Source organism: Peromyscus maniculatus, chromosome 18 (assembly GCF_049852395.1).
Source record: "Peromyscus maniculatus bairdii isolate BWxNUB_F1_BW_parent chromosome 18, HU_Pman_BW_mat_3.1, whole genome shotgun sequence".
Lineage (NCBI taxonomy): Eukaryota > Metazoa > Chordata > Mammalia > Rodentia > Cricetidae > Peromyscus > Peromyscus maniculatus.
In genome coordinates, this window is record NC_134869.1 from 8011129 (window position 1) to 8075524 (window position 64396).

Consider the following 64396-nt stretch of genomic DNA (forward strand, 5'->3'; position numbering starts at 1 on the left):
TTCTCTTTTAGGTCACCCTGGGACCCTAGTTCGTGGGTAGGTGCTGCCTACATTTAGGATGGGTCTCTCCACTTTAATTAACTTAATTTAAAATATTTCCCACAGACAGTTCAGAGGTTTGTTTTCATGGTGACTCTGAATAGTATCAAAGAGAAGAAAGCGACCACCAGGTGGCAAATGGGTACTTGGCTGCAGTGATTATGAGCACTGGGAATGGGACCTTTCTCTACTGTCCTGTGAAAAAGTGGACCTGGGGGTAGGGATGTAGATAAATGTTGATCTCTTATCTGGGAAGTAAAGGGCTGGGAATTTAAGGATTATTAGTATAAATAAACATGGGAACATGAAGAGAGAAGACAGGTGTCAGCCTGATCTCTGTGGTTTGAGCATCCATAGAGATGTCATTCGAAAGAGGCCATGCATTCACAGGGTCACAGGGCAGGAGCCACATGCCCCAGCTGGCCCTGAGGATGATCTGTCCTACCAGGAAAGAGAGGCAAGGAAAATTTCTCCTGTCTCCTGGAGGTCCAGATTCAGCACACAGGAAGTCATCACCCCCTCACCTGAAGGCCTGCTGCTCAGAAAGAAACCAGAGAAAACTGTCACCAGGGGACCCAACCAAAGAGAAGAAAAGGAAGACGCCATTCCCAGTGACTTCTAGCTTCTATTAGTCATGGAAAGGAAAAAAAATTAGCAAATGGTTGTATGGAAGCTCCATTTTTAAGGACAAACCTGCCACCCTGTGGCAAGAAGAAAAATACACTTAAAAAAAAAAAAAAAAAAAGCCTGCTTGGCATTTCAGCCTAACCTAGTGGAGGACCCACAGCATGAGATTTCAGGGATATTATGTCATGTATGCTAAATATTACTTTGTATTTCTGTTGGTTCATTTTGAAGCCTTAAATCATCTTAGGGGAGAACCAAATAGCCTGGTTCAAGGAAAGACGTTTATCTTTGTCTTAAAGAATATTTACATATATGTTTATGAATGTCAAGAATGTATGATAATTTAGACTCAAAAAAACAGAGAAAAATATATCCTTCTCAGTTGTTAACATGGTGTTTACACAGATAGTCAAGAAAATGCTCTCACTTCTCTTTCATATCTGCTGTCCATCTTCGGAGAAAGCAGCCTTCTACCTAGAGAATCGCATCCCGCAGAGAATTCTCACCACAGTGGTGTATGTTGACTGTCTTGTTAATTAATAGTGTACATGGTGGTCCCTGACTTCATTATCAGGACAGAAGTCATCAGGGCACCGTGGAGAGTCACCAAGGGTACCGACTGCAGAAGCAGGCAGAACCTGGAGGTATGGGGAGCGCACAGGACTTGGGGTCTCTTTCTGAGTGGGAATAGCCTTGCCAAGAAAATGAGGAGGACATCTGAGTTCCATAAATTTTAAAGGATTAAATAAGATGATTTAGCTTAATGACTGTCACAGATTATGGAAAGAGTGGTGGCCAGTGGATACCGGATATCCAAAGACACTAGAGAATAATTTTTAAATTTTGTAGAGTGGAGTAATAGCATACTAGATATGTAGAACAAGCTATCTTTGCAAGTGGTGATGTGTTGAATTCCTGTGAATGGACTAACATGATACTGTGGGGCACTCTGGCTGTCATGTGTAGGCTGCCAGAACTATGATCCCTCAAAATTCATGTGTCTCCAGGAATGATTGCACACCTCAGTCCCAGCCTGTGGAAGACAGAGGGAGGAAGACTGTGAGTTCCAGTATAGACTGGACTCCACAGAGGATAAAAATGAAGAGTGCCAGGGATGTGGCTCAGTGGTAAAGGCCTATTCTAGCATGTGCAAAGGTTTAGATCCCATCCCCCAGACCAAAATTAATCAGTTATTTAATTTAAAGATCACATGTTGAATCCCTAACTTTGGAAACACAACATTCAGGAGACAAATCGGGTCATATGAAGTCATAGCAATGGACTGAATCAAATATTTCTCCTTCTCTCAACCTCTCTTTCTCCTTCTGTCTCCCCCTCTCTGTCTCTGTCTTTCCCTTCCCAGGGTGGCATTATCAGAAGCTAGCTTCTGCCTTAGGCTCCCAGCATCAGTGTAGTTCAGGGGCTGCTGCATGTCAGGGTGTGTGAAAGGGAGGTGTGATGGGTCTTGGTTTACTTTTGTGCCCTCATAGGTGTCCAGAGGCGTTGATTGCTCAGCAGTCATCTCTTCCACATTTTTATTCTCTGTTTGTTCCAGGCTTGGAGCTGGAGAGAAGTCCAGGAATTCTGAAGGACTGTGAATGAGGCCAGTCAATGACCTGTCCCTGTCAACAAGTGGTGTCTTCATCTGTACATCCTGGGAGCAGGCTTGCAGAGGTTTGGACTCTGCAGCAGACAGTGTCTGGCCTGAAGGTGTCAATCCCAGGGACCTCTCCATTTCCACCACTGCAAAAGAGTCAAGGAAGCAGTCAGTGCCTGGTAAGTGAGATGCTCCCCTCCGTTCAGCGCACCTCAGCACTCAGGCTCCTGTAGCAGTGGGACGGGCATTCCTATGAGCTCGGCTTGAGTAGCGAGGGCAGCCCCTCTTTCTGGAGACCTAGTAACTCCTCAGGTGTTTCTGGTGACCATGCAATATCATGTTTTCTCAGATGCTTGCGGGTTCCTTCCTGTTTGGGCAGTGTGTACATGTGTAGTAATCATGGGAGGAGGTGAAAGCTTTCCCTTGGTGTTTGGTCCAGTTACCCTCCCTTTTGTCTTGGAAACTGTACCTCTCATTTCTTAGAAGTTTGCTATTAGGCAGTTTGGTCCATAATTTTCAAAACTTACTCATCTCTGCCCGCTTCTTTCTGTTTATGGTATCACGCATAAGCTCCCAGAAGCATGAATTTTTGTGTGGGTTTAGGTATCCAAACCCAGCTCCACATTCCTGAAAGGAGTTCAAGAACCCTGACTTTCCTTGAGCTCCCATTTCACAGACTTTTTATAAGTGACATGAAAATTAATTTAAGAAGGTGAAATCTTTAAGCTTGAGTGTGACTTTATAGTAGAGAACACATCAACATGATCATGGACTTGGGTCACTGCTGAAGAACCACAGAGAAAGAGAAAGAAAAAGAAAAGAGAGAGCAAGAAAGAGATAGAGAGAGAAAGAGAGACAGAGAGAGAAGAGGGGAGAGGGAGAGAGAGAGAAGAGGAGAGAGAGAGAGAGAACCACAGAGAAAGAGAAAGAAAAAGAAAAGAGAGAGCAAGAAAGAGATAGAGAGAGAGCGAGAGAGAAGAGGAGAGAGAGAGAGAGAGAGAGAGAGAGAGAGAGAGAGAGAGAGAGAGAGAGAGAGAGAGAGAGAGAGAGACTCTGCCCCCACTTAGCAGTATTCCACAGGTCCACCAGACTCTCACTATAATTTCACAACAGACACTTGGAATATGGAAGGAACATTTCCTCCAGGACAGATTCAGAGTTGCATTGCTCTGGAGTCCGATTTCAACTCAGGAAAAATCAAGTGTTACCAAACCAGAAAATTCTTGCTGTCTTCAAGAATCCCAAGAAATAGATTAGGAAGGAGGTGACTGTATTGTATTGGTGCATGGGACTGCTTAGTTTGGGCAGTGACATGTGTCCTTTGGCACATGCCTTGAACATAATGAAGTATGGCTGTCACTCACTGTCTTGCATTGTCTCTCATTATAGAGAATGAAGATGAGGATGGTGAGCCAGAGCCAAAGCTAACCTGCCAGGACTCCCGTTCTTCCTGTGTGTGGACATCCAACGCTAAAAGGAAGATCTGAGTCTCCTTTGAGTGTGGATCTCACTCCTTCCCCTCCTGGCTTTACTCACCTTGAAGACTGCTGTCTGGCATGGCTTGAGCAGGTGTGGGATTGTAGATGGCAGAGGTGGAGAAATGGTTTGGACATTTGCTGGCTGAATCTCCTTTAGCACCATCACCATCTCTGGTGGTAGGGTGGGACTCCCAGGGTAGGACACAGAGTCATCAACACTGCCCGAATCCTCCAGCCATTGCGGTCACAGACTGTTGTGGCCATAGTCATAGAGCTGACTGCCTTCCAGGTGGGAAGGTGCCAGGCTATATCCTTGCTTTGGCACCTCTAGTGGTGTGGCCTGGACAAGACTAGCAGACAGTGTTGGATAGGAAAGGACTAAGGAATTGGGATCTAAAATATTATCACTCGGACTGCTATAGACAGGCAGGGAGAGTGGTATTCTGGTCAGTGACAGTTACAGTGAAGTCCAGGGATAGACCCCCCTTCCTGTCAGTGCTTCCTGTGAGATCCCACTGGAGAACACCTGGACAGGAGAGTGCCGAGGCAGAGATCAGGCTCTGGTCAGTCAGCGAAGTCAGCATGTTCGTGCTAACTCCTTGGTAGGGGTAGGCACTGTCCATGAGCTGCTGGCAACAAGTGCTGGAGTCCGATGCCAGGAGCCATGCTGAACTCACAGCTGGGTTCAAGACCCTGGAGAAGTTGCCCACACTTCCTGCTGAGGGTGTGGCCTTCCTCAGCAGAGACACAGAGGGTGGCAGAGCACATTCTGTCCCAAAGAAATTTTCTGTAAGAAGCAAGAGGACAGTGGAAAAATGGTGAGATGAAAGCTTTGTAGCTTCCTGTGACGAGCTGTGTTATCTCCAGTTTTACAGCCTGGGAGAGTCTAAGACCTACGTTCCCTCACATACCCCAAAGAAAATGGTTCAGAATGATCATTGGTACTGGATAGGATGACACTCATTCGATGAACTGCTTGTTCTTCCTGTGTGGGTATGGAATTCCTAGTTGATCCACTTGGACCCTTGCTCTGATCTGGACACTGCCCTTCCTTGGCCTGCATTGCCTTGTTCTTATCCCTGCTGTGACACTGCTTCACAACTGTGTTCAGAGGCAGGAAACGGAAGTGTTTAGAGGTGGGAGAACCTTAGACAGCTTCTCACGCCTGTGCCTTCAGCCTGTTTGGAGCAGTTCCTGCTCTACAGAGAGAGACAGTGTCTCTCCACCTAGACCAGTCCGGCCTGGAAATCACACACATTGCCCTGCCTCTGCCTCCCAAGAGCTGGTGCAGAAGGCACATGCCATGTCCACTTGGCTTGACACTACTATGAAATGATAACTCAGGAATTTCATAGATAGGTACTGTATTTAGCTAATTACCCTTCCTGGTCCATTCCTTGTATACTTTATGACCTCTTATTATTTATATAACCATTAAACACATATGCATATATGACTTCATGAATGTAACCTGCTGATATTTTTCTTTCTTTTTTTGCACCCGTTTACTGAGACCTCTTGAGATTGCTAATGTATTTTGGGGTTCATCTCTGAATAAGATTGTTTCTCAGTTTAACTGTTGGTTAAAAATTGTTCTTAAAGAGTTCCTCAGTAACTGTTAATTTTTTAAACTCTTCTAGTGAGGCATCCTTGTGAGAACCGCCTCCACACCTATCAGTTGTCCTTGTGCAGACAACAGCTATATGTGGAGTGCCCAGTCACACTTGATAACATCCAACACCACCCATGCATGTAAGATGTGGGGAATATTGCGGAACATGGGCTTCGTGGAGCGTGAGAGCCAGGGACCAGAGCAGGATACTGTTTTCCATACGTGACAGCGAACCTTTGCCCAGACTAATCCCAGCAGTGTGCTTGCCTAAACATGGCTCGGGAAATGGCAATGCCTTGTGCCTTGGATTTAAAATCTGTTGTTGTCTGAAGCATTCTGTTCCAAACTGCCTTTGTGTACCTCCAGGGCATCTCTGGAGTGCCTTCTTGTACTTTTAGATTTTCTAACCCTGAGTACCAGGTTTTCTCCCTTCCCCCATTTACTGTGAGTCTGTCTTTCATGTAACTCCCTCGATATTTCTTCCACTACAATAACTGCCCTTTTCAGAACCCACAGCCCTCTTAATCTTTTCCACTTTCCTTTTTTCATCCAGGGAAGTCCAAGTAACTCCAAAACATGGCAGCCATTCTCTCTGTCTATGTTTAACATTTATTTGGTGAGTGTGGAGACAGGCCAGTGTAGAACATCCTAGACTTGAAGGGACCTTCATCCCTTCAAGCTCTGCATGCTGTGATTACTGGTGTGTGCCACCATTCCTGGTGTGAACATTACTTTTGGAATATCCCTGAATTTGACATAATAAGTTAAAAGTAGTGGAGGGAGTCTGTCCTATTCATGGTATTGAGTGCTAGATCTCTGCATACCTTCTTCATGTTCCCAGGGTCTCTTGAGTTTAGCACCATCAAGATGGGCCTGATTTTATTCCCTGTTTACTTGCCTCTTAAGACTTGACAATACAGAGCCCAGAGCATGGAGACACTCTTATCTCCTTGAGGTGAATGGAAAACACTTGAGAGTAAACTGTCTGTCCAAAATCACATACCTAGTAATAACCAAAGCTAAATCTGGCATTTGACTTGAGATAGCTATATCAACATCAATAGTATCCCCATTAAACAAAGATTTAAAAGTGTAGTAAAAATAACTGGGAGAAGGGATCCACAACACTTTGTAAAGTTTCTTTCCTTACCGACATGGTCAGAGGGATAGTATCAGCAATCCACAGTACAATGGCGCTAGATCATTGGTTCTCCTTGTCTCATGAGCTGACCTAGTGGCCAGTGTGTCCAATACCAGACAGCACTCACTGGTCAGTGGTCACAGCTTACCTGTGATGATCCAAACCTGTGCATCACTGTGGAAACAGAAAGATTCTAGCAGGTGCTGGTAGGGTTACAGGGAGATTGATGTCGTAAATCAGGCAGCAGCCAATGGCAAGGTCAGATTCCAAGCTAAAGGATGGGGTTGGTTGGAGAGGATGCCAGGAGACCAACAGTAGCCATGGAGGCTGAGGTGTGGGCTAGTGAAAGGAGGCAATCCTGGCATGGAAGTCTTGCTTCCCATGATGTCTAGCCTATGTATCATGGCAGTTCTTTTATGGTTCACTGATGAAAATGTGTATAAAGTGCATATGATGTGTCACATTCCAACAGAAAGTGTCCCATCACCATATACTGTACATACAGTCAGTAGCCTTGGACAGGAAGGAGAGGAGCACCTAGATTGAGGGACTCAGATGAGAAACTCTTTCAGTTGATCTTATTTATGGGCTGTCAGCATCTTTGCATGACTCAAAGAAGAGAATTAAGGGCTCCTTTATGGCTGTGTTGAAGGGCAGGGCTGAGTGCATTGAGTGCACATTGGATGATGAGCTCCAAGACGCTACTCTTTGGCTTTCTTTCTGGAGTCCAGCCTGGGACAGCACACACTAAGGAAGGACTGTCTTCTCTGCTTTTCATCCCTTCTTTGTAAGATTTCATCCTTGGAGCCGCTTGACACTGCATCCTTACACACTCATGGGCGAATTAATGTGAAGTTCCAGGAGCAGTGGTCTTCTGTTCCTCATGAAGATGCTTGTAATTGGAAGTTGCTGGGAGAAGCAAACAGCCGAGGGGCTGATGGTGAGTCAGGCTGTGCATGTTCCCTCTGTCAAGCCTCGGTTGCTCTTCTGCTGCCCAGACTCGCCTACCTCTGGATGTTTTTTCTTCTTCTCGTCTATTGTTTTCCTGAGATAGGCTTGTTTCTGTAGCACCTGTTGTTCTAGAACTGACTGTGCATCTCATTCTGGCTTCAGACACATGGACAGTCTTTTTTCTTGCCTCCCTTCTTATAGTGCCAAGGTTTTGAGCCAGTGAGTCTGGCTGCTTTCTTTCTTCATCCAAAAGTATGAGTATGACAGCTACCAAAGCTTCTTCCAGATCACCACACTGTTGTTGATATATTGTTCACCCCAATAAACTTCTCTGGGGGTCAGAGAACAGAACAGCCACAATATTAAACATAGAGGTTAGGCATTGGTAGCACACGCCTTTAATCCTAGCATTCCAGAGGCAGAGATCCATCCAGATCTCTGTGAGTTTAAAGCCCCACTGGAAACAGCCAGGCATGATGACTCATGCCTTTAATCCCAGGAAGTGATGGCAGGAAGCAGAAAGGTATATAAGGCATGAAGACCAGGAACTAGAAGCCTGGTTAAGCTTTTAGGCTTTTGAGCAGCAGTTCAGCTGAGATCCATTCTGGATGAGGACTCAGAGGCTTCCAGTCTGAGGAAACAGGATCAGCTGAGGAACTGGCGAGGTGAGGTTAGCTGTGGCTTGTTCTGCTTCTCTGATCTTCCAGCGTTCACCCAATACCTGGCTCTAGGTTTTTTTTTTTATTTTTATTAATAAGTACTTATAAGATTCGTGTTACACCACACGCTCTGTAGAATCCTGGGCTTCTAGCATTCTCTGCTGTGCTTGGGTCTGAGGCCAGGATAAATAGAGATTGGAACACTTGGAGGAAGAAGGCATTTTTTGGTACTGGATGCTGGGTTACATGAAAAAAGCAAAGTAGGTATTTTTGCTTTATATGTAAAAAGAATAACAATTCATTTCCCATCTCAGTGTATCTCCACAGACAGGAAAGTTTTAGATTTTTTTTTAAATATGGGGAAATCTTGTGTCTTTTCTCATTTTGGTTTGTATTGTATCATCCTTTCTGTCAGTCACTGGTAGTTTCACAGACTATATTGTGGCATGGTACTAGTATGCATTTACATACGTTTCTTATTCTAACTGTGTAGCACGAATCTTAAAAGTTCTTATTAATAAAAATAAAGCCAGAGCCAGGTATTGTGGTGAACGCTGAAAGATCAGAGAGACAGAACAAGTCACAGCCACACCACCTCATCTCACCTCATCAGTTCTTCAGCTGATCCTGTTTCCTCAGACTGGAAGCTTCTGAGTCCTCATCCAAATAGATCTCAGGTGAACTGCTGCTCAAAAGCCTAAAGCTTAACCACCCTAGTTCCTGGTTTTCATGCCTTATATACCTTTCTGCTTTCTGCCATCACTTCCTGGGATTAAAGGTGTGAGTCACCATGCCTGGGTATTTCCTGTGTGGCCTTGAACTCACAGAGATCCGAATGGATCTCTGCCTCCAGAAGGCTAGGATTAAAGATGTGAGTGCCACCATTTTCTGGCCTCTGTGTCTGTCTAGTGGCTGTTCTGTTCTCGGACCCCAGATAAATTTATTAGGGTACATAATATATTGGGGACCATATCACCCATATTTCCCCTTTTTTGGCTAAAATTAAGAAGCTTATAACTAATACAAGAAAAACTATATCCAATAAGTATATACAATATATACAGTCAAGAATTACATTAACGTTGTCTAGTCCATTAACATTTGACAGATGCAGATGAAAAATTCCATTAATATATAACAATGTCCAGTCCATTAACATTTGATAAACTCAGAAAAAAATTTCATTACTGATCCTATTTAAAACAAATAATTCCTTTTAAAAAGGAGATTCAATAATCTTCCTTTATATCTTATCCTATCCATGTTCTCTCTTCTTTCTTTTCATAATAGATTCAATAATCTACCTTTTGTCATTTTTATATCTTCCCCTTTTTTCTTTTTAGAGTAGATTCAATGATCTACCCATTTATCCTATTATTTCTTTATCTTTTTTCTCAGTGTAGATTCAATGATCCTCCTCATATCTATATTCTCTTTTTTCTTTTTTAAACAAGAACTCTGAATCTAATCTCCTTGTTCAGCTTTTTTCCTGACTGTTAACAATTAACAACTTGTAACCAACCATCATAAACAATGACAATATCTATAACTCATTAAACAACCAAAAACCTCCCATCCCACCTCTTGGGAATGTGGGTGTCGTTTTCTTAAAATTACTTCCTGCTTTCTGGGAGTGAAGACATCTTTAGGGGATCCTGAAAAAAAAATTTTTAGGTTAAGTATCAAGTCCTGTATCATTTGTCCAGTCGCTGTATAATAGGAAAGTGCAGGGCTTGTTTCAATTCCTTGCTCAAGTTGTCTGTGAATCTAGATCCTCTCAGCTAGTCATCTTGAAATTGTCCTGAACAGTTTGTAGTCCAAAATTGATCTCTCTGTAGTGTTAATCAGTTTAATGGCTTTACCATAGTCCATGTGGAATCATCTTTGTGGGGTCCCATGATCCTTTTGAAGATTTCAAAGTTGCTGTCATGGTTCCCTGCAGATTGTGTGTGTGTGTGTGTGTGTGTGTGTGTGTGTGTGTGTGTGTGTGGTTTGTTTGTTTGTTTTTAGAGACAGGTTTTCTCTGTGTAGCTTAGCACCTTTCCTGGAACTCACTTGGTAACCCAGGCTGGACTCGAACTCACAGAGAGCTGCCTGGCTCTGCCTCCCGAGTGCTGGGATTAAAGGTGTGTGCCACCACCCCCAGCTTTTTTTGAGGGGGGGAGGTGAATGATGGAAGATCAGAGAAACAGAACAAGCCACAGCCACACCACCTCACCTCACCTCATCAGTTCTTCAGCTGATCCTGTTTCCTCTGACTGGAAGCTTCTGACTCCTCATCCAAATGGATCTCAGCTGAACTGCTGCTCAAAAGCCTAAAGCTTAACCACCCTAGTTCCTGGTTTTCATGCCTTATATACCTTTCTGCTTTATGCCATCACTTCCTGGGATTCAAAGCTCACTTCCTGGGATTAAAGGTGTGAGTCACTATGCCTGGCTGTTTCCAGTGTGGCCTTGAACTCATGGAGATCCAGATGGATCTTTGCCTCCAGAAGGCTAGGATTAAAGGTGTGAGTGCCACCATTTTCTGGCTTCTATGTCTGTCTAGTGGCTGTTCTGTTCTCTGACCCCAGATAAACTTATTAGGGTACACAATATACTGGGGAACACAATATCACCCACATAACTGCCTCAGAAAGCACTAACTAATATGACAATGTCTACCAGTCCTTACTGAAAATGACCCTGGACCCCTGTTTAGCTCTCCTCCTGCAGGCCCATGAGGTGTCAGAGCTTTCACTCAGGACCTCCTTTCCACTGAGCTAGTGCTGTAGAATGCAGCTACATGCCCAGCTCTGTAGAACTGTTCCTCCATGCAGATGGTTTCGTGTTTTGCATGGCTGCAGGTAGAATGTCTCTTTTTGCAGGAAAGCAGAAAGTCCCTGCCTTTCGTCCTTCCTGATTCCTTCATGACTCCCCACTTGTCAGATAATATGACACATTCCCAGTAGCAATCACTGAAAGTTGGAAAGTTCATTCACACTCCCGTTGTAGACATTTCAGAAAAAAATGTTTGTTATTTGTTTTTCATTTTTGGAGCTTAGTTTTTCCCCTTGAGTTTTGATGCTAATTTAATGAGAAGAAGAGACTTGGCAAGAATTTACATACAGCATTCAAATCTTAGTTTTGTTTTTTCTTTATGTGACTTCAGATACAGTCATTTATGGTCCAAAAACAATTGAAAAATTAAAAAAAAACATTTTCTTTCCTTCCTTCCTTCCTTCCTTCCTTCCTTCCTTCCTTCCTTCCTTCCTTCCTTCCTTCTTTCTCTTTCTTTCTTTCTTTCTTTCTTTCTTTCTTTCTTTCTTTCTTTCTTTCTTTCTTTCTCTTTCTTCTTTCTCTCTTTACTAATGCAGGGAGCTAGATGAATGTACTACAGTGACCACTAGTATTTAATAAGTTGACCCACCAGGCATGTGATTCCCTGTTGGAGGGCCCCCATGTGGCAAAGCTGTGGGGTTATTGACTGAATGACTAGTTGTTTTCTGTCTGTAACTTTCTAGGGTGCCACTGCTATGCCTCCCTAATAAGAACAGCTGTGGGGTACTTTCCACTGCCCTTTGGTGGTGTATTTTATACTTGTTGGACACACATATAGCCGTGAATGGTCAGGAAGATGATTTCTGCCTGTATTTTACATTACTCAGACTGACATAGGATTCTCAGCCACAAAGACAACCTTTTACATGGACAGATAATTTTAGACTTCAGAGCAGATTCAAAGCAGGCAGGTTGTCCCTGGAGACAAATATCTGGTTTCCCCTAGAGATAAATACATGAGGTCAATTTCCTAGGTGTTATTTGTTGCTGATTCGAGGTCTGGATTGAAGGAACTTTATTAGATGTAACGTTCTCAGTAATTGACTTTTTGCATGTAGTCCTAGTCTCAGGCTCAAGGTTCAGGCAACTGTTTACTATCTGGAATCCCTCACCAACTTAGAGCTATGGTGTCATGGGTCAATGTGACATTACTAGCCTAAGAGAAACTATGTGAGTTATCTTGTGCTAAGAGTTTGAGGGAGCTGGGTGGTGATGGCACACGTCTTTAATCCCAGCACTCAGAGGCAGAGCCAGGTGGATCTCTGTGAGTTCAAGGCCAGCCTGGTCTACAGAGTGAGATCCAGGACAGGCACCAAAACAACATGGAGAAGCCCTGTCTCTGAAACAAAACAAAACAAAAAATAAAAGGAAGAAAAAAAAGAAAAGAAAAGAAAGAAAAAAAAAGAGTTGGAGGGGCTCCTGGCAGTGTGATCAAGTCTATCTCGTGCCTGAACTGGCTTTCTGGATCCTAATTACCTCTGGTCTGACACTTAGCTCACCCTCGATGCAGCAGGGAGGGTCTTGGTCCTGCCTTAACTGAAGGTACCAGGCTTAGCTGTTCCCCCATGGGAGAACTTTTGAAGGAGGACATGACGGTGGATCGGGGAAGGAATATGGGGGGCTTGGGAGGAGGGTTGAGAGGAGGATCTGCTGTTGCTATGTAAAATGAATAAAAAAATTAAAAAAGAAAAAAAACAAAGATTGATATCCAGCAGGAGAGAGAGAGAGAGAGAGAAAGACAGAGAGAGACACAGAGAGAGACACAGAGAGAGAGAGAGAGAGAGAGAGAGAGAGAGAGAGAGAGAGAGAGAATTGTGGAAAGAGCTGGGCACAGGTGACAGTGTTTGTGTGCTGAGTGAGAGATGGAGCTGCGTGGAGACAGAACCGGAACTGAAGAGAACTGGAACTAGAGAGAACTGGGACCAAAGATTCAGAATAGAAAAGACTGGGGGGGGGGAGGGGAGTGAATGAAGAGTGAGTAAATGATGCAGTAGTGTGTGAAGAAATGTAACATATAGATGTGTGTGAAGAGATGCAGCTGTATAGGCAGAGAAAAAGGAGAAGTATGAGAAATAAAAGATTGTGGGAGTATGATGAGTGAATGAATGAATGAGAGAATGAGTGAGTAAAGAGTGAATGAAAGATGTGGTACTTAGTGAAGGAATGTGAGAGAGTAGAGAGAAGAAATGTGTAGATGTAACTGTGCAAAAGAGGTATGTGGGTGTGCGGAGAATTTATGGAGAATGTAACAATGTGGAATGTATCATGTGGAGACAGAGAGATTCTCAGAGAAAGAGATTTTCTAAAATGTAGTAAAAGAGAAACTTACCACCATCAGAAAGCATGTGCATTTCCTTATTTTTCCCCTCAGACAGAAAAAGTCTAGCTCTAAGATGGATAAGAAGTTTTCCTTAGCCCTCACCACCTTCATAGATTTTTTTTTTACATGCTCTAGTGGTCTCTGGGGGAGCTGAAGGGATAGCTCAGACGTTAAAGGCCAGACTCACAACCAAAAATTTAAGGGATGAGTTCCCATCACTCATGGCTGTCCCCTCCAGCTTCCGATTCATTCATGCATTTATTTATTTAGTTAATTGATTTATGTCTCATAGACTCATATAATATGGGGACCAGAAGTGATTTCCCTTGTTTCTGTAATTCAATAAATAATAATTTATTTACAATCACTCAAATAGTTACTGGCAACACATTTAAATCTCCAGTTTAGAATAACCACTTGAAAACATCTCGGTTCTGCAAAGTTCATTACAAACTCCTAAGATACCTTTGATGTTTTAACTAGTTGATAAAATAAAATTCCACTATATAACTCATAGCCTAGAATAATTTCATGGGAAGTAACTCACAGTGTAATATAACTACATTACCAGAAAATAGCTAAGGATATTCTCAAAACATTTACATACTGCCAAGATTATTATTTACAACTTTTTGTATTAACTGGTTTATTAGAGCATTTTTATGTGTAATAGTTTATTTAATAAACATCAATTACAGGTATAATTTTTAAATTTTTTTTTATTGTACTCAGATACAATTCACCCAGACCAGAGCTTCCCCTCTGTCTACTCCTCCATGTTGTCCCTTACCTCCTGTTGGGCCCTGGCCCCCGTTTTTTTTTGGGAGCTGTTGCCTTGCTTGCTGACCTTGATCAGATGTCCTCACTATGCTGATTCCCTGCCGGTTTCATTCTTCCTAAACAGCTTACCGAAGGTTCCTTGTTCGCGTATCCTGCATATTGGTGTAATGCTAGAGTGTAAAACATCTGTAGCTTACCTTTGCCCTCTTTTGCTCTTCCACTGTACTGTAAGTCTGTATTTAAGGCCTCCTCCCTCCTTCAATAAACGGCATTCCACTGAGATGAATGACCCGCTGCTGTCTTGTCTCTCTTTTTAATCCTCAGCCTGTCACTAAGACATGGTGAACGGGTAGTAATGTGGCCATTGCTACAACCTCCTCCTTTCTGTCTGCTTCCCTCTTTCCGTCTCTCCCCAGGAAAGAACAGGCCCCCATGGGACATCACCCAAATAGAACACAACACAACCAGCCACAAACCCTCACATCAAGGCTGGGTGAGGCATGCCCAAGGAGGAAAAGAGTCCCCAGAGCAGGCAGAAATGTCAGAGTCACCCCAACTCCCATTCTCAGAAGTGCCCCCAAAAGGCCAAGGCAACAGCATACCAGCTATGCAGAGGACTTAGTGCAGACCTATACAGGCTCCCTGCTGCAGCTCCAGGCTCTGTGAGTCCCCATGGGTTTCTCAACCATGATATCCTGGTGTCCTTGACCCCTCTGCATCCCACAATTCTGACTCTTGCTCTTCCCTGGGATTCCCTGAGCTCCAAGGGCAGGGCCTGGATGGAAACCTCAAACCTGCACCCTCTCTTTGCTTTATGTTTGGCTGTGGATCTCTGCACCTGCTCCCATCTGCTTCCAGTGGCAGTCTGATTGATGGCCATTAAACTGGGTACTGTTCTTTCAACAAAGTAGAACATCATTAAAAGTCATTTCTTTCTCATATTTTTGGTTGTGAGCCTAGCCTTTAATGGCTGAGCCATTTCTCCAGTGCTAAAGAGGCCCACAGAAATCCACAAAGATACCCCCACAAAAGACTGCTGGCAATGGTTGAGAGACAGCTGGGACTGACCTACTCTGGTGATGGGATGGCCAAACACCCTAATAGTTGTGCCAGAAACCCCATCCAAGGACTGAGGAATCTGGATGCAGACATCCATGGCTAGGCCCCTGGTGGAGCTCTGGGAGTCTAATTAGCGAGAAAGAGGAGGGTTTATATGACTGAGAATTGTTGCAACCAAGGCTGGATAAAGCACAGGGACAAATAGCCAAATGAATGGAAACACATGAACTATGAACCAAAGGCTGAGGGGCCCCCAACTGGATCACAAGCCCTCTGAATAGGTGAGACAGTTGATTGGCTTGATCTGTTTGGGAAGCATCTAGGCAGTGGTACCAGGTCCTGGGCTCGTTGCATGAGTTAGCTGTTTGAAACCTGGGACTTATGCAGGGATGCTTGGCTCAATCTGGGAGGAGGGGACTGCACCTGCCTGGACTGAGTCTACCATGTCGATCTCAGTCCTCGGGGGAGGCTTTGCCCTGGAGGAGGTGGGAATGGGGGGTGGGCTGGGGGCCAGGGGAGGGGGGCAGGAAGGGGGAGAACAAGGGAATCTGTGGCTGTTATGTAGAACTGAATGGTATTGTAAAATAAAATAAAATTAAATTTAAAAAAAAGTCATTTCACTGATTTTTTGTGAGTCTTCTTTGGTTAAGTGTCATTGTACCAGAACATCATATAGTTAGGACAGATTGTAGGTTGAGTGTTTAGTGGCTGGGTTGGTGTCTCATACCCAACTGACTGGAAGCCTTGTCTGGTTGCAGAAGATGGATAGTTCAGGCTCTGTGATCTCCATTACTCGGAGTACTTTCTAGGGTCACCCTCAGAATGAATAGAGTAACACCCATCTAAAAAGAGAAGCTGTTATCCTCATCCTTTAAGAATATTGCTTTCCATGAAGTTTTATAAATTTTTCTGTTATTAGAATTTTAATAGTCACATTTTACAGTCTCAGCTTTGTTGATTTTGAAGGGCATAGATATTTGTATTTTATCCTCAGACACTTCACAAACATTGATCCAAATAAGATTCAAATAATATAAGTATTACAAGGAATGGATTCTGCTTTAGTTGTGATATCTGGGTATTGTTTCTTTTTAGTGATGTTAATGAACACAGTACAATCTACTTTAAATGCACCATATGGTAGTCATGATCTTAATACTATAAAATCTTAATTTAGGTTATATAAAATAACATTTTGAACAGTGCAAGCTATTAGAGAAATTTAAGTTAAAAATAAAACCTTAGTTCAATAAAGCATTGTGTACATTCCTCTGTCAAGTATGTTATCTTATTTTATTTGAATGACTGTATAATTGAGTCACAAGTATGTGCTTCATTTTATAGAAAAGAAAATTATGGTTGAGACATGATATATTTCTGTGAACTATTTTAGAATAGGGAGAGTGTATAAGTCTTTTTCTGCGTTCTCTCCAACCCCAGCACTGAGACATCACTACAGTTGTCTAAATTCCAGCCACTGCTCAAGTGGGCAGCAGAGCTGGTCTTGCTGGCTGTAGTTTTCAAACATACAGAAAGCAAGTGGTCTAGCTCTATTCCGTTGCTGTGGTAACACACTCTGACCCCTGAAGAGGGGAGTGTCTATTTGGCTTCCGTTTCCACTTCCATGTTATTAATCAAAATTGAGGACACATATGGCAAGAACTCAAGCTCAAACTAGAGAAGAACATGGCTTGCTGACTTTCACTCTGTCTTGATCACCTAGCTTTCTTACACAACCCAGGACTAATTCTCCAGGGATGATGCCACCCCACCCACAGTGTGCTACAACCTCCTCAATCAATGGTTCATCAACTCAGTCCCTCACAGTCATAGCCGCAAACTAACTTGATCTTAATAATTAGGTAAGACTCATTCAGACTGTGTCAAGTTGACAGCTGAAGCTAACCAGGATAGCAAGAATTATGGAGACATGAAAACTTCTACTAAGATTTCGAGAAAAACCATGTTGTTCAGGGAATATGTAGTAGGTTTCATACTGGCAGCCCAGAGTAGGCTATTGTCATAGTTTGAATGTAATTTGGCCCCATAATCTCTTAGAGAATGGCACTATTAGGAGATAAGGCTGTTTTTGGAGTGAGGTAGGGCCTTGTTGGAGGAAGTGCGCCACTATGGAGACAGGCTTTGAAGTTTCCGATGGTGAGGATAATGCCAAGTGTCTCAGTCAATGTCTAGTTGCCTGCATTATATAGGACTCTAAGCTACTTCTCTAGAAGCATGTCTGCCTGCATGTGGCCTTTCTCCCACCATGATGATAATGGAATGAATCTTGAAACTGTGAGTTCCCTCATATAAATGTTTTCCCAATAAGAGTTGCTGTGATGATAGTGTCTTTTCACAGCAATAGTAACCCTAACTAAGAGAGAAGTTGGTACCAGGAGTGGGGCATTGCTGTGACGGATCTGACAATGTTTTTGTTTGAAGGAATATGGGCCTTGGGACTGTGAATTAAAAAAGCAATTGAAAGCTTTTAGTGCTGCTTAATGGGCCATACTAGAATGAGCATGGAAGTCCTTGGTGTCGAATGTGATTTGATGAAATGGGGGGGGGGGGCGGGGCGGTGCTTACTCAAGAGTTTTCAGAAGTGAGGAATTTTAGTATGTTGCCTAGAGATCATTCTTGTGATGTTTTGGTGAAGAAAGCGGCTGCTTTTTGCCCTAGTTTGAAAAGTTCGCCTGAAGTTAAAGTGAAGAGTTTTGAATTAATTCCGTTGGCAAAGGAAATCTCAAAACAGCCTGGTTTCGGCTTTGTCGTGTGGCTGTTAGTGGTACCTCTAATGAAGATTTATAATGGAAAGTAGCAAGATGAGCAGGGTAAATTACAAAATATACCATTTAAGGAGAAAAGGAGCACCAAGAGTGGAAGGGATCTAAGTCCTCTGGTCAAGGAGAAAAACAGATTAAGAAAAGGAATTAAGGGAGTGGTGACCTCAGGGCAAGATCCCACCCAGAGTAAGTTTCCAATTTGGGAACAGGAACTAAAGAAAAACTTAGCACCAGAAGATGTGGGGCACACCTTTATTCCCAGCACTGGAAACACAGAGGCTGGATGATTTCTGAGTTTTAGGCCAGTCTGGTCTCGAGAGCCAGTTTCAGGAGAGCCAAGCTTAGGCAGTGAAGAACAGAAAGCTGGGAAAGATTTCAACTGAATAAGTGTCTCATGTTCCAACTCCAGTAAGCAGCAGCTCTTGGCAGATTTGACCATGTGGTTTTGGCTTTAGAGCTAAGGATAGAAGAAATGGCGTGTGTCAGGATGTCCCTGAATGGGGGCCCAGTAGAGGCCATTGTGTGAAGCTGGGAAGTTGAAGCCTGGATTGCCTTGGAGACCCCAATGTTAGAGATGCCAGTGTCATGGGATACCTGCAGAGGAGAGCTGCTGATGGGGAATGGGACCAGCTCAAGAGAGAGAGAGAGAAATGTGTTGCACTCAACAAAGCTGGACAGAGTTGGACATCTGAAGAGCTTTTTAACATCAGGCATTGAAATGCAGCCTTTGGAGTTTGGCTGGCTGATTTTCAATCTTGCTTTAATTCAGTTTTCCTCACTATGTTCCCTTCAATACATTTGGGAATGTTGATGTATATCCTGTGCCATTATATGTTGGAAGTATGTGATCTCGTTTTATTTTGATTTTATTTTATTTATTTATTTATTTTTTTGAGACAGGGTTTCTCTGTGTAGCTTTGTGCCTTTCCTGGAACTCGCTTTGGAGACCAGGCTGGCCTCGAACTCACAGAGATCCGCCTGGCTCTGCCTCCCGGGTGCTGGGATTAAAGGCGTGTGCCACCACCGCCGCCCGGCTTATTTTGATTTTATAAGGGATTACATTTAAGAGACTTATGAATTTCAGGAAAGTCCTTGAACTTTGTACTTTAAAACATTATTGAGACTGTGATAGACAATGGAGACTTTTGAAGTTGGACTATATTCATTTTGCATTATGATATTTTTACAAGTTTATGGGTGCAAGGGAGTGGAATGTGGTAGTTTGAATGTAACTGACCCCCATAGTTTCATAGGGAGTGACTATTAGGAGGTATGGTTTAGAGTGGACATGACCTTTTTTGAGCAAATGTGTCACTGAGAGTATAGGCTTTGATGTTTCCTATGCTCAGGATACTACTGAGTGTCTTAGTCAACTTCCCACTGCCTGCAAGATATAGGATTCTCAGCTACTGCTCCAGCACCATGTCTGCCTGCATGCTGCCATGCTCCCTGCCATGATGATAATGGAGTGAACTTCTGAAAGTGTAAGTGAGCTCCTTCAATTAAATGTTGTCCTTCTAAGAGTTGCTATGATCATGTTGTCTCTTTACAGCAATGGAAACCTTAACTAAGGCAGGTATGCATGAGGGTGAGGTCTAAAGCACCATGGACATGCTAGGATGCTGGAGATGCCAGGAATGTGGGATGTATGTAAGAACTCTTGCATTTAAAAAATGGAATGAACCTGAGAGAGTCCAGATAGACTGAAGGAGTTAAGGCTGAAAAGAGTCTGCCTATGTCCTTTGGAGTTCATTTCTTGTAATCATATTCCCCACTTTCTTGTCCTGGAGCTGCAAGCTTTGGTATTTTTCTCACGTATTTGGTCTAGCTCTTTTTAAGATTTTTGTGTACCATTACCTACACTGTCCTTTTAGAATGCTGGCCTTTAAGGAATGCCCTGTACAGTAGATCGCTAGAGCCACCCCTTTGAGGGATTATCCTCAATTTTTAGTTTCAGAAGTGCTCAGCTTATAGGTCAACCAGAACCAGAACATCTGCCGCCTCATAGTCCAGCCACCTTCCACTGATTTCCTACACCATGCCTTCTTCATTCACATGGACTTAAACTCTCTAAAGTGATGTGCCAAAACCATGCTTTGTTTGTCAAATGGTGTTTGTCACATGACTTAAAGAACTAATACAGTATCATGGAACAGAGAACATTTCATCATAAATTTCCTTTTCTACTCCTGTCTTTTTCACCAATGAAAGAATAAATTCTACTGAGCAAATGTTGTTCAAAATGAATTCCCATCAGGGCTTGGTTCTGAGCTTAAAGTATCTTAAAAACAAATATTGACATATCACATATATTTTTTTCACATATAAGGCTGTTTTTGAAACAGAAAATGCCTGCATTTATATTTATCTCAGACTATATATAATGATGTAGAAAAGTGTTCCAAATGCAGCACTTTAACTAAAGCAGTGCTTCATTCTTGATGGACAGGGAAGGAGCTTGGCCCTGTCTCAACTTGGCATATCATGCTTTGTTGACTCCCATGGGAGGCCTTACCCTTTCTGAGGAGTGGGTTGGGGAATAGAAATGAGCTTGGGGAGGGAATAGGATGAGAGAGGAAGGGGTGTGTGGGAACTGTGATTGGTATGTAAAATAAACAAAACATTTAATGAAAAAAAAGGAAAAAACAAGGTAACAAGAGAGGGACCAATATTTGCTGATTGCCTTGCATGGGGCACTCATTCAGTCAACAGAAAAGGCTTCAGTAGGTTTTATTTTACCCTGAATCACTGGAATAGCAGTAAGAAAGATATTGCAAAAGCAGTCAGGATAGCTACTATACATAAGAGGAAGAAGTGCCAGAAAGGGTGTGAGAAATTGTAACCTTTGTGCATTGCTGATAGGGACAGAGAGTGATGCAGGCAGGAACTGGCGGGGCATACAGTATGGTGCCTCCTCACAAAGCTAAATGGGGAATTACCATATGATTTTTTCATATACATTTATATTTACTTCACATCTATATTTATTCCCCAAAGAATTTTATGTCAGGCCTCAGATACTCATGTACCTCTGAGAAAACACACCTCCTCATTACTCATTGTAATTGAAAGCCACCAAAAAGAAATCAATTCATGGGTAAATGAATAAACAATGGATAAACTAAGGAAACTAAAGCAGTGCTCATTTACATAAAGAAGGTATGGATGAACCATTAATGACCATCATCAAATACTGTATAGCTGCATTAGTAACTAGAAGAGCTAAAGGGAAATGTAGCAATCAAATGGACTCAAACATCTTTGAATGGATAATTAAATTATTTTTATTTAATTATTATTAATTATTCAATAACTTTGTACATTCAAAAATGATATCTTCTAAAAATATATTACAAAGCACATAAACATATATACATATAAATATATACATATATACATATATACACATATACAAGAACTATTTACATCAAGGGAAGGAAGGTAAATATAAAATAAACACTGAAGATAGTATAATATATTAACATAATATAACATAATCTAATAAAACAAGATAAACATATGGAAATAAAAACTGAAGATAATATAATAGTGTAATATACTACAATATAATGAAACAAAATAAACAGGTGAAAATAACACTGAAGATTATGTAATATAATACTATAATATTCTAAAACATAAAATAAAAATGTGCTTTTTCTTGAAGCAATTATTGGAGAAGGGTCAGATTGTTTTCCTGAGTTGTTTTATTGTAGATGGTCAGAGAAGTTGTCAGCCAATTGTCGTAGACTTGTCCAAGTTCTAGGATGAGAATAATTCAATTTAAATGCACAGTGCTCTCTTCTGTTTTATAAACTATATGGTGAAAAGAGCTAGTTAGAGCACTCATAAAATGCATTTCTAGAACATGTGTGCCAATGGAGACGTTTTTGTAAAATTCACCTTTCATCCATCATGAATATTCCCTTTAATACTTCACTTTCATGACAGACCTATATGCACCATGACATTTGTAAACCTTAATGCTAACACCTAACCTTAAATCTACTCTAACTATATAACAGGAAGCCTAATCATAAAATTCAACCTAGCCTTAAACTCTAAATTGGATCCTAACTCAGTATGTAATAACAGTGAGGAAAACATGGAAGATGGTTAGGAATACCTTTTCTTCTTATGAATGAAACCTTTGTGTTAGAAATTGATTTATGTTCTTATTACATATTCAACACTATGCTATTCCTTTTCTAAAGAATTTATTCTCTCTCCCACCACCAGACACACTGCTCCATTTTCCTCCTTTATGCCCAGTATTTGAAACTGTTCATATTCTTTAGCTCCCAGCTTTCTCTCTTCAGCTTTGTTTCCTAGTATTCTTGAACCTTTGAAATGTGACCAAAACATACATACACATACATTCTAGATATCTATCAATCGGTTATCTATCTATCTATCTATCTATCTATCTATCTATCTATCTATCTATCTATCTATCTATCTATCTATCTATCTACCTATCTATCTATCATCTATCCATCCCTATCTATCTATCTATCTATCTATCTATCTATCTATCTATCTATCTATCTATCTATCTATCTATCTATCTAATCTATCTAAATAACTATGTGTGTGTGTGTGTGTGTGTGTGTGTTTGTGTGTGTGTGTGTGTGTGTGACTGATGACAATCTTGATTTAGCCAGTTGTTGACTCATGAGACAATCATTCCATTGACAGTTAACACTTTTTATCCCCTGTGCTGCACTGAAATACTTATATTCCTGAGCTGGAAAACTGAGTATGTATTTTAGATAAACATTCTTTCTAATACTAATACATTTTAAAACAAAATATAACTCTTACCATCACTTTTTTATGTTTTCTCTTCTATTTCTTGTGGTGGCGAGAAGAGCTTCGTTTTTTGGTGAAACATGCACAAAAACATGCTCTTATAGTATCAATCTGAAAGAGATTATGTAAAATAAGGAATTTTTAAACTGAAAATTAAAACAATGTCACGAAAGATTTGAACCATCCATTCAACTAAAAAAGGCAACTATGGCTGATTGCATATTTTACATAAATTCACAATTTTAGAATAAGTTACAATAGTATGAGAATTAAGTACTAGGACTCCTTCAAAAAGGGAGGGACTCTGAGTTCTAGGCTTAGGCTACCTCTGATATTCCAGAAACTCCAGAACCAGATGAAAGATTCTGACTTCCCTTTAGGGCCACATATGATACCCATGAACTTTGTCTTGGGGCCTGACTTGCATGATATCCTACAACAACATAAAGCCCAGGGATTTTTCTCCAGGATCCCAGGCAGTATGACTTCCTACACAAGTGAGGAGCCCTGCCTTCTGGAGGTTAGGCCTACTGATGAACTAGGCAAACTCCATGACCAGTTGAGAGGCTCTCACTGCTTTGATTCAACCTATGTATTTTGCTTGGGACCATTCCCACAGGTGGCTAGGTTTCACCTGCCAGGCACCACCTGTACTGACACAGGAACCCCGCTCTAGGCTTAGACAGAGGCTGACTCACAGATGAAGGATAGGACTAAAGCTGTGGCCCTCAATATCAATGGCACAGAGGAAAAACTGCATATCAACCCTACCAAAATTTAGTCTCTCTTGGTGGTTTTAAAAGCCTCCATTGAAACATAAGGTGTCTTGAAAAAAGGAAAGGAATACGAAAAATCCAACTAACAACCGAAAACATCTTCTGAAAAATTATTGATCACTTAATAGAGAGTTATAAAAGAGAACGATGTGGATGAAATTCAGGAGAAATAATTCAAGAGAATGATTTTAACAATGTCCAAGCAATTCTGAGATAATAAAAATCTGGGCTGAAACTAATAAAATAGAAATGACAATGTTTCCATAGAGCTCACTCTGGCAATATGAGTGAGGGTGAACTGGATCTGAGAACCTAAGAGAAGGAGAATTGGCCTTCTTTGCTCTGGTCTGTATTGGGTGAGCTAGCCTAGGCAGTGTTGGAGAACACATGTGGGTAGTGATAATAATGAAAAGCTAGCAAGCTGGCCAACCCAGCTAAAACCCAGGCCCAGAACCGGGGTTTTCAGTTGGTTCCCACCAAATCCACCAAATCTATGTACTGTTGGAGAATGTGAAGGGGACAAACCTAGATTCAAAACAGCAGGACCTCCAAGACACAGGACAACAACAGGATATCCAAGAGAAGCACCAGGGAGAGACCATTATTGGTGGTGAAACAGAAACCAGAGGATTTGAAGCAGACCAATTACTCATGGTAATTAACACTTGCAAGTTAAGGTGAACAGATTAAGAGGTAAATTGTGTATCTTAGCAGGCCACACTACTGCTTCTATACAAGGTTCTTTTTGTTTTGTTTTGTTTTTCAACTTCCAATGAAATTCAGAAATCACAAACATATTTAAAAATCTCCAGTGCATGTAATTCTAAAATCTAAAAGAAATGGATGTATTTCTAGATTCATTGTATGTAATGAAATTAAGTCAAGAGGAAGGAGATGATTATATACATACATATATATATATATATATATATATATATATATATATATATATATTGAGATTGAAGAAGTAACAAAATATTTTTCAACTAAAAACAGACCAGGAAAAGATGGATTATTTGCAGAATTTTACAGAATACCAAAAAAATGAATATCATTGCTACTCAGAAGGATTTCTCCTAAATCCTTTTTATGATGCCAGTAATAACTTGATACCCAAACTAAAGAAAGACTCACATGAAGAGAATTAAAACCACAGACTGATTTTCATGATGAGAACAGATACAAAACTTCTAAATGTGAGATTGACAAGCTGGGGTTTGAGAGATGACCCAGCATTGACAAGCACTGCCTATTCTTCCAGAGGACCCGCTTTCAATTCCCAGCATCCATATCATATCTCACAGCTATCAGTAACTCCAGTTCCAGGGAATTGGATGCTCTTTTCTGGCCTATGAATATACCAAGCACATATGGCATGGACAAGAATAATGTAGACAAATAACCATATATATAAAATTAAAAATGGCAATGACAAAGAGAATTTAAGACCATAACAAAAAGATTATCCATGATGGCCCTTTTGGTTTCATCCAAGAATGCAGGGTAAGACAAATGTATGTAAATCAATAAATACAACATATCAAATAAATAGAATGAAGAAATTCACATGATTATCCCAATATATGCATAAACCACCACAAAACAATTGAATATTTGGAACTTAATGATAAAAGTCAAGGAGAGGCTAGGTATGGGTAGAGAACATATCACAATTATACAAGTGAAAAACAACAAGCCTACAATCTACATCTTCTAAAATGGAGAGAAAATATTAATCTAACCATTATGATGGGAAAAAAGGCAATCATTGTTCACTGTCTCTATACTTTTTCAATAAAGAACTGAAGTTCTAGATAGACCCAATAAGGTAAGAAGGATATTAAAGCATTCAAAGTGTAAGAGAACTCAGAATGCCCCGACTTAAAGATGGTAGGATTTTATCAGCTGTAAAAGGGGTTGAGGCTCCACAAAAAGTCTTACAGCTGATAAACACTATAACAAATTAGCATTTCACAAATTTAACACCTAAATCAATGATGGCAAACTGAATAAAAAATCAACAAAAGAATCCCACTCATGTGCCCTAGGATATAGAATCAATCTTGATAGCCATCAGCAGATGAATGGATAAGGAAAATGTGGTATATACACACAATGGAATATTACTCAATAAAGAAAAAAATGAAATAGTAAAAATTGCAAGTAAATTAATAGAACTAGAAGAGTTTTACTCAATGAGGCCAGCTAGGATTAGAAAAGCAAATGTGATATGCTGTCCTCGTGTGTAGATATTAGACATTCGTGTGTTCAAATAGGATTACATAAGGAAGCCTAGAAATTAGACATGGTCTATTGTAGATGGACCCATTGAAAGGGAGATAGTAAAATATATGTAAAATTAAATCAGAGGAGGAGAATATTGGATGTTGACAGTTTCAATCATGGAAGGACTGGAGGATAAAGGACAAAAGGATGAGTGCCGAACAAAAATGAAGGTCTATGAAAAAAGCCTTATAGGAACTATGATGTTGCAAATTAAGGAAAATACATTTTGAACTGAGGCAGAACACAGGTGACAAGAAATAACACTGGATCAATAAGTACTCGGGGCTAAGGTTTAAGTGGCAATGAAGGCGGAAGAATAAGTCAGAGCAGGGACTAAGGTGTAACTGAACCTAAACTAAGGCCGTATGAAGGCTTGTAGAAGTGACTCGTTTGTAAAATAGTTTAAAAGACATACTAAAAAGAGTTTGTTCAAAGGTACCTGGAATGTGTTGACTTCCCTCATAAGACATGAGATTTATATTGAAACTCCAAAACAAAGGACAAGATACCTCCTTATGAGTTATTGGTCAATTAGGCCTCCATGTCACCCCAAATAACACAGTCTATTTCTACACATTCTGCTTGTTTGTCATAACTAAATGGTAAGACTCTCTTGTTGAAGATACCACACAGTCTGGTTATGTAGGGCATTTAGAATCCAATCTCTAGCAGACAAGGAATTTCTGCCTTTCATCACAATAAAAGTTGTAGTTCCAGCCACTGGTCATGAAATACATGAAGAGTCTATCCAATCTTGGACCTTTCCTATGACAACAGTGACCAGCCAGGTAAGCTGTCCACAATGATTGTGTGGTAGTTATGTAAATAACCAACCTTGTTAGGAATGGATGGGAGAGCTGCTCCAAGCAATGGATTAAATGTCTGATGCTGTAAACCTTGTCAAAAGCTTATGTCTGGAATAGTCATAAGCTAGTGCAACTAGGGCTATTATTATTTGTGTTTATACCCATAGGTTTGTTCTGCCCTCATTGTTGGTCATATGATTCCTTTTTTTTTTCAGGGAGTAATGGTTAATATAGAGACTCATAACTAGTTAACATGATAAGGATAAGCCAGGGTGAAGGTTCATCTGCAGATGGGTCATTTGCATTGACCTCCCACTACTGAAAGCTCAAGAAACAATGAGGAAGAATGGTCTGAAAACAATGTAAGAGTTTGAATCTGGAGAGAAGTACACTGAAATGTTCTTTTGGGGACAAGGAATAACGGGTGCACAGATCAACTCAGAACAGCTGTGTCTTACACTAGACTTGCACAAGCTCAAGCAAATCAAGACGCCAGCATGAGTGAGGAAGCATCTCTCAAGGCCCCAGGACTAGATGAGGAGCAATTGGCCATGGCTGGTTGTGAAAGGAGGATCCTAATTTATCTGTGGGGTGTGGCTTAGGACAGATTGCCTCATGTCCCAGAAGGTGTCTTCACACACATTCACAGATGGTCAGCCCCACTTGGACTCACTGGGCTATTGATAATAATTTAAGAGCCAGGCAGTGGTGGCATATAGCTTTAATCCCAGCACTCGGGAGGCAGATGCAGGAGGATCTCTGTGAGTTCAAGGCAAGCCTGGTCTACAGCGTGAGTTCCAGGAAAGGCACAAAGATACACAGAGAGACACTGTCTCAGAAAACAAAACAAAAACAAAAAAATAATTTTAAGAGACATTAAGCAAAGAATAAATAGAAGAAGAAGAAGGAGAAGGAGAAGGAGAAGGAGAAGAAGGAGAAGAAGGAGAAGAAGGAGAAGAAGGAGAAGAAGTAGAAGGAGAAGAAGGAGAAGAAGCAGAAGAAGAAGAAGCGGAAGAAGAAGAAGCGGAAGAAGAAGAAGCGGAAGAAGAAGAAGCGGAAGAAGAAGAAGCAGAAGAAGAAGAAGCAGAAGAAGAAGAAGCAGAAGAAGAAGAAGAAGAAGCAGAAGAAGAAGAAGAAGAAGAAGAAGAAGAAGAAGAAGAAGAAGAAGAAGAAGAAGAAGAAGAAGAAGAAGAAGAAGAAGGAAGAAGAAGGATGAGTTCCACCAGCACAAGGTGGAGGAAGTCAGTGGTGAATGCAGTTTTCAAAGAATAAATAAAAGAATATTTAAAAAACATTTACATTTTATGTATTAATTCTAGAAGACATACTAAATTTAACCTTATTTGGCCTATGGAACATTACTGTGGAAATAGCATAAATGTGCAATATTTACTTACAAATGACTGCTTAGTTTTTCTAGCACTGGGCTGCCTCTGCTCTTCTTCTGAGGCATGCGCTTGGTCTTCCATGACAGATGCTGTTAAGAAGTGCACACATCTCACTAAGCAAAGTACAATGAACATTGAGGGGAAAAGCTGTCCATTGCTATAATGAAGACACACTAGGGATGGGAAAATATTTATTTTCATTTTCCCAAGCAAGAGTTTGACTTAAGTATAAACTGCAGTGGAAATATTTAACTTATCTTCTCTGCTTAATAAAGGATCTCTCTCAAAAACAGGTGTTTGGTGTGTCTTTTTTCTCTAAACAGAGGTTTGGGAAGCAGCCCCCACTGTATGGGAGTTCCCTTCACTTACATATTCAGATTGATCTCATATATTTCTGAAGATAAAGCAAAAGAAAATGGACACCTGAGAGGTGGGAGCAAGGACTCTGTCTTTGACAAACAAAATCTTATCTGTTGCTCAGATTTGATAATGTGTGTATTATTACCGTTCTACTAATCCTTTGGCTTCCTATATATGTAGTTGTCTGTCTATAACAGACAGTGTTCTGTTCTATACACAATCATTCTATAGAACAAGTATATTTTAAAATGTACTACTTACTTTTCTCCCGATGCATTATTACATTTTTTTCTGCAACATTGTCCATATTGGATGAGTCAGGAGCTTCTGTGGAAGATTCCTGTGGTCCATTAGGGTCAGACACACTCTATCAAAAGGAGTATTGGTAATATATTTTAGAAAGGTCTTATTTGATTTCTAAGAACATACTTGAATTCCTAATTTCATGACAAGTGTACTTGAAATTCTATGTAGTATATATTTAAGACAAAGTCATTTTAATAGCAAATCTATTATTCACAGTAAAGTTTAAATCTATCCTTCATTTTTCATGGCACTTCACTATGTAAGAGGTACAAAGGAAAAAGGAAACACATTCAGAGGATATGACCTGATGCACAAAATTAACAAAAATAAAAGCAACTACTTTTATATAAGAACTGTTAATGCTATTTATATTCCCAAAATAATTTGGAGGATATTTATAAAATAAAGAAGTGCCTACCCTATTACCAGGAAAATTTCTTTAAACAGTGTGGTACTTTGAATGCAATTGGGCCCCATAAGCTTATAGGAAGTGTCACTATCAGAAGGTTTGGCCTTGTTGGCAGCGGTGTGACCTTGTTGGGGGAAGTTTGTCTGTCTGGGGGCCATTAGAGGTCTCCTGTGCTCAAGTTACACCCAGACTAAACACAGGTTCTTGTGGTGGTAATCTAATTATACTGAAATGTGATTTTGATTGTATGTTAATAAATAAAGTTGCCCGCGGGTCAGAGCTATTAGAGCCATAGCAAGAGTGTGGCGGTGGTGGCACACGCCTTTAATCCCAGAAAGCCAGCCTTTAATCCCAGGGAGTGGTGGTAGAAAGCAAGACGATATATAAGGCGTGAGGACCAGAAACTAGAAGCATTTGGCTGGTTAAGCTTTCAGGCTTTGGAGCAACACAGTTCAGCTGAGAGCTATTGGGATGAGGACACAGAAGCTTCCAGTCTGAGGAAACAGGACCAGCTGAGGAACTGGTGAGGTGAGATAGCTGTGGCTTGTTCTGTCTCTTTAAATAGACTAACAGACAGGAAATAGAGCCCTGATTCGGGAAGCTGGGACACCGCAGGCGGAAGGGTGAGATTTCAGCTCTGAGCTCTGAACTCTCGGCTTTCTCTTTTGCATTGTTTCTGTGTTTCTTATTTAATAAGACGGTTGGTTACATCTATAGGTTCTTTTACTGCTTGCTGATCAAGATGTAGAGCTCTCAGCTCCTTATCCAGGACCATGTCTGCCTGCATGCTGCCATGTCCTGCTATGATGATAGTGGACAAAGCCTGTGAAACAGGAATCCATCCCAATGAAATGTTTCCCTAATAAAAGTAGCTATGGTCATGGATTCTCTTCCCAGCAATAGAAACCATAACTAATACAAACAGTATTGTTTTCTATTCTCCTATTTGTCTCCTTTAATTTTGTTCTCTTGCTTTATTGCTCCAGCTAATAGATTGAGCACAACATTGAAAAGGATTCAAGTTGATAAGACAAATTTGTCTCTTATGACCTCATGGGACTCATGTTTTCATCCACTGGGGATGATGTTGGCTCTGAGTTTCTCATTACATAATTTTTATTGCATTGAGGTATGCTCCTTCTTGTCTTACACTCTCTGGATTGTTATCATGATGGTATATTGGATTTTGGCAAGTGCCTTATCTACATGTATTGAGAAGATTCAGCCGGGCGGTGGTGGCGCACGCCTTTAATCCCAGCACTCGGGAGGCAGAGGCAGGCGGATCTTTGTGAGTTGGAGGCCAGCCTGGGCTACCAAGTGAGTTCCAGGAAAGGCGCAAAGCTACACTGAGAAACCCTGTCTCGAAAAACCAAAAAAAAAAAAAAAAAAAAAAGAGAAGATTAGGTGACTTTTTGTCTAAGTCTGTTTCTGTGCTTTGTTAAATCTGTTGACTTGTGTATTTCAAACCATCTCTGCTTCTCTGAGATAAAAACAACTTGGTCATTGAACATTTGATCAATTGAATATTTAGAACTTAGTGATAAAATTCAAGGAGAGTCTAGGTATTTGTAGAGAATATGCCACAATTATACAAGTGATAAATAACAAGCCTACAATCTACATCTTCTAAAATGGAGAAAAAATATTAATCTAACCATTATGGTGGGAAAAAAGGCAATCATTGTTCACTGTCTCTATACTTTTTCAGTAAAGAACTGAAGTTCTAGATAGACCCAATAAGGTAAGAAGGATATTAAAGCATTCAAAGTGTAAGAGAACTCAGAATGCCCCTACTTAAAGATGGTAGGATTTTATCAGCTGTAAAAGGGTTGAGGATCCACAAAAACTGATCCATGATATTCACATTGAGTCTTATCTTTACCCAGGTGTGCAAATACATTAAAAATAGAGCAATTACAATTTTCAGAAATTTACTTACTATACATCAATGGAAATATTTAGCAATGTCATGGGATTCTAAGAATACTAAATGCTTTCAATTTATTATTCAATAATTAATTTTTTGATTGAATAATGTGGTTTAAAATATAGCATGTGAGCCTATGGCAAAGTCATTGAAGCAAACAATAGGAAATGAGAAATTTAAATTTAAATTTTACGTACAAATTCTTGATTTTCTGCACTCTTAACAAAACTTCTCTTATTTTCCACCTTAGATTCTGTTATTTCTTCTGAAGAAATTATATCTTTTACATAAAAAATATGAACAACAATTAGGCAAAATAATACTCTATAAAAATGGAAATAATGTAAAGTTAGGGTTTTACATTTTATATGTTATTTCAATTAACCACATGGTATAGGTATATATTTACATCTTCAAGAAAACTTGTAATTGTAGACAAATCAACACTTGGACATATACTACATATTGGTCAGTTTTGAGTCATACATGCTTTATATGATTTGTCAGGAAACTCATAAATATATGCTTACATCCACATCTGCAGAAACTGTGGGAAAATAACACTTTCACCCTGTAAACTATCCTTGCCTTGCAAGAGTAACTTTAAATAACTCACTGTTAACTTCCCCCAAATGATACTTGGTTTACCACACATTTTTCTGTGAACAGGATAACATGCTTTTGCTCTGCTCTGACAGATTGATTTTTTTTTTGTTGTTGTTGTTGTTTTTTGAGACAGGGATTCTCTGTATAGCTTTGGAGCCTTTCCTGGAACTCACTCTGTAGACCAGGCTTATGTCGAACTCACAGAGATCCATCTGCCTCTGCCTCCCAAGTGCTGGAATTAAAGGCACTACCGCCTGACAAATTGCTCCTTTTTGACGCACTTTATCACATGGAGTCATTCTGTACATCTTTTTTCCCCCAGGAAACATGGGTATTGCTGTGGCTACCCTAGCTTAAGATAATGCTTAAACTCTTCTTTGTGACTTCAACTCGAACCCACTTTTTTACAGTTATATCTTTTTCACCTTGACATGTAGGACCTATATTAAAGGTTATTCTAAGCTCCAAAGATCTCTTTGCTTTTGTTTCCTTTTTTCTTTTAATAACTTTGTGTGATTCTGATAGGTTTTGACTTTAAGTTTTGAAAGTAAGTAAGTCATTACAGACATGGTTTCTTTACTGATACAATGCCTGTTGTGACACAGAGAGATGAGTTTCAGACAACAGAGTACAGAAAAATAAAAAGGTGTAAAAGCATACAACATGTGCATATAAGTAATGAGATTTTCAGTGACTGAACTGTCATATGCAAGTGTATCCTAATTTATTGAAATAGATTGTAGATACGATTTTAAAATGCCATTCCTTTTCCTTGTAAATAAATTACAATGCTCTGCAGATGGAGGAAGGCAGTGCACTATGATTTATAAACAACACAAAAATTGATTTTCTTTTCTGAAAATGTGGTATATTGCTGTTTGTCCAGCCCAGAACAGAATCTCTGAGCTCAACATGTCTCTGCCCTGACCTTTCAGAGACCTTTACTATAGATGTGCATTTTGAGACCTAGGTGTCCAGAAATGATGTTCAAACATTGGGGAAGTCACATTGGTCTCATAGTTGACTTACAGAAGTCAATAATAAACAGGGAGTTTGCACACTGGAAAGGTTAAGGTGAGTGAACCTGAGTATTAAACATTGAAGCTGTGCTTACATTTACTAATAATTCATATTGTCCTTGTGAATGTTTTGAAGCATGCCTGCCACTAGTGAGATGGAATTGCTTATGTCAAACCCTGTCATCACCATCATCAAGATATAATGGGCATCAGGAAATCTGTGTGCATTTGAAATGTAATAAAATAAACTGATCAGAAGAATGTGACATACAAAATTTACCTGGTTGAGATTGGTGTGGTAGAGACTCAGGTTTGGAGATTGGATGTGAATAATCCCTCAGCTGAATGGATTTTCAAATGAGATATTTAATTAATGTTTTGGAATTCAATAAACATTAATCATTTAATATAAACATTAAAAGTCATTTACCTCTGGGTGAGGACATTTTTCAGCCCACACTAAAAAAGAAAGGATAAATTTATCAATCTCCTACACAATGGGAACTGCAAAAGTAATTTTATGTAGGCTTTGGATGGCAGTGAGTTCTTATTCCCTTCTTCCTAAATAAACACCTATTAGTTTACTGGTTAGGGCAACAGCTGACAGAAATAACTGAAATGTTCTAAAAGCAATCTTAGAGTCAATGTAATCCTCATCAAAACTACAACATGACTAGTCAGAGAAATTGAAAAAAATAACCACACCACCATGAAAAAGCCTTTTAGCTCCACATAGAAATAAAAACAAACGAACAAAGAAAAAACCCTGGAGAGAGGTAAAACAAACCCCAATACAAAAAGAGTTGGAGAAACCACCACCCCAGATTTCATGATTTTTACAGGTCTAGAGTACTAAAAACATCATGGTTTTTAGCATCACAGTACACGTGTTGATCAATGAAATCAAATTGAATACCAAACATAAGTCCACACACCTATGGACACTTTTACTTTTGATAAAGAAACTAGAAATACACACTGGAAAAAAAACAACTTCAATACATGGTGCTCACCAAACTTTATGGCTTCAAGAAGAATGCACAGAGAACTATATTTCTAAACCTGAATAAAACTCAACTTCAAGTGGATCAAGGATCTCAAAATGAGACCAGAGACCCTGAATAAGATAGAAGACAAAGTGTGTAATAGGCTTGACCTTACTGGTACAGGAAAAAAACTTTCTGAATAGGACACCTGTAGCACAGGCACTAAGATCCACATTTAATAAATGGGACCACATGAAGCTAAAAGCTTCTTTATGGCAAGATATGTATATCAGTGTTGGGCTTTTAAATAATCACTCCACCATATGATAGTGTTATTGAAATAAATTATAGATATGAATTCTAAATATATTTCCTATTTCTTGTTACTAAGTTACAGTAGTGTACTACAGATGAAGGTAAGATATACATTATAAGTTCTAGAACAAAACAAAACTTGATTTTCTTTTCTGAAGATGTGGTATATTGCTGGCTGTCCAGTCCAGAACAGAATCTCTGAGGTAACATATGTTTTTGCTTTGTCCTTTCTGGTAGCTTTGAGTATGACAGGTGTTCATTCTGAGACCCAGGTATCAAGAAATCATAGTCAAACATTGGAGAAATCTCATTAGTCTCACGATTGACTTCTATAAGTAACTAATAAACAGAGAGTTTGCACACTGGAAAGGATAAGGCCTTAGATCATAAGTATTAAACATTAAAGTTGAGCTTATTTTGCAAATGTTTTATATTTCCAATGTAATATATTTTCCAGCATGTATGCCACTATCAGATGGCACTGCGTATGTCAAATTCTATCATCACCATCATCAAGATATAATTGGCATCGGGAAGACTGTGTGCTTTTGAAATTTATTGAAATACCTTGATCAGGAGAATGTGACTTACGAAATTTACCTGCTTGAGATTGCTGTGTTTCAGACTTGGGTTTGGAAATTCGATGAGAATAATCCCTCTGCTGAATGGATTTTGAAATGAGATATTTAATCAATATTTTGGACTTCAATCAAGATGTAATTATTCAATATTAATATTAAAAAACATTTACCTCTGGGTGTGGACATTTTTCAGCCCAAACTGAAAGAGAAAGAATGTAGAGTCATTCTCATGCACAATGAGATCACCAAAACTACCTTTATGTAGGCTTCAGATGGCAGTGAGATTTCATTCCCTTCTTTCATAATAAACTCCTATTATTTTACTGCTTAGGACAAAAACTGACACAAATATACTGAAACTTAGCAAAGCAACTTAAAGATTCAGTGCAAGAGCCATCAAAATTCCAATATAATTTGTCAGAAAAATTGAAAAAAAACAAAACAAAACAAAAAACCAACCACAACAGCATCAAAACACCTTTCAGGTTCATGTGGAAATTCAAAAATAAAAATAAAAAGAATAAAAATAAAACAAACAAAAGAATGGACAGACTCCACCAGCTCAGATTGGACCAAGAGGTGAGTCACTGTTCTCCTAGGCACAGTTACAGGCCAGCAGGCAATACTCCTGCAGGCAGGTCTGATTACCACCACCCCATCAGATCCTTTAATCACAAGTCCTACTACTCTGGCCCTCTAAATCTACCCACTGCACCAAGACTGCAGCTGCCCCGTGAGACACAGACTCTGCTAGGTCCAATTGAACCAAGAGGTGAGTCACCATTCTTCCAGCAGGTCACCCCAGCCTCCAGGCCTTAGGCCCAGGGGCACAACCCATGCCCCCATTCCCTCTCCATTGCAGCCCCAATTGCAGACCAGTTGGAGAGTTTCCTGCAGGCAACTGACAACCTGACAACCTCCACTTCACATATGACCCTGTTATCTACAAGTCCCACTTGCTCCCCCAAATCCACCCATCCCCCAAGACCATAGCTGTTCCCTGAGACACAGACTTAGCTGGCTCCCCCTGGACCAAGAGGTGACTCACCATATTCCCAGCTGGTCACCCTGCTTCAGAGGCACAACCCAAGGCCCCTTCCCCCACCCATTGCAGCCCCAGCTGCCAGCCAGCAGGCAGGACTCCTGTGGTGAGGTAACCCAGGCTCAGAAAGACAAACATGATATTTAATCACTCATCAGTGGATACCAGATGTAAAGAGAAAAATAATCAGACTACAACCCACAGCTCCAAAGAAGCTAGGAAACAAGGAGCCTAAGAGGGACACATGGATTGCCATGGGAAGGAGAAACAGAGGAGATCTCCATGAGTAGTGGGGATGGGGAGCAATAAAGGGCATGGGATGGAGGATGAGAATATGAGGAGATAATAGGATGGTTGAGCTGGGGGAGGGACAGAGTGGGAGAGCAATGAAAGAGATATCTTGTTAGAGGGAGACGTTATGAGGTAAGGGAGAAACCTGTTGCTAGGGAAATTTCCAGGAATCCACAAGGATGACCCCAGATTAGAAGACTGGCAATAGTGAAGAGGGTGCCTGAACTGGCCTACCCTGGTATTCAGATTGGTGAATTCCCTAACTGTCATCATAGAGCCTTCATCCAGTAACTGATGGAAGCAGATGCAGAGATCCACAACCAAGCACCGGGCTGAGCTTGGGGAGTCCAGTTGAAGAGAGGGAAGGGGATTATATGAGCAAGGGGGCAGGGTCAAGATTATGATAGGGAAATCTACAGAGACAACTAATCCATGTTTGTAGGAACTCAGGAACTTTAGACCAACAGCTGTGGAACCAGCATGGGACTGGACTAGGCCCTCTGCATATGGGAGACAGTTGTGTAGCTTGGTCTGTTTGAAGGCTCCCCAGTAGTGGGATCAGGATCTATACCTGGTGCATGTGCTGGCAATCTGGAGCCCATTACCTATAGTGGGATGCCTTGCTCAGCCTTGCTGCAGTGTGGAGGTGCTTGATCCTGCCTAACTGAATGTACCAGGATTTACTGACTCCCCATAGGAGACCTAACACTTTTGGAGGAGAGGTTGGGGGTATGCTGGAGGGGAGTGGGAAGAGGGATGAGAGGGGGATTTGTGCTTGGTATGTAAAATAAAATTTTAAATAAAAAGAACAAAATAATGAAAGACTTAACATTGAATAGAGATAAAAGGATACTTAATATGAAAAGAGGATGGAGAAATCACTATCTTAGAGTTCATGTTTTGTTACAGAGTTAGACTAATAAAACAGCATGATTCTAGCATCACAATAGACATGTTATCAATGAAATCAAATTGAACACCAAATGGAGGTCCACACACATGATTTTTCATATAGAAACCAGAAATACACACTGGGTAAAAAACATCTTCCAACATGATAGTGAACTAATCTTGATTGCTGCATGGAGAAAACTGCACATAGATCTGTATTTACTACCCTAAATAAAAACATAATTCCAAATGAATCAAGGATCTCTAAATAAGACCAGAGACACTGAATGTAACAGTAGAGAAAGTGTGTGATAGGCTTGAACTCATTGGTACAGGAAAAGACTTTCTGAATAGGACACCTGTAGCACAGGCACTAAGATCCACATTTAATAAATGGGACCACATGAAGCTAAAAGCTTCTTTATGGCAAGATATGTATATCAGTGTTGGGCTTTTAAATAATCACTCCACCATATGATAGTGTTATTGAAATAAATTATAGATATGAATTCTAAATATATTTCCTATTTCTTGTTACTAAGTTACAGTAGTGTACTACAGATGAAGGTAAGATATACATTATAAGTTCTAGAACAAAACAAAACTTGATTTTCTTTTCTGAAGATGTGGTATATTGCTGGCTGTCCAGTCCAGAACAGAATCTCTGAGGTAACATATGTTTTTGCTTTGTCCTTTCTGGTAGCTTTGAGTATGACAGGTGTTCATTCTGAGACCCAGGTATCAAGAAATCATAGTCAAACATTGGAGAAATCTCATTAGTCTCACGATTGACTTCTATAAGTAACTAATAAACAGAGAGTTTGCACACTGGAAAGGATAAGGCCTTAGATCATAAGTATTAAACATTAAAGTTGAGCTTATTTTGCAAATGTTTTATATTTCCAATGTAATATATTTTCCAGCATGTATGCCACTATCAGATGGCACTGCGTATGTCAAATTCTATCATCACCATCATCAAGATATAATTGGCATCGGGAAGACTGTGTGCTTTTGAAATTTATTGAAATACCTTGATCAGGAGAATGTGACTTACGAAATTTACCTGCTTGAGATTGCTGTGTTTCAGACTTGGGTTTGGAAATTCGATGAGAATAATCCCTCTGCTGAATGGATTTTGAAATGAGATATTTAATCAATATTTTGGACTTCAATCAAGATGTAATTATTCAATATTAATATTAAAAAACATTTACCTCTGGGTGTGGACATTTTTCAGCCCAAACTGAAAGAGAAAGAATGTAGAGTCATTCTCATGCACAATGAGATCACCAAAACTACCTTTATGTAGGCTTCAGATGGCAGTGAGATTTCATTCCCTTCTTTCATAATAAACTCCTATTATTTTACTGCTTAGGACAAAAACTGACACAAATATACTGAAACTTAGCAAAGCAACTTAAAGATTCAGTGCAAGAGCCATCAAAATTCCAATATAATTTGTCAGAAAAATTGAAAAAAAACAAAACAAAACAAAAAACCAACCACAACAGCATCAAAACACCTTTCAGGTTCATGTGGAAATTCAAAAATAAAAATAAAAAGAATAAAAATAAAACAAACAAAAGAATGGACAGACTCCACCAGCTCAGATTGGACCAAGAGGTGAGTCACTGTTCTCCTAGGCACAGTTACAGGCCAGCAGGCAATACTCCTGCAGGCAGGTCTGATTACCACCACCCCATCAGATCCTTTAATCACAAGTCCTACTACTCTGGCCCTCTAAATCTACCCACTGCACCAAGACTGCAGCTGCCCCGTGAGACACAGACTCTGCTAGGTCCAATTGAACCAAGAGGTGAGTCACCATTCTTCCAGCAGGTCACCCCAGCCTCCAGGCCTTAGGCCCAGGGGCACAACCCATGCCCCCATTCCCTCTCCATTGCAGCCCCAATTGCAGACCAGTTGGAGAGTTTCCTGCAGGCAACTGACAACCTGACAACCTCCACTTCACATATGACCCTGTTATCTACAAGTCCCACTTGCTCCCCCAAATCCACCCATCCCCCAAGACCATAGCTGTTCCCTGAGACACAGACTTAGCTGGCTCCCCCTGGACCAAGAGGTGACTCACCATATTCCCAGCTGGTCACCCTGCTTCAGAGGCACAACCCAAGGCCCCTTCCCCCACCCATTGCAGCCCCAGCTGCCAGCCAGCAGGCAGGACTCCTGTGGTGAGGTAACCCAGGCTCAGAAAGACAAACATGATATTTAATCACTCATCAGTGGATACCAGATGTAAAGAGAAAAATAATCAGACTACAACCCACAGCTCCAAAGAAGCTAGGAAACAAGGAGCCTAAGAGGGACACATGGATTGCCATGGGAAGGAGAAACAGAGGAGATCTCCATGAGTAGTGGGGATGGGGGGCAATAAAGGGCATGGGATGGAGGATGAGAATATGAGGAGATAATAGGATGGTTGAGCTGGGGGAGGGACAGAGTGGGAGAGCAATGAAAGAGATATCTTGTTAGAGGGAGACGTTATGAGGTAAGGGAGAAACCTGTTGCTAGGGAAATTTCCAGGAATCCACAAGGATGACCCCAGATTAGAAGACTGGCAATAGTGAAGAGGGTGCCTGAACTGGCCTACCCTGGTATTCAGATTGGTGAATTCCCTAACTGTCATCATAGAGCCTTCATCCAGTAACTGATGGAAGCAGATGCAGAGATCCACAACCAAGCACCAGGCTGAGCTTGGGGAGTCCAGTTGAAGAGAGGGAAGGGGATTATATGAGCAAGGGGGCAGGGTCAAGATTATGATAGGGAAATCTACAGAGACAACTAATCCATGTTTGTAGGAACTCAGGAACTTTAGACCAACAGCTGTGGAACCAGCATGGGACTGGACTAGGCCCTCTGCATATGGGAGACAGTTGTGTAGCTTGGTCTGTTTGAAGGCCCCCCAGTAGTGGGATCAGGATCTATACCTGGTGCATGTGCTGGCAATCTGGAGCCCATTACCTATAGTGGGATGCCTTGCTCAGCCTTGCTGCAGTGTGGAGGTGCTTGATCCTGCCTAACTGAATGTACCAGGATTTACTGACTCCCCATAGGAGACCTAACACTTTTGGAGGAGAGGTTGGGGGTATGCTGGAGGGGAGTGGGAAGAGGGATGAGAGGGGGATTTGTGCTTGGTATGTAAAATAAAATTTTAAATAAAAAGAACAAAATAATGAAAGACTTAACATTGAATAGAGATAAAAGGATACTTAATATGAAAAGAGGATGGAGAAATCACTATCTTAGAGTTCATGTTTTGTTACAGAGTTAGACTAATAAAACAGCATGATTCTAGCATCACAATAGACATGTTATCAATGAAATCAAATTGAACACCAAATGGAGGTCCACACACATGATTTTTCATATAGAAACCAGAAATACACACTGGGTAAAAAACATCTTCCAACATGATAGTGAACTAATCTTGATTGCTGCATGGAGAAAACTGCACATAGATCTGTATTTACTACCCTAAATAAAAACATAATTCCAAATGAATCAAGGATCTCTAAATAAGACCAGAGACACTGAATGTAACAGTAGAGAAAGTGTGTGATAGGCTTGAACTCATTGGTACAGGAAAAGACTTTCTGAATAGGACACCTGTAGCACAGGCACTAAGATCCACATTTAATAAATGGGACCACATGAAGCTAAAAGCTTCTTTATGGCAAGATATGTATATCAGTGTTGGGCTTTTAAATAATCACTCCACCATATGATAGTGTTATTGAAATAAATTATAGATATGAATTCTAAATATATTTCCTATTTCTTGTTACTAAGTTACAGTAGTGTACTACAGATGAAGGTAAGATATACATTATAAGTTCTAGAACAAAACAAAACTTGATTTTCTTTTCTGAAGATGTGGTATATTGCTGGCTGTCCAGTCCAGAACAGAATCTCTGAGGTAACATATGTTTTTGCTTTGTCCTTTCTGGTAGCTTTGAGTATGACAGGTGTTCATTCTGAGACCCAGGTATCAAGAAATCATAGTCAAACATTGGAGAAATCTCATTAGTCTCACGATTGACTTCTATAAGTAACTAATAAACAGAGAGTTTGCACACTGGAAAGGATAAGGCCTTAGATCATAAGTATTAAACATTAAAGTTGAGCTTATTTTGCAAATGTTTTATATTTCCAATGTAATATATTTTCCAGCATGTATGCCACTATCAGATGGCACTGCGTATGTCAAATTCTATCATCACCATCATCAAGATATAATTGGCATCGGGAAGACTGTGTGCTTTTGAAATTTATTGAAATACCTTGATCAGGAGAATGTGACTTACGAAATTTACCTGCTTGAGATTGCTGTGTTTCAGACTTGGGTTTGGAAATTCGATGAGAATAATCCCTCTGCTGAATGGATTTTGAAATGAGATATTTAATCAATATTTTGGACTTCAATCAAGATGTAATTATTCAATATTAATATTAAAAAACATTTACCTCTGGGTGTGGACATTTTTCAGCCCAAACTGAAAGAGAAAGAATGTAGAGTCATTCTCATGCACAATGAGATCACCAAAACTACCTTTATGTAGGCTTCAGATGGCAGTGAGATTTCATTCCCTTCTTTCATAATAAACTCCTATTATTTTACTGCTTAGGACAAAAACTGACACAAATATACTGAAACTTAGCAAAGCAACTTAAAGATTCAGTGCAAGAGCCATCAAAATTCCAATATAATTTGTCAGAAAAATTGAAAAAAAACAAAACAAAACAAAAAACCAACCACAACAGCATCAAAACACCTTTCAGGTTCATGTGGAAATTCAAAAATAAAAATAAAAAGAATAAAAATAAAACAAACAAAAGAATGGACAGACTCCACCAGCTCAGATTGGACCAAGAGGTGAGTCACTGTTCTCCTAGGCACAGTTACAGGCCAGCAGGCAATACTCCTGCAGGCAGGTCTGATTACCACCACCCCATCAGATCCTTTAATCACAAGTCCTACTACTCTGGCCCTCTAAATCTACCCACTGCACCAAGACTGCAGCTGCCCCGTGAGACACAGACTCTGCTAGGTCCAATTGAACCAAGAGGTGAGTCACCATTCTTCCAGCAGGTCACCCCAGCCTCCAGGCCTTAGGCCCAGGGGCACAACCCATGCCCCCATTCCCTCTCCATTGCAGCCCCAATTGCAGACCAGTTGGAGAGTTTCCTGCAGGCAACTGACAACCTGACAACCTCCACTTCACATATGACCCTGTTATCTACAAGTCCCACTTGCTCCCCCAAATCCACCCATCCCCCAAGACCATAGCTGTTCCCTGAGACACAGACTTAGCTGGCTCCCCCTGGACCAAGAGGTAACTCACCATATTCCCAGCTGGTCACCCTGCTTCAGAGGCACAACCCAAGCCCCCTTCCCCCACCCATTGCAGCCCCAGCTGCCAGCCAGCAGGCAGGACTCCTGTGGTGAGGTAACCCAGGCTCAGAAAGACAAACATGATATTTAATCACTCATCAGTGGATACCAGATGTAAAGAGAAAAATAATCACACTACAACCCACAGCTCCAAAGAAGCTAGGAAACAAGGAGCCTAAGAGGGACACATGGATTGCCATGGGAAGGAGAAACAGAGGAGATCTCCATGAGTAGTGGGGATGGGGGGCAATAAAGGGCATGGGATGGAGGATGAGAATATGAGGAGATAATAGGATGGTTGAGCTGGGGGAGGGACAGAGTGGGAGAGCAATGAAAGAGATATCTTGTTAGAGGGAGACGTTATGAGGTAAGAGAGAAACCTGTTGCTAGGGAAATTTCCAGGAATCCACAAGGATGACCCCAGATTAGAAGACTGGCAATAGTGAAGAGGGTGCCTGAACTGGCCTACCCTGGTATTCAGATTGGTGAATTCCCTAACTGTCATCATAGAGCCTTCATCCAGTAACTGATGGAAGCAGATGCAGAGATCCACAACCAAGCACCAGGCTGAGCTTGGGGAGTCCAGTTGAAGAGAGGGAAGGGGATTATATGAGCAAGGGGGCAGGGTCAAGATTATGATAGGGAAATCTACAGAGACAACTAATCCATGTTTGTAGGAACTCAGGAACTTTAGACCAACAGCTGTGGAACCAGCATGGGACTGGACTAGGCCCTCTGCATATGGGAGACAGTTGTGTAGCTTGGTCTGTTTGAAGGCCCCCCAGTAGTGGGATCAGGATCTATACCTGGTGCATGTGCTGGCAATCTGGAGCCCATTACCTATAGTGGGATGCCTTGCTCAGCCTTGCTGCAGTGTGGAGGTGCTTGATCCTGCCTAACTGAATGTACCAGGATTTACTGACTCCCCATAGGAGACCTAACACTTTTGGAGGAGAGGTTGGGGGTATGCTGGAGGGGAGTGGGAAGAGGGATGAGAGGGGGATTTGTGCTTGGTATGTAAAATAAAATTTTAAATAAAAAGAACAAAATAATGAAAGACTTAACATTGAATAGAGATAAAAGGATACTTAATATGAAAAGAGGATGGAGAAATCACTATCTTAGAGTTCATGTTTTGTTACAGAGTTAGACTAATAAAACAGCATGATTCTAGCATCACAATAGACATGTTATCAATGAAATCAAATTGAACACCAAATGGAGGTCCACACACATGATTTTTCATATAGAAACCAGAAATACACACTGGGTAAAAAACATCTTCCAACATGATAGTGAACTAATCTTGATTGCTGCATGGAGAAAACTGCACATAGATCTGTATTTACTACCATAAATAAAGACTTAATTCCAAATGAATCAAGGATCTCTAAATAAGACCAGAGACACTGAATGTAACAGTAGAGAAAGTGTGTGATAGGCTTGAACTCATTGGTACAGGAAAAGACTTTTTGAATAGGACACCTGTAGCACAGGCACTAAGACCCACACTTAATAAATGGGACCACATGAAGCTGAAAGTTTCCTATGGCAAGATATCTATGTAAGTTTTGGGATTGTCAATGACTGCTCCACTATATGATAGTGTATGCTGTGCTATTGAAATAGATTGTAAGTAAGAATTCTAAATGCATTTCCTATTCCTTGTAATTAAATTACAGTGCACTATGAGTGAAGTGAAGCAGTGCACTATGAATTATAGAGCAACACAAAAATTGATTTTCTTTTCTGAAGATATTGTACATTGCTGTTTGTCCAGTCCAGATCAGAATCTCTGAGCTCAAATAAGTTTCTACCTTGTCCTTACAGATAGCTATGTGTGTAGGTGCACATTCTGAGATCCATCAAGAAATTATGGTCACACATTGGGGAAGTATCATTAGTCTCATGATTGACTTCTATAAGTCACTAATAAACAGAGATTGCACACTGGAAATGATAAGGCAGTCGAACATGAGTATTAGACATTGAAGCTGAGCTGACATTTCTAAATGTTTTATATTGTCAATGTAATAATTTTGAAGCATGTATGCCACTAGTGAGTTGGCATTGCTTATGACAAAACCTTCCAACATTATAGTCGAGATATAATTGGCATCGGGAAGACTGTGTGCATTTGAAATGTATTAGAATAAATTGATCAGAAGAAAGTGACTTAACAAAATTTACCTGTTTGAGATTGCTGTGTTTCAGGCATGGGTCTGGAGGCTAGATGACAATAATCCCTCAGCTATTTTGAAAAGAGATATTTAATCAATATTTTGGATTTCAACAATATATAATTATTCAATATAAATATTAAAAGTCACTTACCTCTGGATGTGGACATTTTTCAGCCCAAACTGAAAGAAAAAGAAAGTACAGTCAATCTTATGCACAATGAGAATTCCAAACCTACCTTTATGAAGGCTTCAGAGGGCAATGAGTTCTATTCCCTTCTTTCAAAATAAACATCTATTATTTTACTGGTTAGGAAAGCAGCTGACAAATATACTGAAATATATCAAAAGAAATCTATAGATTCAATTTAATTCCATCAAAATTCAGAGAAATTTTAAAAATAACCACAATAGCATCAAAAAGCCTTTCATGTTCATATGGAAATACAAAAAAGTCTTGGATATATTTAAGAAGATTCTCAATACTAAAATAGGCTGGAGAAATCACTATTTCAGATGGTATGTTTTGTTACAGAGCTAGAGTAATAAAAATATCATGGTTCTATCATCAAAATAGACATGTTGATCAATGAAATCAAATTAATGTCAAAAAACCTATGAATACCTGATTTTTCACAAAGAAAGTAGAAATACACACTGGATAAAAATAGCCTCCATACATGGAAATTACCAAACTTCATGGATACATGAAGAAGAATACACATAGGAGTATTTATTACCCTGAACAAAACTTAACTCCAAATGGATCATGAATCTCTAAATAAGACTAGATACCCTGAATATGACAGAAGAAAAATTTTTAACAGGCTTGAACTCACTGGCATAGGAAACAGAACACCTGTAGCACAGCACTAAGACCCAAATTTAGTAAATGGGACCACATGAAACTGAAAGCTTCTTTATGGCAAAGGACACCATCATCAGGCTACATAATAGGAAAAGAACTTAATCATTTAAACCTCTAACGTACAGTTAGTATCTAAAATAAATAAAGAAGAAAAAATTGGACTCCCAGGAAACAAATAACCCAATGACAATGGTGTTTGGGAATACAAAGACAATTTTTAAAGATAAAACACAAACTACTGACAAACTTTTAAAGAAATGCTCATCATTTTTATTTATCAGAAGAATGCAAACCAAAAGTACTTTGAGATTTCATTTTACTCCTGTCTAAAGGGCGAAGTTCAATTAAGCAAATGACAACTCATGCTTGTGAGGATATGACGAAAATGGAACACTTGCTCATTACTGATGAGAATGTAAACTTTTACAGCCATTATGGAAATGACTCTGGCATTTTCTCAGGAAGCTGGCTACTAATTCTTCTCTAAATTCACCTATACACCTATCTGGCATATACTCAAAGGACTCTATATCCTACTACATAAATATCTGCTCATACATGCTCATTATTGGCTATTTACAATAGCCAGATTTAGGAACAGTCTAGATGTCCTTTAACTGACAAATATATAATGAAAATGTGGTGAACTTACACGATGGGGTGTTTTGCTTCTATCAAAAAAGGAAATTTACATATAAATGTATGAAGCTAGAAAAAATCACCACGAATGAGGAGACCCAGATCCAAAAGTCAAATACTGTATAATTTCCCTTATATGTGAGTGTTAGCATTTAAGTCTTCAACATGTGTGCTAAAATCCATATAACCACAGAGACTCTGCATCAAGTAAGGGATTGCTTGTGAGGATCATTCAAGTAAAGGGAAATAGAATATATAATTGTAGAGAGACAGTGGGGGGAAGGGCGATGCAAGTGAGAGGTTAGGGTAGGAATATGGGGATGACCAATTTACTAACATCCACGTGAAAAACCGTATGGAAACATACTACTGTAGAAGATTTCTAAATACATAAGCATATAAAATAAATACAAATGGAGTCTCCAAATAAGAGAGGAGATAAACCCCCAATTAGACATCTTTTGCTAAACATGAAACCTTTAGTTATACCTTGTTGAGTCAATGGACAAATGGGGCACCTTAGGTATCTCAGGTAGAAGAAAACTCAGAGATCTTTCTGGGACTATCTCAATTTTACACATCGCTCATGCTTATTAACATATGGGACTTATTACCACTTTTGTTGTCTTTTATTTAAGTGTAAATTTATTCAGTGATTTCTTTCGGTAGCATAACATACCAGCATTTGTCTTACATAAAGTCTTTTCATGATGACTCTTACCTTCAATTATTTCATTTTCTTCTGGACCATTTCCTATGCTGGATGACTGGGCAGCTTTCTGCAGTGGATTAGGATAAAACACACTCTGTCACATGATATTAGTAGTGTAATTCCAAAAGGTCTTATTTTCTATTTCTGAACATATCATGATATTTGACTTTAAGGAAATTGTTCATGAGAATATATGCAGTATATATCAAAAACCATGGTATTTGAATGGAGAATCTTATATACACAGTCAAGTTTAAGCCTTTCATTTCCCAATTATATACAAGAAATATAGAGTAGAGGAAAAACATCCACAGACATAGTAATGCCTGATGTGCATGTATCAATAAAAGTAATCATTTTATATTATAATGCATGAAACTAATTTGTTCTTATTAGTAAAGTTGGAGGATGTTAATGAGACAAATGTTCACATCTTTAGTAGGGCCATTCCTCTAGGACACGATTAACATTAATTATGAGGTGTTGTACAATGACATTATTTGTGTGGTTAGGCTTGATAGGAGGTATGTATTATGTTAAAAACATTGATATTGTATCATGCTGATTGTGTAGTGAAGAAGGCAGAATGGGCTCAATTTCGGTAAAAGTGAACAAACAAAACTGACATATTTTGTTAATTTCTTATACATGGTAATTCTGGATCAAAATGATTAGCAGACAAGTTTTTATTTCCTATGTTACCTTTAGACAATAACATTAGACCATTATGCAGTTTTTTAATATTTTACAAATGTTTCTCAATGAACAGAAATCTTCCCCAAACACCATTTCACAGTTTTTGCATGTTTAACAGAATAAACAAATCTTGCTTTCTCGTTCTTCAAGAATTTTAAAAGTTATGAGAATATGTTGTCCACTATTCTATATGTACAGTAATGCCATCCTATTTGACAGTTACTGAGTGGACACTCCCTCATCTTCTAAAACATGTTTGGCTTCATACTTTGATCTCTGATGACAAAATACCATTCTCACTCCTACCCTGTATTAACGACAATTTTGCCTAAATATCTCTCTCTACCATATGTTTTCTTTATGACAAAATGCACCTATCTGAACTAAAACAGTTGCTTTTCACTTGCTTGGTGTTCTATTACTATGGCATAGGCTTCCCTCTGAAATCTCAGTTCTTGATTTCTCAACATAGAGGAGATATTGACTATACAGATTTATGTGGGTTTAAAACATGAAAAATGTCTTCAGAACATACTCATACTTCAGTAAGTACCTAACATTGTATTATGTCTCTGAACAGATTGTGTGAAAGAGAAAGTATAGTGTCTTGAATCTATTTGAATTCTCTACATTAACTCAATTCCATATATATATATATATATATATATATATATATATATATATATATATATATATATATTGATCATATTGGACAATAATGTGGAAATAATTAATTTCCTTCATTGAATTGAGCAAAATAATTGAGTTTTTCCTTCACAATTAGGTCTCTTTTATGGAATCAAAAATTCTTTCTGTTGGAAGATTAGTTGATTATATATCCATATGATCTTCTCAAATGAGGACCTTGAAATAACCCAATGACCATAAGGAAAAAATTTCTCCTTGACATAATTGAGTATAATCATCACATAACAAATTTAGTTTTTGCAGGAAGAATCAACTTTATTAAATAAGTCCATCTCTAAAGTCATAATTTTATATCGTCCACTATTTTAAATAGAGAGTCTATGGCTCTCCAGCCATGTAAAGAGCTTAACATAAAGCACAAGTAATAATCATATAATTATTTACTAAATTACATATAAAAGACAATGATTAGCTGTGTGACTGGATTCTAAGAATACCCTGTGTTTTATAATAGGTAAAAGACTTTCATTTCAATGTTAAATCATCATTGATGGACTGAATATAGTAGCCTGAAGTGTAGTTTCTTTTGGCCTATGGTAAGATCATCAAACCACACAGTATTAAGTGAGAAATTTAATTTTAAACAGTTACATACCAATTTTTGATAGTCTTCATTCTTATTACAAACATTTTCATTTTCCAGTTTTAAATCCGGTATTGTTTCTAATTCTAGTTCTTCTGACATATCCACATATTTTATTTAAAAAATAAATATAACAATTAGATACATAATTTTCTATGACAATAGATTGAAATACATTCACAATTAGAATTTAGAAAAAAATTTACTCTTATCAAATATTTCAATTAAATGTACTTTATAGATGAATATTCACATGCTTAGATAAATGCCCAAGTTGTAGAAATACCTGTATATCACTTGTATAGAAACTGCATGTTGCCAGCTTCAAGACATCCAAATACTTGACTAATTCACACACCTCTCATAAATGACCAAGCTCTCTAAAATCTACACTTTCAGATGTCATCGATGTTTCAGAACATTTATCATGTGCTTATACCCACAAGCACATTCAAAAAATGTACAAATTAAGGAAATTGGAAAAGGATTATGAAATAATTTTTTTTTTTGGTTTTTCAAGACAGGGTTTCTCTGTGTAGCTTTGTGTCTTTCCTGGAACTCACTTGGTAGCCCAGGCTGGCCTCGAACTCACAGAGATCTGCCTGGCTCTGCCTCCCGAGTGCTGGGATTAAAGGCGTGCGCCACCAGTGCCCGGTTGAAATAATTGTTTTTTATTGAAACTAGCAAAATAGTTTTAGTTGTAAGGCCCTATTGCTCAAGACTCCACACTTTAGACACAGAATTTGGAGTAATTTAACTGGACCTGACATAGAAACCTGCTCTCATACTATGAGAACATGCTTTGCAAAGTGCCAAGGGAGATAAGCAATCAGTAATCCCACCAGCAGAAAATGGTACACCACCAAGATGTTGAAAAGCCTGGCAAGATAACGCTCATGGTAGGATAGCGATACTTTTATTTTTGGGGTAACCAACAGCTGTCCTATTGGTCTGGAGACCCACTCAATGAGAAATTCATTCCAAGTACTGGGTAACTAATCAAATATCCATGGATGGAGAAATCATAAACACTAGGAGTCATCAATTACTCCCATTTTCTCATAACAGTATACTTACTATGTTCTAAATATTGTTTTTTATAGTCACAGTTATACCCACAGAAGAATGTAGCTGACATTTTTCCTCAAAGAATTTACTTTTCACAGTACATAAAAGTATTACAGTATATACAATTAATCAAAATCCAAGGAGTGACCATAATATGCCCCAACTCCACTTATAAAGTCCTAAATCTAAGGATCAGAAAAAAATAGCAAGAATTGGGAAGATAGATTGTAAAATCAAAGTACCAGCACTCTTGAAGCTACACAGCATCTTCTATGCATGACTTAGATATTGCTACCATGAAATTTCAAAGGTATGATATCTGAAAAAACACCTGTATAAGGACAACACCAGATGAAATTCTACTGTGGGTGAAGTGAATCTCACAATGCACAACCCCTAGATGAAGATCTGTAGGCAATCAGTGGCTGATAAACAAAGATAAATCAGGTGATTTTCCAGAGATGAGCTCATCCTAGTAGGATAATAGGTTGTGCAATTCCAGTGATCAGTCCTAAACACATGTACATATAAGCAACACACTAAACAAATACATACAAGCATGCATACACTTATACACACACAGAAACACAAACACACATGCACACACACATGCACATACGTGCATAAACACACACAAATATAGTGTGTCTTTACTAATAGTATAGAAGAGAAGTCACACACAGAGTTACTAAGGACTTGAGCACAGGGAATGTTGTAGAAATAGCCAGAAACCTGAAAAAGATGTAAATATAGTACACAAGCATGAAATTATCAAAAGTTAAATAAAATAAAAGGCAACTCTTTTACTGACGTTCTTATTTCAACCTTTGGATGAAAATTTTTCTTGTCTACCATTACATTTTTACTTTTGTTTGATTTAACATATATTACGTGGGTTATTTTATTTGGCTAAGGTATTTGTTGTCATGTTTTAAGCAAACCTCTCTGCCAAGTGATCTTACAAGTTAAGCATGTGCATTACCTTCTTGTTCTTCTACATGTTCATATTGTTTGGAAGCTATTGGTAAGTCATCCACACCACTTTTCAGACTATTCTCAGGAATATCTTGCTAAAATAATGAAAAATAATAATGAGAATATAGTTGAATTTCCTATTTTGAATTCAACTAAACTTAAAAATAGGATAGCATATTTTCATAGATAACATTTTGCATGCTCTTGAGATCAACCTATCTTTTCACCTCATACAGTCACATATGCTAAAATCAAGCTTTGAAGCAGAAATAGAAAAAGATCATCTGCAGAATTCAATAAGGAACTAAACTCATAATATGAAACTTATATTCCTCACTGAAAATTAAACAGTTAAAGAATACATTTAAGTACTAACTATTAATGTGCTTGCCATACCAAAGTATTTGATTTAAAAATCAATTCCTTGAGAAAATCAATTTAATATTATAGTAAGGCCCTTAGATTAGTATGAAAATACAGACTATGCCATGTGGAGAAGAACTGAAATATTTTAGAATCAGTTTTGCTTATGAAAAGAAGGATGTACAAAAATAGTTTTGTTAAAATCTTAGATATAGAGAAAATAGTTTCATAAAATTAAAAAGCAGTTAGTGATTCTTCTCTCTTTATACAATGCATGTAATTATTCAATGAAATCTCAAACTCTTTCACAGTAAAAAACAGGTATCGTTAGAGCATAACAAGCATTAACATGAAGGGAAGCATCAGAACATTCATTCGATGTCTGGAATGTTCCTGGTGCTTATTTATACTTGAAATAGTAGAGATGTCCTTATGCAATTACACACTCAGCATTGTTAGTCATTTAGTTGTAAGATAGGTAAGAAAATTTAAGGTTCACATAGATTCACTATTCTCTAAATGGCATAACACTAATAGTTATCACCTCATATTTAAGTCATATGAACTGGTAGTTTTAATTCAGAAAGATTCTGTGATGAAACATCAATGTCATTATGCCAGTTGAGGATTTTTAAGTCTTCAAATACTGTTGAAATATATGTTAGTCTGGTCTCAACATTCATAAAACACACAAAGAAAGGAATAAAAAAGCCTAATTGACTGTATGCTGAAATCCACATTTGAAGAATTTATGTATAGCTTATCACAATAAGACTCAAAGGACTGGGTGTGTGGTTGAGTGGTAGAGAATTTGCCTTGCATTCATTAATTTCACAGTTGATGTAATAAATGAAAAAACAAAAAGGAAAACTAAAAAACACCAATCACAAATGATCTTGGACACCCAGAAACAGGAAGCCTAACCTCAGAGTGATTCTGGAGATTTAAATGAGCAATGAAACTACTGTATAGACATCCTTTAAAATTTGAAGTGTTACATATGATGCAAAGAATTTCAGTTTAATTTTCAACATTTTGAGTGCAAAAATAAGATGAAATTGAAATTTGGCCTTTAGCATTTGTTATCAAAGACCTTATTCTAGAACTTACTATAATTAGGGGGAAACATGTATACCTCAATTATATGAAGAGTATTTTCTTCCATTTTTGATTTAAAAATGTGCATGTACAATATATTTTGAACATACTTTCCCAACCAAAATACTCCCAGATTATTCCTCATCTACCTACCCCCCCCAAGTTTGTAATCTTTCTCTCTTAAATCTATCCCCAAATTGAAAATACAAACTTACAACCAATAAGACAAAAATGCCACAAGAGAACACATCAGCCCCCAACAATACCACAAACACAAAATTGAACACTGTTTCCTTTGTGTTGATCAACTTCCCCTGGTCATAGTGTCTGCTCAGGAGTGCCTTTGATATACCCAGTGATGCTTCAAGTAGAACACTGATTTTTCCTTTGCCAACAGCTATCAATTACAAATGGTGTCCTGGTTATGGATGGCAGCCTGTGTCTTCTGCCTCTTAGTGCTGGCAAACTTTCTTGTTGGAACTTGTGCAAATCATCTGTGTACTGGCATAGTCTCTGAGTTCATATGTGCATTGATCTTGGTCCTGCTGTGTCTGGAAGACAAAGTTTCCTTGACCTTATCCATAAGCACTGGCTCTTATAATCATTCTACTTTTTCTACATAAACACTGAGCCTTGTTGGAGGAGGTTTGATGAAGACATCCAATTTATGACTAGGTGGTCCAAAGTCTCTCACTCTGCATTTTGACCAGTTGATCTCTGTGCTGATTCCCATCTACTGCAAGAGAAAACTTCTGTAAGGAGGATTGGGAAAGGTATAGTGACATGTCTCTAGAACTAATTTTCTTGCTCATTTTCATTCAGAAGAAGAGTAGCATTGGGTTTGTCCATGGCCCATACCCTATATTGTCACATGTTATTGGCCCCTTTGGCAGTGTCAGGTTTGTATTCCATCTTATTCAGTCTTTAAGTCCAATGAAAAAGTCATTTGTTACTCCCATAATGTTTGTGCTACTATGGGACCAGCATATGCTTCAGACAGGTCACTGTTGTAGGTCACAGGGTTGTAGCTGGTGATATTGATGGTTACATTTCTCCTCTGGGAGCATGAGGTGTATCTTCTAGTACCATGAACATTAGTTAGAAGGTGTAAGGATTCTATTTGGGCACAAATGCAACTACTCTATGTTTGGTGATTTAATATGTGGTTCCTTCACCAATAGGGTCTTCCTATTTAGTTGTGGAGTGAGACTAAAGGCCTTAGCCATAGCCTGTTATGTTTGGATAATTCTATGTGCCTATAGCATCATCAACAAATGGTTCTGGTCAAACTGGATGGCTACATGCAGAAGAACTAAGTAGATCCATATCTATCACCCTGCATACATCTCAACTACAAATGGATCAAAGACTTCAACATAAGACCATAAACTCTGATTAAGATAGAAGAAAATGTCTGGAAAAGGCTTCAATTCCTTGTTATACTCAATGACTGACTTTCTGAACCAGATACCAATAACATGGGCATTAAAACTGAAACTAGCAAGTGTAACTTCATGAAGATGAAAAGCTTCTCCTTAGAAAAGAACAGCATCATGGAAAAAATTATGGCATGGAAAATAAATAAACCATTGTCAATTATACATCTGATAGGGGATTAGCATCTAAACCACAAAGAACTAATAAACTGAATATCAAGAAAACAAATAACATGTTCTAAAAAATGGGGTATACAACTAAGCAGAGATACACAAATGCCTGAGAAACACTTCAATAAATGTTCAACATCCTTAGTCATCAATGTAAATGTAAATCAATGCCCCTCTGAGATTTCATTTTACCTAAGTCAAAATGGCCAAGATCAATAAAACAAATGACAGCTCAGCTTGGGAGTATGCAAGGAAAGGGAAACACTTGTTCCTTCCTGAAGAAAGTGCAAACTTATTCTTGGATATGAAGAGCCTTCAAACATTCTTTTTCTACCTCATTATATATTGGCAGCCTGAGACAGAACTCATTAGGAACATGCTTGAACTCTTGGAAAGTTCAACCTGCCTCTGTCATCTGAATTTTAGGATAAAGACTGTGCCATGATGACTGGATCCAATATTTTATGAGAATGAATAATGCAAAGCTATTATTATACTAATTTTGAGAGAAAGATTTTGTATTTCTACATTTTAATCACTTTAAATAATACTTTTTTTCTAGATAAAGTACCAAAATTCTGTGGGATGGTCTTTCTGTATGCTGTGAATATATGTTGCTCCCATGGGTTAATAAATAATGCTGCATTGGGCTATGGCAGGGCAGGATGGAGCCAGGCAGGAAAACCAAGAGAGATAGAGGAAGAAGAAGGGTAGAGTCAGGGAAGATGCTGCAAGCTGTCAGGGGGAGCATGATGTAATAAAATACAGGTAAAGCCACGAGGCACATAGACTAATAGAAATGGGTTAATTTAAGATATAATAGCTAGCTAGCAATAAGCCTGAGCCATATATCAAACAGTTTATAATTAATGTAATCCTCTGTGTGTTTATTTGGGACCAAGTGGCTGCAGGACACAGGAAAACTTCCATCTACACCAGACTTGAAAAAAATGTTTTCAAAAGTTAGTGTTATGAGTAAAAGTGGTTTTTTTTGTATTTTTATTATTAAGAAATTTTCTATTCATGTTACATAATAACCATAGATTCCCCTATCCTCCCTCCTTGTACCCTCAGCCTTCATCCCCAACCCACCCCCCATTCTCACCTCCTCCAAGGCAAGGTCTCCCATGGGGTCTCAGCAGAGCCTGGTACATTTGGTTGAGGCAGGCTCAAGCCCCTCCCTCATGCACCAAGGCTGCTCAGGGTGTCCCACCATAGGCACTGGGCTCCAAAAAACACACTCACACACCAGGGACAGATCCAGTTTCACTGCCTGGGGGTCCCCTAACCGCTTCAAGGCAAACAACTGTCTCGCCTATCCAGAGGGCCTAGTCCAGTCCCATGGAGGCTCAACAACTATTGGTCCACACTTCATGTATTTCCACTAGATTGGCTGGCTCTCTCTATACATTTTCCCATCATGATCTCAATGTCCCTTGCACATAGAATTCCTCCTCTCTCTTATCAATTGAACTGCTGGAGCTTGGCCTGGTGCTCAGCCATGGATCTCTGCATCTGCTTCCATCAGTTACTGGATGAAGGCTCTATGATGACAGTTACAGTATTCACTAATCTGATTACCAGAGTAGGCCAGATCAGGCACACTCTCGACTATTGCTAGTAGTCTAAGGTGGGATCATCCTTTTGGATTCCTGGGAACTTCCCTAGAACTCTGTTTCTCCCTGTTCCCATGATGTCTTCATTCATCATGGTATCTCTTTCCTTGCTATCCCACTCTGTCCCTGTTCCAGCTCAAACTTCCCATTGCCTTGTGTTCTCATCCCCCATTCCTTGTCCTCCATGACTCCCCCTCACCCTCAGTTTGCTCATGTTGATCTCATCTATTCTCCTTCACTGTTTGTTCTATGAGTCCCTCTTAGGGTCTTCCTTGTTAGCCAGCTTCTCTAGAGTTGTGGGTTGTAGTCTGGTTATTCTTTGCTTTACATCTAGTATCCATGTATGAGTGAGTACATACCATATTTTTCCTCCTGAGTCTGGGTTTTCATTCATTTGCCTGCACATTTTATAATATCATTATTTTTTACTGCTGACTAGTACTCCATTGTGTGTATGTGCCACATTTTCTTTATCCATTCTTCATCTGAGGGGCACCTAGATTGTTTCCAGTTTCTGGCTATTACGAATAATGATGCCATGAACATAGTTGAGCTTGTGTACTTGTGGTATGATAAGCATTCCTTGGGTATCTACCCAAGAGTGGTATAGCTGGGTATTGAGGAAGATTGACTCCCAATTTTCTGAGAAACCGCCATACTGATTTCCAAAGTTGCTGTACCAGTTTGCACTCCCACCAACAGTGGAGGAAGGAGTGTTCCCCTTGCTCCACATCCTCTCCAACATAAGCTGTCTTCAGTGTTTTTGATCATAGCCATTCTGACAGGTGTAAGATGGTATCTCAGAGTCATTTTGATTTGCATTTCCCTGATGGCTAAGGATGTTGAGTAATTCCTTAGATGTCCTTTGGCCATTTGAGATTCTTCTTTTGAGAATTCTCTGTTTAGCCCTGTAGCTCATTTTTAATTGGATTGTTTGGAATTTTGATGTCTAGCTTATTGAATTCTTTTATATATTTTGGAGATCAGCCCTCTGTCAGATGTCAGGTGGGGTTGGTAAAGATCTTTTCCCATTCTGTAGGCTGTTGTTTTGTCTTATTGGCTGTGTCCTTTCCCCTACAAAAGCTTCTCAGTTTCAGGAAGTCCCAATTATTAATTGTTTCTCTCAGTGTCTGTGCTATTGGTGTTATATTTAGTAAGTGGTCTCCTGTGCCAATGCATTCTAGGCTACTTCCTACTTTTTCTTCTCAAGATCAGTGTAACTGGATTTATGTTGAGGTCTTGGATCCACTTGGACTTGAGTTCAGTGCATGGCGACAGATACGGATCTATATGCAATCTTCTGCATGTTGACATCCAGTTAACATGTAGTTGACAGCCAGTTAACAGTTTTTAAAAGTTAGTATCATGAGTAAAAGATTTTTTCAAAGGTACATTAAAAACTAATGATAATTTCTGAGCCCTTCAATACATGGGTTGGAAATGTAAGCTATTGATAAGATACCTTAAGTAACATAATGAATAGGTTAGTCTACATATTTAGAGAAGCCTGAAAATTATGTAAGTCATGCTATAAAAATAAAAATAAAACAACTAATGTTTATTTGTCCAAATATTCCCAAATTTCAAATTCCCTCCAATGTGGTAAAACTATACAAACTAATTTTTCTGTGATTATTTATTTCTTATCTCATTTTTGGCTTTCAGAACCTTAAAATAGTTATTATGTTTTGGTATTTTTCACCATCAATATAGTAATATTTTCATAATTTTATAAAAAAAATTCTAGCCAATTTTTCATCTAAAGTGATGACATTTTGACAACTGCTATATTATACCATTTTAAACTCCACAAAGAAGAAATTCAGCACAAGAATTTACCTCAAGAAGGCATTGATTACCTGAGTTTTCAAATTAGCTGTGTCCTCCATTCTTGCACACACAGACGTCAGTGACTTGGATTCAAAGTGATATCTTTGAAGCAAAACACACAACAAATAAGTGAGTAGTGGACAAAAGCATTTGTCCTGAATGTTTAGTTATTTGAATAGCAAATGGTGTTTCTATTGTTATTAGACAACTGTTTTATAAAATTTGTTCAGCTGTTAATTTCTGTCTCCACTTCTCCTAATCTCTGCACTTGTCAAGAAAGAGTTACACATAGTTCCACATCAAATAGTGTCAGTCAATGTATTTGTGGAACCTGAAAATCATTTGTTTTGAAAACTGTCCTGATGATTGAACGCAAATTACAATTAATTGCTCACATACTCTTTAACCATTAATTTAAATAAAGGTAATAGCCCCAAATAAAGCAAAGCAATAGTGACCTCGTTCTACTCTATTAATAAAGCACAAAACTGTATAACTACTAAATGGCAACCTTCATTCTTGAGCATGGAAAATACCCATTGAAAGGAAACCATCACATCCATTCATTGTAAAATAACTAATGAAGTCATGAAACAAATGTGAAATCCTTGAACATTAAAGTTATAAGTGAACAAACAAATGTGCACATTGAGATTTGAAATCCTTTTATCATGGGTGTTCAAACATTAAAATATAATAATTCAGTTGTGCTTCCTACTTGGTGCAGGCTGATTCAAAAACTACCAAGCACTTAAAAACCTTCATATGTGCTCGGTTGATGGCAGAGACTTCTGGAAAAGCAGATCCCTGGGACTTTTGCCTCTGTTTCCCTCTATGTTCTCTAGATGTCTTCCTTATATAGGATACCACTCCTCGTTCCCTCTTTTGCAGTCTTCAGTGATGCTCTCTGGCCTTTAAATATTCATCCCAGGAAGGTGCAGATTCCTGAAAGTACAGGCTCAAAGAACCTGAAAGACAGCTAGTTCCCTGGTTCAGGCATATAAGCTAAATGGAGGGTCAGCAACACACATCCCAAGCCTAGGCATGTTATAAAATTCTATGATTATGTTCTGCAATTCCAATCTGAAAAGGACAGGAATTTGGCAAAGGTAACAGGAAAAGAAGCAGTGGCAGTGGATCATAGATATTTTTCATTCAGATTTCATTTCAGCCCTTGGTGCTGAACATTCTCTAGCCCACCCTCTGTGATACCACATTCCCTGTTTTCTATAAAGACTTCAGGTTTCTCAAGAAAGTTTCAACAGAAGAATTTATTTGTCATTTCTATCAATTAAGCACAAAAGGTAATATAGTTTCCAAATTACATTCAACCCTATCCATTCCCAGATGATTTTCACCATCCTGTGTCTATGTAATTAACTTTATTGTCTTTAAAAAACTAATCACGAGGCCAAACTCTTAGTCCTATTGACCTCCATGATTTTACTTTCAAAATTGCCCTTCCCCTGTTAAAGTCATTCAAATCATCCACCACTATGCTACTTTTAATGCCATTCTTGGAACACTTGACTCATTCCCATATTTTCCTACAGGAATTCTCAATCAAATACTGGTCAGTAATGACTGGTCTTTTAGTGAAGGAACTAAAAGACCTAAATTGGGCCATTTGTATTTCCACCTCCGTAGAATACTGTGTTTTAGTTTTGGCTTCTCCCTCAGAGCAACTGTTTATGTATAATGTTGGATCTAGTTTTCTGTGCTCAGGATACTTTTATTAGTTTTCAAAATCCCTTAAAAACTACAAATTTTTCATATCTGAAATTTTCTAATAAAACAAGAAGGAGTACCTGGCAGTCAAAAATTCTAAACTATAGGTCAAGAAACATGAGGAAAAATAAATGTACAGTAAAAATTTCAAAATGCTTAGTGTCTTGGGGGAAACAAAGACTTGATAAAACGAGGGAAAAAAATCCTCTTGTGACCAGGCAGTCTAGTAGTTTGAAGAGAAAACAAAACTGAGTATAAGTTCATAATGTCCCTTAAATAGATGCTCAATTGTAACAGCATAACATGGTGTATGTGCACATGGACTACCATTCCAATAATGTAATTCCAAGCCTTCTGTCATCTTGCTCATTTCAAACCTATGGCACTACAAACACAATTAAGAGAGGATCCCCCTCCAATCTTGATAGCAATGTAGTATCTAAGAACAACTTTCAAAAAGAAAAACTATGGAGTTATAGATAGGTTTCTCAGGAAAACTCTAATCCAGAGTTGACACATAAGGAAAACTGGCTTTCTACATGAGATCATCTCAATGTAGTCACAGGAACAAGAGAATGAAGAGGCTGACAGTTCAGTCAAGAGCTGGCAACTTGTTACCTATGGGATTATAGAATTAATCAAACTCTCTGCATGACCTTTGCTAAAGTAGTAAGACACTTAGTCACAAGGACATAAAAGCTTTAAAACATATGATTATATTAATGCATCATGGACACTAAATAAATCAGATGGAATCAGTGAAGAACACAATATCCAATAAACATTAGTTCTTTTCCCTGGTTCTAATTATAAGTTAACATTCATATTCAAAGACCTTAAAATCTTACCCTGATGAAACGACATCTTCAGGCTCATTTCCTATAATTGAATGAATAGTAAACATATTTCAGTCGATTATATTAGTCTATAAAATATCATATGGTAAATCTTCTAGAGTAAAAAATCTTCTAGGATAAATAATAACTATGGTACTGGAATATAACAAATGCATCAGGAAATCACCTTCTTTGGATTTATTGAATAAAACAATGAAAGAAATTATCAGCATTTGATACCTCAAAGTAGGTGACCATGTATACTCACAACAATTCCAACTTACGGCAAATAGTGCCATTGCCAGAATCAGTGCCTATCATAAATAAATAGCAAAGAGAGTAGTTTTCTGGAAGAATGATACCAGGATCAATTTCAAGAGAGTATAAATATTTTGTTATAACACAACAAATATTCCCCAGATACACGGCTGCAATCCTTCAGGTAAGAATGAAACAACCTATCAGAGAGAACCTGAAGCAATGATCATTGTACTTATCAATCTCCCCTAAAATTATGGAAACCTATCAGGACAATGTTTCTCATAAAGACTTGCATGGAATTAGAAAAGAGAGGTAAGGTGAAATCAATGCTGCCCACCCTCCCTATCTCCTCTGTGGTTAGGTTCTGATGAGCTCTTTTAGATCTGGCTATAATTCTCATTCTTACCTATGATGCAATAAGGTAGAAACTCAATTGCTATTGTCACCTTTGGACATAACTACTGGTAAGATACCCTTCTTAAGAACATATCTATTCTGCACATGGCTATTATACAGAAGATTAAAAGTATGCACTAGCAAGGCTAGGTCAAAGAAAGTTGCTTTGGAAATTTGTTTATTATAAAACTATAAATCCATATGTAGGTATCTACATATATATCACTTAATAACTCACTTAAGGTCTTTCTACTGGGATAGAAACCTAGTCCCCTATGGTGGTATTTTATTTGTGCTGAAGTGAAGTGTGATTTTATTTGTATGTTAATAAAGTTGCCTGGAGATCAGAAGTAAAACCGAGCCATTAAGCAGATGTCAGGCGGTGGTGGCACGTACCCTTAATCCAATCCCATGCAGGCAGAGTCTCTGTGTGGTCAAGGACACAGCCAAGCAGTGGTGACCTGAACCTTTAATCCCAGTACCAACCATAGAGACCTGGAGGTCTGTATAGACAGGCAGTGACAGGGAAGTCATGTGGTTGGGTTTAGAGCCAATGAGAAGGCAGAACAGAAAGACAATAAAAAGATAAGTCACAGAGGAAGAAGGTCTCTCTCATTAGAGAAGAGACAGTGGCCAGGTATTAAGATAAGGCTGTCTTGGCTCTTCACTAGTGCTCTGATATCTTGGACTTTTAACTCTGTATTTGGCTCTGTGTTTTTTATTTACTAAGACCATTTAGAATTTTGTCTACAGTTCCCCTTTTATATAAAATAAGAAAGACAACACATGGTGAGATCCTATTGACATTACCCTTGAGAAAGTATCTTCCCATGGAAAATGAAGACTAGAAATGTGCCCAAGGGGCAGAGCACTTGTCTTGCAAAATAGGGTAAAAGATAAAATGGGGTTGTGGATGGATAGTCAAGTATTATCTGGTGTATGAGTGGCTTCATATTTACTGATAAACACTACAGATATTAACCACCCACAATAAAAACAGAATTTAAATCTGGAATTAGTAGACTAGTTTCTTCTTTTTTTCCCCAAAGAAGAGGTTCATTATTTGCTTCATCTATAGTATTCACATTCTAAAGGTTACTGCATATGGGAAAAAATCATGTGAAAGACTTGACTACAGTTTGACCTCTGGAGATTGCCTTTTGGCACTCAAGAGTCTATTTGGCAACACAAAGCAGGAAGACAAAAATAAAAATAAAAATAGGGTCATTGGAGTAGCAAATACATAGAGCACCTCCTTCTTAAAGTATGAAACCTTGAGTTCAACACCTCACAGTTAAGAATATTAATTTCTAATTATACATTTAGGAACCAAACCATTGCCATACAGTAGAGCCAGAAGTAATCACCATGTATGTAAACATTTCAGTAACACTATATGATGTATTTGTTTAAATGGAAGAATTTGAATACAAAATTACCATTATTTTAGATTTTGTGCCACCTTTATTGAATAAGTCTCTTTTTTTTCGTAACCCCCCAAAAACTGCCATCAGTAAACTCACACTTGTTCCAGATCCAAGCTGACAACCCTCTTTGTTTGTGAGTCACCATTGTTGGGCAAGTCTCTCTTTCCATTTCCCATCCTATTATCCCCTACTACTTTCTCCAAACCCACATGCCTTGCTTTAGAAATGCAGCAGGCATGGCCTCCATGTTTCCTAGCTACCTTTGCTAGCTAGGTGGCTACTTCATTTTCTCTGGAAGCCAACAAGCCTATTCCAGGCCCAAAGCTGTGAACCCTCTGTTGCAGGAATCCTAAATGTTATTTTAATTTAAAAAAAAAAACAACAGAGCCAGATATTGGGGAAAATGCTGAAAGATCAAAAAGACAAAGAATCAAGTCATAGCCAAGTCTGACCTCGCCAACTCCAGGAATCCTCTGACTGAATGCCTCTGAGTCCTCAGCTAAAAGCTCTCTAGCTGAAAAGCCTCTAGACAAAAGGGTTTCCAGCCAAAAAGCCTTTAGTTCCTGTCTCCTCGAGTCTTATATACCTTTCTCTACCCAGACATCACGTCCTTCCTAGTGTTGGGATTAAAGGCATGTGACTTCCCAGTAATGGGATTAAGGGTGGGTGCCACCACTGCTTGGCTCTGTTTCTCTCCTAGACTGATTCAATCTCATGTAATCCAAGGTGGATATAACTCACAGAGATCCAAATGGGTCTCTGCCTCCCAAGTGCTAGGATTAAAGATGTGTGCCACCACTGCCTGGCCTCTATATTTAATCAAGTGGCTTGTTCTGTCCTCTTATCTTCAAGCAAATTTTATTAGAGTATACAATATATCACAACCTTTTCTGGGTAAGTCACTTCTTCCCTGTTCTGGCCCCACATTTTTTTGCCTGTGGCTGTCACCATACACAGAAGACTAGGTCCAGATCAATGGCTGCAATAGATATAATACTGAAAATTTCAGCATCCCAATTAGAAAGTTCAGAGAAAAACCTTACCAATATAACAAATCAAACAAAAAATAGAATATGAGAATGTAAAGAAAAAGTAGAAAATCTAGAATTAATTAGCAAATAATATAAAAAAGAAAAAAAGCCATGCTACAAGACCATATAGTGGTATTTTATTTGTACTGAAATGTGATTTTCATTGTATGTTAATAAATAAAGTTGCCCAGGGGTCAGAGCTATTAGAGCCAGAGCAAGAGCATAGTGGTGGTGGTGGTGCATGCCTTTAATCCCAGCACTTGGTAGAAGAGATAGGTAGATCTCTGTGTGTTCAGGGATACAGCCAGCATTGGAGACATACGCCTTTAAGACCTGGAGGGTGGTACTTGCAGGCAGTGATGAGGCAGTCATGTGTTTGGGTTTACAACCAATGAGAAGGCAGAACAGAAAGTCTATTTAAAGAAAGACACACAGGAAGTAGCTTTTTTTCCGGGAAGCTAGGAACACTGCAGGAGGTAAGATTTTTAGCTCTGAGCTCTGACCTCTTGGCTTTCTCTTTTACATTGGTTCTGTATTTTTTATTTTAATAAGACGATTGGTTATATCTACATCTGGTGCCCAATGTGACAAGAATCCATTAAAAACCTCTTGGGGTTGGCTCCCTAGTTCGAGTGGTCGGCCCTACTCCCTAGCCCTGGCCCAGGTCTGCTTGGCCTCAGGACGGACTAACCTTGAGCTGCTTGCTTAAAGACGGTGCTACAAACAACTCAGGCCTGCCCTGCTGAACAGGGCCCCTGCCTGTAAAGCCAACTCACCTGGTGGGAGCTTAAGGAAGCCAGAGCCAAGCCTTGACTCGACTCAAGAGGGAACACGTGGCTGGATTTAAGCTTTAGCTGGCTACGCTTTCACTTTCTCTCTCTGTCTCTCTGTCTCTGTCTCTCTGTCTCTCTGTCTCTCTCTCTCTGTCTCTCTCTCTCTCTCTCTCTCTCTCTTCACACCTAGGACACTAGGTGGCTATTTTGAAATTTCCTCAGATTTCTACTGTTCTACGCAGATTTGGTAAGTAACAACATATCAGATATTTTAAAGGAAACTATTTAAAAGAGAAAATTTTTTCCACATTAAAAAAAATGGGTTTTATGTGTACATTGGAAGAAAATTGAGTTTTGTTTGAAATTTTAGGCAGTCTGACAGTGGAACAACTATATGAGAAGATTAGTACTTGTGGAATTATGCAGTTTATCACTATGCTTATCCTCATTTTACAATTTAAAAAGATAGTCAATTTAAGTGCCAGGATGACAGCTTTAGAAAAACTTGTTAAACCTGTAAAAATTCAGACAGAAGAAATTAACAGTGAAGTTGTTTCATGTTTGGATCATAAGGTTACAGAAAGAAAGCCTGTTTTCACACAGTCACCTTTAATTTATCCTGTAACCGTACAGCAGTTGCCTGATCAAATGACTACACAAAATATTTGGGCTCCAATTGAAATTTTGGATTTAAAAAGGTTTAAGGAGGCAATAGTATCTAATGGCATGTATTCCCCATACGTAAAGCAAATGTTAAACTCTTGGTCAACATATAATAGGATTGTACCACAGGACTGGTAGGAGCTGGTACAAGCTGTTCTTGAACCCAGCCAGAGGCTGCAATTTTTAACTTGGTTTATGGATGAAGCTAAAAACATAGAAAAACAATGGAGGGATAAAGGAATACAAGTTTGCCAA

At 39.0% G+C, this 64396-nt stretch overlaps 1 protein-coding gene and 1 long non-coding RNA gene across 3 annotated transcripts; both read right to left on the reverse strand.

Moving 5' to 3' along the window:
• Positions 1 to 2187: 2187 nt before the first annotated feature.
• On the reverse strand, positions 2188 to 10591 carry LOC143269291 (uncharacterized). Of its 2 annotated transcripts, XR_013045690.1 has the most exons (5): positions 10328 to 10591; positions 9686 to 9759; positions 4653 to 7776; positions 3800 to 4528; positions 2188 to 2409 (listed from the first exon to the last, which is right to left on the reverse strand). It is a non-coding gene; the product is annotated as an uncharacterized LOC143269291 (long non-coding RNA). The 2 variants fall into 2 exon arrangements; XR_013045689.1 differs by having other exon boundaries at positions 3800 to 7776; positions 10328 to 10590.
• Positions 10592 to 21126: 10535 nt separating this feature from the next.
• On the reverse strand, positions 21127 to 58528 carry LOC121829351 (uncharacterized). The gene is made up of 20 exons (XM_076554477.1): positions 57786 to 58528; positions 57056 to 57128; positions 50520 to 50607; positions 48482 to 48564; positions 46492 to 46549; positions 44418 to 44446; positions 44274 to 44334; positions 41156 to 41184; positions 41005 to 41065; positions 37885 to 37913; positions 37734 to 37794; positions 34614 to 34642; positions 34463 to 34523; positions 32992 to 33020; positions 32842 to 32902; positions 31134 to 31216; positions 28556 to 28661; positions 27944 to 28023; positions 22691 to 22789; positions 21127 to 21628 (listed from the first exon to the last, which is right to left on the reverse strand). The coding sequence occupies exons 2-19, from the start codon at positions 57083 to 57085 to the stop codon at positions 22715 to 22717; spliced, it is 1053 nt and encodes a 350-aa protein (XP_076410592.1). The 5' UTR covers positions 57086 to 57128; positions 57786 to 58528; the 3' UTR covers positions 21127 to 21628; positions 22691 to 22714.
• Positions 58529 to 64396: the final 5868 nt, after the last annotated feature.

Bases quoted from the DNA above. Each gene is read 5' to 3' on its own strand.
- LOC121829351 (XM_076554477.1), bottom strand. From the start codon at position 57,085: ATGGAGGACACAGCTAATTTGAAAACTCAG. The intron at 33,021-34,462 runs GTAAATTTCGTA...TTTCTTTTTTAG, and splicing joins AACACAGCAATCTCAAGCAG to TGTGGGCTGAAAAATGTCCT. The intron at 28,662-31,133 runs GTACGTAAAATT...TCCTTTTGATAG, and splicing joins GTGCAGAAAATCAAGAATTT to AGTGTGTCTGACCCTAATGG.